Source organism: Protopterus annectens, chromosome 4.part0 (genome assembly GCF_019279795.1).
Source record: "Protopterus annectens isolate FY-2018-M chromosome 4.part0, PAN1.0, whole genome shotgun sequence".
In the NCBI taxonomy this organism is placed as follows: domain Eukaryota; kingdom Metazoa; phylum Chordata; order Ceratodontiformes; family Protopteridae; genus Protopterus; species Protopterus annectens.
The window spans coordinates 1793727691-1793799779 of NC_056733.1; positions in this window are offsets into that span (position 1 = coordinate 1793727691).

Sequence of the window (72089 nt, forward strand, 5' to 3'; positions counted from 1 at the left end):
ATCAATAGAATGATCTGGAGGGACAGGTATATCTCGCAGAGGATATTGCTGCTCTGGAACAGACTCCCCATCCACATAAAACAAAGTTCATTCCTGCCCATATTCAAGCCCAGTTTTGATCTATTGATGGGAAACAGAAAACTAACCCTAGGACTGACCCCTGTACTACTAGGGGCTTGATGCAGCTCCTAAATGCTTTACCCCCATGCATAGGTCCCCTTGGATTATCTATGGTATGATCCCAGTTATTCTCATTAGGGGTAATATTAAATTATTGACCATGGGATGGGTAAAGCAAATCTATAACCAAATCGGATAAATTATTTCAAGCACAAACAGGGAAAGTGGCTTGGCTTAAAATAGCCTGCAAGGGCATCTAGCCTAGTATTTACCTATGAGGCTATGAACCTATACGGTTGCTTTTCTGTTTATATATTTGCTAGTAAGTAAAGCAGAGAAAATACTTGCTTTTATTTTGTTAAACCTTACAAGATCTAAAACACCGAACAGATGATTTCAGAGCTATATTTGGAATACAGGCTCAGAAAGCCATGTGGTATTTGTATCTTTGCATAAATTAAATAACAGTCACAGATGCTATATTTGACACATCAGCTTGCATCTCTGCCTTTTACTGTAACATCATAAATGTAACAGTGACAGAAAAACAGAAAAGCAGCATGCATACACAAACACACAACCCCCCCCCACACACACACAAAACAACTTAACCCCATAGACACACAGACATACACACTCATATTCACACTTGAATACATCAACACTATTTGATCTTGGCAGTAATAGTTCAGTTACATTTATAAAATGTGAATAAACAAAAATCATGTATAGTGTGGAATAAAGAAAGAATATTATTTTCCTCACATTCAGCAATAATTTTTGGTATCTTTCATCTCTCAGACATAAGTTGCTTCCTTACCAACTACACAGGTGGTTGGTAACAAGTTAACAGTACTTGACCATCAATGTGATTAACCAGCTATGGTAAGACTATTTATAAATTCAATATAGTAAAATATTTAAAAAGTCAATTATTTTCATACTTTAACTAAAGCTTTTCTTGTGTTTGATACAAATTATGCAACTGGCTGTGTGTACCAGATTTTTCACAGAGGCAGGTAATGGTATCTACATGAGACTGCAGTTTTCCAACTATACAGAATATAATTCAGCATGGAGGCAGTCTTTGTGGTAGGGATACAGGAGGGTGAAAAGGGAAGTAGAGATGTTTAGTGCTCGAGTCACATCCCCTACATTCTTCTAGTCCTTCTCCATAATGAAGGTGGGAAAATACTTTGGTGCTGATATACTGACCTGTTTAAATTCCTGTCAGCTATCTAAAAGTTAATAGGGTGTAGTGTGCTTCCTCTGTTTTGCAGGGTTTTTTTCTCTCTTGTTCAGGAGATGACTTAACCGAAGCTGGCTAAGTCAAAGTTTAACATGATAAATCATGTTTTTTAAGGCTGGATTCAAATGTTTATAGCATATGCTACCAGACAAAAATGTTTATAGCATATGCTACCAGACAAAAAGCACAGATGTTTCATTAGAACAAATCCTAAACTATAAATTTAGCATAAGGTCAAAATACAAAATGAATTTTGTTAGGTTTCATTAAGTGGGTAGGCACTATAAACTAGCAATGTCTCTGCACATAGCAAATGCAATTTTTACAAGTCGAAAATCAATTTTGCAAAAAAAAAAAATCAATATATGAAGCACAGCGTAATATAAGTATGACAGAATTATACATTCTGAGGTGAGGAACACTTATCTTAATAGAAGATTATAAATAACAACTGTACAATAATGAATTGTAGAAATGCACAAATGAGGACCAATAAGAAATGCAATAAATTCCATTATGGAGAAAAAAAGACATCTGCACTTATATTATGGAGCAACACAGCTCTAATATAAAGATGATGGAATTTTATAAAAGGGAATGTGACTAAGGAAAGGATGATACAACACAGCTGATAAACTGAACTAAAATGTTGCAAACTGCTTAAAAAACAGTTCTTTGTGTGTGTGTGTGTGTGTGTGTGTGTGTGTGTGTGTGTGTGTGTGTGTGTGTGTGTGTGTGTGTGTGTGTGTATGTATATATATATATATATATATATATATATATATATATATATATATATATATTTATATTTATGTATATATACATATCATACCTCCCAACCTCTTACAGCAAGAAATCTAGTGGACAAAGCCACAAATAATGGGGGACAAAGGCAGAAAAAATAGAGACACTTTTTAAATGTTGCCCTTACAAACTACAAACTTAGAAGGATGATAGAATAACAAGTTTCGCATCAGAATGAATTTTCTGAAGGATATGAACTCGGCATTATTTTCAGATTTGATGAGAAACAGACCAAACATCTAAGTCAAAAATTTGGCCATTCTGAGAAAATCTGCAGTTGAAAGTGATTATATATATATATATATATATATATATATATATATATATATATATATATGCTAATGCAAGCACATTTATAGAAGAAGAATCCTGAAAAAAATCTAAAAATACAAAATAAATAAACTACTAAGAAATGCCATGATTTCACACACAGTTTTGAAAGAACTAAGATGTTGACAGCACTAACTACACTTACTCATTTGTGGGATCTAGATCCTTGACTTCCCTCCAAGTATTTGCCATTTAAATCCACAAGATACACAGATACCACAAAACACATTTGATACTTTTTTTTTAGTCCAGAGCAACTGCTCTCGTCTTCTGCTTTGCAATGGCAATTTTTGAATTGTCACTATCAAAAGCTATGCGTGTGCTGCTATATTGTGTGGGACTTGACATCCTCACAGTTTTTTACACTTAGCCTTTTTTGATTGTTCAACAAAAACTTCACTATGATCAGATGTGATTGTTGTCCTGGGTCTGCAATTTTTGAAGTTAAGGTCCAGTAAACCTGTTCTACATGAAGTTGCCCAAAATCTCTATAGACTGACACGGAAAGCCAGTTTAATAGTTTTCTTTAGAAGCTTGTCAAACATGACTTTGTGTTGTTAGTAGTCAGTGAGCCATGCAGAGTGGATGAAATTAGTAATTCAGTGCACGGGAGCATCCAGGAAATGACAAGTTAGTTTGATATCACAACCAGAAGACAGCACAGAAAATATTCTATATTTCCAGAACTTGGCGGTTTTGAGTTCAGGAATGTGGACAAACAGGAGCTCAAGCACTAAGTGAATTAGTTGGAAATCAGATGAAGAGACTGATTCCACTAACAAGACAGAGGCTACTACCCCCATCGAGTCCAAAGTACAACCATAGCAACAGATGCTAGCTAGCAGCCTGAGCATGTGTAGTTATAGTACCAATATACAAATGAGAAGCGCATTCAACACCCACAAAGCATGCCATAATGTTTAACTTTACTTTTCAAAAGTGATGGATGATTTTATGAAAATAACTTGATAATCAGCCTAACACTAACATAAAAAAACAGATACTGTTTGCCTCAGTTAAGAATTTATCCTGCATATCAAATTCTGTCAGTTCTATAAATTTGTAAACAGTTCCAACAAAGAGACAACCAGTAGATATAATACCTTTAGATCTAAGTGAAGTTTAATATAATGCATCCATACCCCGCTTAAGTTATTAAAAGGCTTCCTACATAACTTAAAAATGGCAGAATGTAGTTATGAGTTTACTTTCTGAAATATATTTATGTGACCATCAATATCAGGGAGGGCTCTGTCTAGTACTTTACCTTTTCTGTATCAATGAATTCACTTGATATGCCACCACCAACAAGAGCTTCACTATTCTTTACAGGTTACTTTGGCCAACATATAGTAACTGCACTTACTGTAAGTGGCCACATTACAGCAGAACATTCTGCAAAGCTACACTTTTGCTTACAATTTATCAAATCATGCTTCATAGGTTGGTGCTAGGCTATCGGACCTAGGGCCTATACAAGCCTAGCCAAACAATTCCCCGGATATTTCTTCCCACATTTTTTCTTTTGGGCCCTATCCTTCCTACTATTCGTTGGGCATAACCACCATTATCACACCTATTAGAAAATATGCTAGCGCTTAAGTTTCTGCATATCCGTGGAAGAGAAAATCACTTTTGTCTGTTGTAAAATGGCTGTTTTATCTGTTTTTGCAGTTTCATACAACTGTGTTTGGCAGCTTACTAAACTACCTGACATTGTGCAGACTTAGAAAGTCGTGAGTCTTTTTTCTTTTTTTACTATAATTTCTATTTTTGGCTAAGCTATCTGACAACCTAACAGTATCTACAATCATATCCAATTCCCCCTCCATAATCCATTTGTTATGTGCCTACTGCTGGCCGCATTAGTTTGTGATGCATCCATACACTCCAGTGTGAAATAAACGTCACTGCTCTAGGTCAAGATGTTCTAGTGACAGGATCAGGACTTTCTATTTTTTTTTTTTTTGTTTTTTTTTTTTTTTTTTTGCAGTTGGGGATCATAATTCCTCATGTCTCATGTTTTCTGACTTATTCTCATAGCTATACAATTTAAAGGCTTCAGCTGGACATGTATCACACAGTGCAATAAGACCCAGCCAGATGAGGTCTACCCATATAGCCATTTCTAAGGTGAAAGGCCTAGAGGCCCAGTTTAGAAAACGTTATTATATGATTACAAAGGGTAGTCACAGCTAAATTTAAGGTAAAATGATAAACATTATTCAAAAACAGTTATTCCTAAACATAAGTAGCACATGACTCACTACAAACCATTTATCCACAATAACCACCAGTGGATGTGTGTGATCTGGAAATCATGCTACACCATAAGACAAGCAACCCTGTAGCATACTATAACACAATAGTTCTACATCTAGTAAAGTGAAACACACTGTACTGTGCTGTTTTAGAAGCCCTGTGTAGCTCATAATGTGGGTTCCCTTTATAATAAGCCTACCCAACCATCCAACAAGCTACCTGGTGAATGTGTCTCCAGACTGTCCTCATCTGCATGTTACTCTGCAATGGGGAAGTCAGAATATCACTGAGTGATGGCAAGATTCACAAACTAAAAATTCACTGATTATTCATTATTCTGTTCTGTGCCCTCTTTTGGAATTTTTCCCTTTCAACTAGGGATCCACCAAACTTCAACACTAATGTTCTAAATCTCATCATCAACATTGTAGCTTCATCCTCCACTACACTGTTGAACTTTGATTGGAAAGTCCCACTTCATTAACAAATGGAAGGAGCAATGCTGCCAAATCCATTCCCCCGTTCAGGACGTCAGCACCCTGGATGACTGTGAGTCCCAGTTCTCTAGCAGCTGTGGTAGACATCTTATTATGTGTCAGCTCAAAGTTAATAATTGGGGCAGGAAATATCAAAAAGCTGAATGCTTTATTAATAGTAAAAAAACTAGTAGCTCTACAGTCCTGTATAGACTGAAGTGTCACTTTCACTGGTAACTAACTTTTAATTAGGTTTATGGATTAGTGCTATCTAGGAATATAGTCAATGGTTCAATACAATGATTTCAAACTCACAGCCCTACTGAGGGGCATCATAGCATCTGTCAGCTACTCACAAGGACCTGAATTTAAAAACAACAAATTTGTCAAGCTTCCTTTTGTATGCAGAGAGTGAAACAGGGCCTCAGTTTTGGGTGCAACGGTAGCATTGTCGCCTCATAGCACGAGGTTCTCTGGTTCAGTTCTCAGCTGGAGTGCCTTCTGTGTGGAATCTGCATGTCTTCCCTACATTCATGTGGGTTTTCTCCAGGTACTCCAGTTTCCTCCCACGTTAAAAAGACATGCATCTGGAGCATTTCTTTCCAGGCCTCCACTGAAAATTGGCTTCGTTCTAAGTCGGACTTTCCAGGTAAACAAATGTTAAATAAATAAATTATCTCATTTGGCAATCTACATAAGCTGTATAAATATACTGTTAATGTGTACAGTAGCACAGCTGTGAATACATTTTTAGACACCCTTTTATTAACATGTATGAAGAAACTATTCATATTTTTGTACGTGAAATGCTAATGTCATAATGATGCAATGTAAATTTACCTTATACCACATTTGTATTTAACCAAAGTGTGCATGAGATATTATTTTCTTTTACACAGTAGTAGATATCAGGCAAAACAGATCTAAAATCCAGTATTGATTTATTCACAGAAGTAAAACAGGATAAGCGCTTTCATGTGAACAACTCACGCTTCATCAGATCTTACAAAAGAACAAACAGCACAGTTTAAATACCAATGTATCGCATCAATTAGTTAAAATAACTGGCAACAATTAATCAATTTAAATAGAGCCAATTAAAACAAATTAAAAACAACAGAAGCTAAAAAAGACTTTAAAGTGCAAGGCATAGGAAACTGTCAACCAAAAACTGGTTTTCTTATTAACTTAATAACAAGTTCACTTCTTCACTTGGTCATTTAAGGGACCGTGCCTCCAGTGCAGGTTTTATGCTAACACAGTTATTGAGCCCAGGATGAATATGGGCACGTAATCTCAGAATCCATTTCAACTCAGTGGACTCCAGATGATTATTTCAGTTATCCCCTCTCTTATTCTTATGTACAAGCTGTAAGACCATGAAGCTAAAACTATGTAAACTAAAAACAGCAACATGCTTTGCTAAGGCATTCTGTAAGTGCATGATCTTAATATCATAGAGATGATTATATATCCTATCCTTCAACCTCCTAGAGGTCTTGCCAACATAGAAGCAATCACAGCACTTGCAGCGGGCAAGGTACACTAAATTGCTACTGTCGCAGGTGGCATTAAACCTGGGAGGAAAACTTGAAATCCAGGACAGGGTGACTGAAAACCTGTGTCATGGATATCACACTACACATGTTGCAGTGTCCACAAGGAAAGGTACCAAGTCTTGAATCCCTCACATTCATAACATCACCAACATATCTGGTTTTGTCATTACACAAAAGTCGTTTCAAATTTAAGCTGTTTCTATAGACAAAACATGGTCCCTCCCTAACTATACTGGCTGTAATAGGATCCACAGTACGTACATGCCAATTGCGTCTTGACAATGTCCGTCATAACCGCATTGTCATTGGCATAGGTTGTTGTAAAACAAAGCCTATTTCCCCTGTAATGTTTACCTATACCACACCCTGATAATCTCAAATTATCAAAAACTTCATTCTTAGCTCTATCTAATATGGACTTACTATATCCCCTATCATTAAACAAATGACCTAGAAGATCCACTTGAATTTTCAAGTCATTGGGGTCCTTACATATTCTCTTAACCCTATGATATTGCCCTTTGACTATATTGGAAAAAACAAACCTGGGATGCATGCTACCAAACTCCAAAAGACTATTCTTCCAACAAGGCTTGCGATAGAGACTAGTTGTTATTGTGCCAGAATCATTCTTGCTCAAAGTGACATTTAAAAAGTCCACACTAGTCACAGAAGATGTCATTGTGAATTTTAGAAAATTAGTTGTAGATTCTAAGTAATGGATAAACTCACATAGATCAGAATATTCCCCATCCCAAAACAAGAGAATATCATCAACAAACCGCCTATATAGGCAAACATGCGAGTAATAGGTACTGTCAAACAAAAACCTCTTCTCCCAACAATAAACAACTAAATAAGCATAAGAATTTGCACATGGGGTGCCATGGTGACACCCCATTGCTGCAAATAAAGTTGACCATCAAACATAAAAACATTGTTAGAAAGAACCATATCCAACAAGGTACATAACAGTATTACATCATTGTTTCCCATTACGTCTGTACCATTTAGCATCTCTCTAATAGCTTCTAGGCTGTACTCATTAGGTATGGATGTAAATAAGTTTTTTACATTGAGTGTTGCCAATATACATCCAGGGGGCAAAGCTTCTCTAATGTGTATGTCTATATCATCTAACAACTGAATGGTATTCTTCAGAATAGTAGAGATTCCTTTCACTATAGGTCCCAATTTTTTCTCTATGTAAACTGACATAGTTTCAGTCACCCATCCACCACCTGCAACAATAGGCCTTATAGGGGGTGAACTCAGAGATTTATGCACTTTCAGTAGGCCCTTAATGTGTGGAATAAAAGGATGTTCAACACACAAATAATCATATAATTCAAAATCAATTTGCCCGCACATTAATAGATCATATAAATTATCCTGAACCTGTCTAACTTAATTTGTGAACTGTACTACATCTAAAACAACATAGGTTTCTATGTCTTGTAACAACTCATACATAGCACCAACATAATCAGTATAATTCATGAGCACAATCCCCCCACCCTTGTCAGCCAGTCTAATAATCAGATCAGCATTATTCTGTAGAGACAAGAAAGCCTACCTTTGGCCAGCATTCAAATTAAAATAGGAGCATCTACATGCATTCTTATTATAAAATCGCTCATATATATCCCTCTCACAGGTTTTTATAAAACAATCAACATGTGCTGGTAATATGGGATTATATAAACTCTTGCATCTCAATGAGCAACCCTGTCCAGTAAATTCAGTGGTGTCTTTCAAATGTATTAGCTTCAGCGCAACACTATGCCCAAACATCCTGAAATCTGTAAGCAAAACAGTCACATCCACGCCTGTCGAAGGGACAAAAGACAACCCTTTGTCCAACAAAGAAGACTCAACAGAGGTTAGAATGTGATTAGCTAGGTTAAATGCTAAACTGTTCATCTCCTGGTTTGCCGATGCATGTTGCTGCCTTCCCCTGAATACTTCCTCTTGTGTCGGCCCCGACTGCTCGACCTCATTTGGGATGTTGTACATGCCTTCACTGGCAATGGCAAAAAATTATCCATGTTCAGCAATGATAACACTTTGGGTCTAGCACCAGGGTCAGAAGCAAAATTATGCAAAGCCTGCTGATTGGGTGGAGGCATTTTTTCCCTGTGTCAGGCTAGGTGAAAGTTCCAAACGCTCATACAAGACATTGCTATTATCAACTGTTACTGGCTCAGTCAAAACAGAAGTAAGAGCCAACACTGGCTAAGACGCCAATAAATTATGCAAATCACCATTCCCAACCGAGTCAGGAACCAAGCTTACATTGTGAGTAGTAGTATCCATCTCAACATTAATGGTGATGTTATTCCTTGGCCAAACAAAGACATTACCAAGGCTAAAATCTTAAAAAATCACATTGTAATTTACGTTGCTTAGTTTGTTGTAACCTACTGCTGTACAATGAAACACACATGTAGGTATTTGCTAACATGTCCATACATACATCACTCTTGTACCGGCAAGACAGATCTTTATGTAAAGCCTCTACCTTTTTATTTAATTCTTCCTCAATGGGGCCAATGTACTCAATCAACAACTTCATGTATTTATACCCCAATTCAATGTTCAGTTGTTGCCACCTTTTTAACAAGTCGGGATGGGCGTCCCCATATGTCAGCATACACAACACCCTCATCCCACATGGAACAACATGAAAGTGAATACTGACTTCCAAATGCCGACGCTGCCAAGCCAGCCTCTGTAATTTGTATAAATCATTTTCAAGCTCTTTTATCAGAGCACTAAACTTACCTTACATAATACAGATGAAGGCTTTGTGAAGACAATGACTATATTAGAAAAAGACTTCTTAAACAGAGGTTATAGTAAGAAAGACATAAATGAAAGCTCTAAATATACCATTGAAAATAGGGATGGGAGATGTAAACCGCTCTTCTCAAATACTATAGAAGATGTTAAAAGCAAGGAAGGTCATGATTTTAAAGTTAGATTCCCTATAACTTATTCAAGTGACATCAGAAGGTTCTGTAATATTTTTGAGAAGAATTGGAATGTTTTATTGTCGGATCCTGACTTGAGAGAATTGTTAGAAGATAGACCCAGCTTTTCTTTTAGAAATAAGAGGTCCTTAAAAAGGCAACTATGTTACAAATCCAGAAACAATGAAAGAATGATCCTATCTGATAGACAGGGGACTTTTCCTTGCAGAAATTGTACAGCATGTGACTATTTATATAATAAATCTACATATAAACATCCTACACTAGGATTTATAATTGATATAGATTTTTATGCTGACTGCAGAACACAAAATTTGGTTTATTTCAGCTTCTGCACTGTCTGTCATGCCTTTTATATAGGCAAAACCAATAGGTGTCTAAAGGAACGTATCCTTGAACACCTTAGAGATATAAGAAATAAAAAAGACACAAGTGCTTTAGCAAAACATGTGGAAGAAGAAGATAGGAAACATATTTTTAATTTCATGGTTTTAGAAATAATAAATAAAAGTAAGAGGGAGGTGATATAAGGAATAAGGTAGAGGAAGCCGAACAAAGATGGATTTTACTACTTCAGGCAGATAGGTCTCCTGGATTGAACAATGCTGTTTCCTTGAAACCTTTTTAAAATCCAGACCACTAAAACATTAAGTAATATGGATTATTACATAAAATGTGTCTGTTATATGTATATTTTATTTCATCTTATGCAGAATATAAGGCAAATTAATGTACTGATGTATGCAATTTTAATTAGTCAATGTCATAGTTCTATATGTGTTTTCATTGGTTGAACCATATTTTAAATACCAATGTTTTAACTGTTTTTATGAGTCTGAAGAAGCGATCAGCTGACTTACTCTTGTTTAATAAAGTGGTGTGAAACTGCAAGTGAACCGTTTCCTACCTTGACTACTACATCTCAGTTACAACTTTTGGTTTTATAAAGGGCACTACTGTGAAGCTGCAAGTGATTTATTTCCTGACGTGGATTATTCCATTTTATCTTCAGCTGTGGTCTAACCATTGGTCTTTTTTTTTTTCGCTTGAGGTGTATACCAGGCGTTTATCCAGCTTTTGTTTTCTTTCACGTGTTTCATGTATTTATACCCCAATTCAATGTTCAGTTGTTGCCACCTTTTTAACAAGTCAGGATGGGCGTCCCCATATGTCAGCATACACAACACCCTCATCCCACATGGAACAACATGAAAGTGAATACTGACTTCCAAATGCCGACGCTGCCAAGCCAACCTCTGTAATTTGTATAAATCATTTTCAAGCTCTTTTATCAGAGCACTAAACTCTTGAATATTATCAACAGTACCTGTGAGCAAAGATGCAGGCAGACGCTCGAAATCCAAATGCAGTAAGGGATTATTCTGTTGCAGAAAAATATTATTCCATTTCATCTGTATATCCATTCTCATAGGATTATAATCCAACTCCAGAGACGTTGTTTCGGCCATGTGGCTGCAGTACCACCAGATAAAGACAGCAAATATGAAAATAAACATGCAAATTGCTACCCAAAGGTCCACACCAAGAGAACCAAAAGTAATCAAGCAAAAACAGCAAGATAGGACTACCACGGCTCTAAAATCCAGTATTGATTTATTCACAGAAGTAAAACAGGATAAGCGCTTTCACGTGAACAACTCGCGCTTCATCAGATCTTACAAAAGAACAAACAGCACAGTTTAAATACCAATGTATCGCATCAATTAGTTAAAATAACTGGCAACAATTAATCAATTTAAATAGAGCCAATTAAAACAAATTAAAAACAACTGAAGCTAAAAAAGACTTTAAAGTGCAAGGCATAGGAAACTGTCAACCAAAAACCGGTTTCCTTATTAACTTAATAACAAGTTCACTTCTTCACTTGGTCATTTAAGGGGCCGTGCCTCCAGTGCAGGTTTTATGCTAACACAGTTATTGAGCCCAGGATGAATATGGGCACGTAATCTCAGAATCCATTTCAACTCAGTGGACTCCAGATGATTATTTCAGTTATCCCTCTCTTATTCTTATGTACAAGCTGTAAGACCATGAAGCTAAAACTATGTAAACTAAAAACAGCAACATGCTTTGCTAAGGCATTCTGTAAGTGCATGATCTTAATATCATAGAGATGATTATATATCCTATCCTTCAACCTCCTAGAGGTCTTGCCAACATAAAAGCAATCACAGCACTTGCAGCGGGCAAGGTACACTAAATTGCTACTGTCACAATTTAGTGTACCTACACAGTAGTAGATATCTGTTTAAGATTCTGGAACTTTTCTCCCTGAGACTCTACTCAAAAGGGGCACCAATGCTCAGTTGGACTATTCTGTTAAAGAAATGGAAATAAATAAATATTCCAGTCTTTTTGGCCCTCACATAATATAGTTCACTCTTTAGTTGCAACTTAGCAGGATCAACAGGCAATAATAAATGATTGTAGTATAAGGGTGCCACAATTAATTGTTTATGTATTTATATATGTATTTGTTGACATTTGATTACCAGGAAAATCTGACTGGGTAGGTGCCCATTTTCAGCAGAGACCTGGGGAGAAAAGCTCCAAAGTATTACAAAACATTGTAAAACCAATAATTTTACAATCTTCAAAAATAATACAAAAATATCTAAAGTTAATTATACCAAATCAGAGATAATGTGAAAACTTTGGTAAAGAATAGATGCAACTTATATGACAATGATTTAATATTTAGAGAAATGTTAGCCACTTTAAAGAGAAATTAAAGGTAAGTTAGCATAATACAAACAGGCACTGTAATGTGAAGAGAAAGAAAACAAAACAGGGTTATGGAGTATTTATAAAGAGAGTCAGATTGAAGCAAGGAAGGGATTGAAGAGTTATGTTTATTATTGTTCTAAAAGTTGTTATAGTATAGTTTTTGTCTTCATTTATTTGTTTTTAGTATGGTTGTGGAACATTCTGAAGTTTACAATATATTATGGTATTTTACATCTTTGCCATTCTTTCCAAACTTTTTCTGTATTCTGCATTAGCATTCTACTGTTTTTGGATAACCAAATTGCATTATTTGTTTTTACTATCTTCCTTCTAGGGGGTGCAAGGCTATTTAAGATATTTAAGAAAGTTGTACTGAATTAAATTACAGCATCATGTAAGGGGAGGATTTTTTAGGATGTTCCAGTTAATAGATGATAGGGTAGTAATTAATATTTCTAGATTAAACTTGGACAGGTTATGTGTTGTTTTATAAACATGCTTTGTTTGAGTGGATGTGTGAGATGTCTGGTTGTATAGATTGGGAGATGGACACTGAGAGAGTCCGACATTATACCTGTGGTGGTGAATTTGCTACTAGGATCCAGTCCTATAAGGAATTTGATGGCTTGCTGTAATGTGTTGGTGCTATTAACTAGTTGTGTGAAACTGTACAAGTTCATGTTAGATGTAAGGGAGTTTGAGGTTGTGTCCAACCAACTGATACTGACATCACCCTAGTAGTATTTTTTCTTGTAGAATTGTTATGGATATCCAAAGTAGGATATCTTCCAGTATAGTTGTATGCTCACCAGAAGGGATGTAAACAACAGTAATACATATTTATCAATATTTGTTTATTTTCAGGAAAGCAATAAGAAGCTCTTCTGAACTGAATTTTGGTATTGGTTTGTTGTAGAAGGAAATGTGGTATTTGGGAAATATTAGAGCAATACCATCACCTTTCCTCTTTATACAGTTATTGTGGATGATATTATAGCTGGAGTGTGCAATTTTTGGAACTGTTTATGCTGGGTTTAAGCCAAGTTTCAGTTCTAGTGTGTTGGGTAATCCAGGCATATAGTTCAGTAGTTTTATTTCATATGCTTCTAATAGTTATGGTGACAAAAGTTAGAATACCAGAATTGGAAAGTAAACCATTGTGGGGTTAGAGTAGCGTGTGGATGGGAATTGTTTTGATGTTGGTTATGATAGGTGGGGCTAGGATTAGGGAGAATGTCTCCTCCTAAGATGATTTTAGTGCACTGGGATCAATTATTACAGACAGTAATCAGTTTACAGCTGATACAGGGTAATTAACAAAGAACCACAAAGCAGAGCAGTTTTCTCTAATTTATTGAATGCAAAAAACAGGAAACTAGGGAAACTAAGTAACTGGCATATACAGTGGGCAGGATTCATGATGGCTTGCACGGAGTCTAAGAGTCGTGTAAGACTCCATGCAGCCATCGCGATCCAGGAACAGCCTGAATGTGCGTGTAAGAGAGCACCTAAAACGGCTCTTACACGGACAGGGCGTGGATATGCTAATTACCTCACTTGCAGCCGAAAGGCATGCAAATGAGGTAATTTTGTGATCCAGAAAGCAGAAACCTGCCCATGTAAGAGCCGTGTTACCTGCAGAAATGTACTCAGTTGATAACTGAGTACCGTTCTGCAAATAACCCAATGGAGCCTTGTCAGCTCCAACTAAAGGTTGCAAATGTCCTAGGCAGCATGCCAATGGCCAAATATGTGGCCACTGGCAACGTACCCCGATGCAAACATAAAATATTTTTTTTTTTTCGGCGATCGCCGATGTTTAAATGTAGCGCAGTTCCGCGCAAATGGGCTGCCCTATAAAAAAACAGAAAAATAAAAAAATTAAACCCACAAATGTGGGTTTATGCAAAGCATGAATTTACAATGGAAGGGAATAGCAGGCTAAAACAACATGGCCACCGAGTAGGGTTTGCTAAATGGGGAAGCTGAGTGTAAGACATGTAACTAAGCATTAGTAGGCAATCCTATGTAAATGACTGGTAGGATAGTGAATCGTACTGTTACATTGGAAATGAGCACATTCCGTGCAGTGTAGGAGTAGGATAAGGGAGAGTAACAGAGTAGGCGACAGGTGACATCACAAGGGGGAATGTATGAAAGGAATGCAGCTCAGTGGAGCACAGTGGCATTTGAAAGCTGTCAGTCAGACATCATGGAAAGAGGAGTGTCAACAAGTAGGCATGGGAAAGCCAAGAAATGGAAGGTGTACACTATGGATAACACCAAAGTTTCTTGCTGGGCATGCATGCGTGCATGTGCACGCTGGTAGGCACGAGTAAGCTAGAGTGCATGCGTGTAAGTGTGAGTGCACGCGTTCAAGGCAGAATGCGCATGTAGGAGCCTGTTTAAACACCTGTCAGCTTGTTTGCGCTGATGTGCATGCGTTTTAACTCAAATAAGCAGATTCTAGTCCATCTAAGCATGTGTGCGAGTGTGTTAGCCACTGTGAGCGTGTTTTTGCTGGTATGTGCGTCGCTCCCCCCTGAGGAAACAGAAGGGAAAAAGGATATCACAGGCATCAGCATCCAGGGTACTGCACCAGTTCCTGGATGCTATGTCAGCACATGTCGGTGAGCATGTATATTTCCCCACTTCCCGTGAGGTATTGGCCAGCAATTTGCGTCTCTTCCAGCAAATAGCGGAATACCCTGAGGTAGTGGCTGCAATAGAATTCACGCATATACGCATCAAAGCACCAGCTGGTGAGCAGGGTAGGACCTACATTAACCGCAAGGGCTTCCCCTCCATCAACTGCCAGGTTGTGTATAATAATGAATGTGTGTGCTGGCTGCCCTGGAAGCTACCATGATTCCCATATCTGGCATATGACTCAGCTGTACCAGACATTTGCCAATGGGGACATCCCACATGGTCACTTAGTGGGGGATGCTGGCTATGCACTGGAGCCGTGGCTGATGACACCCATCAGAAATGCACACACACCTGAACAAGAACACCATAATGAGGCACACACACAAACACGAAATGTAATTGAGCGTGTGTTTGGGCTGTTCAAGTCACGGTTCCAGTGCCTGGACACATCTGGTGGAGCCTTGCAGTACTCACCAACTACATGTACCCAAATTGTTATGGTACGTGCTATGCTACATAATATGATTCTGTGAAAACAGCTGCAGCAGGACCAGCATAGGGTTGGGCCAAACAGCCACCCACCATTGCCAAGCCAATCACAGGCAGAGCGTGACTCGGAGGAGGAACAACCTGAGCCTGCCCCAGTAGGCAGAAGGAGGCATGCCCAGTATGCCTTGGCCTTGGCAAAGTGGCAACGCATAGCACATACACTGGCTCAGTAGGAACCCTGGAAATGATACCTCTCTCTGACTCACACATATAGTAAAAGGGATGCCTAAGTTGACACAACCTGCTATCAAACATGTACAGGGAGTGTAGTATGTGCATCCAACATAGACAGCCCTGCAGCACCACCTGAGGCATGATTGCCATGTGTTAAGCAATGTAACACCATGTAGTATATGCAAATTTGATGACCTGACTAACATCCTACCCACACCAAGCATGATGCCACAATATGAAGACGAGATGATGAATTACAATAATTGGCTTAAGTATTGCTGTTAGTCAAAGGGGATCCAATGCGTGCCAGCCTGTGATGACATGCTGAGCAAGACACGATGCTCCACCTGCTAGGGATGGCATGCACCTATCAGTCCTGGCCTTTTGGATACTGGCAAAGGCTGTTGTCACCCCCACCGTGCCTTGAATAGGTAAGGCTCAAAACACAAACCCACCTCCATAGGTATCACAAGGGATAAGAACCTAGATGTAATGATACCCAATGACAGAAGTCTAAACTGCAAGATGCATGCAGTCTAAACTCCCCTCAGCATGGAGAATGTTGATATCTGTCCTGTAACAGAAAACTGGGTCAAGGCTCACAAGAGCACCCTAACACTACCAGGTTACACCTCATACCGTGCTTTACAGCCCCAAAACATGGAACAAACTACAAAAGGAGGGTAACTAGCAATAATTGTCAAGGATAACCACACCCCCATGTTGGTACCACAACAAGAAGCAGCATGGACTATCCATGGTCAAGTAACAGTGGCTAAAACTGCCTCCCAGTTTGTAGCCTGCTACAGACTACCCTCCTAATGTCAGGAACTGCACTTGGCCTACGTTGGAACACATGGAAATATCACGCTCTCCAAACAACATTATATTGGGTGACTGAAAATACTCAAACATAGACTGGGAGCATTATTCCAGCTCCAACACCCTAGGCCAAAGGTTCCTAGAATCCATAAACCAAAATGCTCAAGAACAACATACCACTCCCACAAGAGGGTTAAGCATACTGGATGTGATAATCAGCAACATGGGTACTCTATGGCCAGATGAGAAGTGTATCCCTCACTGGTAAGATCAGACCATAGAGTAATCACACTGGATATTCACATCCTGACCACAGTCCCTGGCCAGAAAACCACAGTGAAAAACATGTGTAAAGGAAATGTTGCACTCCTCCAAACTGATGTGGAATCCATTAAAGGCCCTGTGCCTGTGGAAAATATGGGCCACACCTCAGAACCCTTTATAAATGCATTCTATGAACACTGTCAGGAATGCATGGATTATGCAATCCCAAATAAAACCAAGGCCAATACCATACACGCAGGCATCTGGCATGGTGGACCCCAGCCATTACCAAACCATGCAAGAGAATGAGGAAGCTACTACATGATAGAGCAAACCCATAAAGGGAATTAATCTCTGATCAGTATTATGGCAATAAAATATGGCCACTCATAAAATCCACTAAGGCCAGCTACAACAAGTTGAATCTGTGAATCTTGGGCAATGTTACACCTGCCCCATGTACACAGACAACCCCCCCCCCAAGAAATACAAATATATGTGAGAGATGCAACCATTTATCCAAACTAGAGGCTGAGCTCTCTCAACTCAGTACCGTCAAAACCAGTCAGGAGGAGAAGGTAACCACACACACCACAAACCCAGTCTCACATAGACCTATCACAACTGCAAACCAAAGACATGAACACACAAAAACATTCCCGGAGGCTCTAATTAAAAATCCACCAAATCAACAGAGGCCTCCAAAGCAGACACCCAAGCAACCACTACCTCCAAACATAGCACATGCAACACATAGTACACAAAGTCGGTGTGCCAAACAGTCACAGCCCGTAAGAACAAACAACATGCCTGATACACTTGTAATAGGTGACTCCATAGTCAGACACACTGATGTCCCGCTCACCAGACTGAACAAGGAAAAGGGTGCAGTAAGCTGCCTGTAGGCTGCTACAATCCGCCACATAACACAAGCATGCAGGTCACTCCAAAGCAAGTACAAATATGACTCAGTCATTGTCCATGCTGGTGTGAATGACCTGAGACGTACCTCCCTGGACTACATGAAAAGAGACATAGAGGAGCTCTCCAATTATGTAGGCCAGGCCGGTATGACTCTGACCCTAAGCAGCATCCTACCCTCACCAAGAATGATGCCACAGTGCAAACACAGAATGATCAGCTTTAACAATTGGCTCAATTACTGGTGTCATTCCAAGAGGATCCAATGTCTGTCTGCTTGGGGTGTCATGCTTGACAAGCCACGCTGCTTTGCCAGGGATGGCTTGCACCTGTCACCCCTGGGCATCTGGATATTGGCTAAGGCTCTTGCCACCTCCATAGTGCCTTTTGTAGGCAAGGCTGAAAAGACAAACCCACCTCCCTAGAAAACATAAGTGGAAAAAACATAAGGGTAATGCTGCTCAATGCCAGAAGTCTAAACCTCAAGATGCATGCTCTCGAGGCCCTCCCCATTATGGAGAACATCAATGTCTGTGCAGTGACGGAAACCTGCATCAAGGCTCCTGAGAGCACCCCAGCACTACCAGGTTATACCTCATATCATGCTCTTCGGCCCCAAAACCTGGACCAAACCACAAAAGGAGGGGGAGTATCCATATTCAGCAAAGATACCCACACGTCCAGGTTACTGACAATGCACAAAGCACCAGAGACCATCCATGTGCAACTAACCGTAGGCAAAATGGCTGTACAGTTTGTAGCATGCTACAGACCACCCTCTGAAACCCAGGAACCCCACTCAGCCTTCCTGAAGACACTGTAGAGTATGAATGTCTCTCCAAATACCAAACAAGGTACTCACAAATTACCACATAGGTGGTAATCCATTACGTATGGAAGAAGTAATCAGGGACCTAGGGACACAAGTGGACAGTAACCTCTCATGTGACACTCACATTGCCAACGTGGCTAGGAAGACCTTCTATATTGGCCACCTTATCATGAAAGGATTCACATCTACATCACGAGAGGTCATTGTGCCCCTATACTCTTCTCTTATCAGGCCCATAATTGAGTACAATGCTCCATTTGGGATGTACCTTACCCGACACCTGCAGCAGTTAGAAAGACCTCAAAAGTATCCCACCAAGAGGATAAAGGGTCTCAAACATTTGTCATATGCTGCCTGGCTGACGACACCCCAGCTGTATTCTGTCACATACTGCATACTCAGAGGTGATGTATGCCCGATGTACAAGGCCATGTCCAATACAGAATTAATGGACATGCTCCAACTCAGAAAATCCAAATCCATCAGAGCCGCGAGAGCGAGCGATGTCAACCTCAACACATAAATAAATAGGATGTGCTGGAGGGACAGATTCATAACCCAGAGCCTCCCTACACTCTGGAACAGAATCCCACTCCATGTTAGGCAGAGCCCCTCATTGACTCTCTTCAACAGGAATCTTGCCAAGTGGATGGGAGATCGTAGATTTACACTGGGGGTCTTCAATATGTCCCGTCTAGACAGAGGCACAGTAAAGTAAACCCTAAATGGGCATAATATTCACATAGCAAGGGGTGGCGAAAGCCACACACACTCTGGCTAGGCCTATAAATGCCCTAGGGCAGATAGCCTAGTATGAACCTATGAACCTATGAAGATACAAATTCTACAGGACACTAAGGATAATCACAAGGCTTTCCTAACTGATGGTAGGAACCTTGTTGGGAATTCACAGATATGCTCTGAATTACCAAATATTACAAACAATACACCAAACCCACACACATTGCCAACATCCAACCTGACAGGTTCAGTGCAAACTCCCCCCCCCCCCCCAAAATGCCAAATATCTATCCCACCAGAGTGCTGGCCCCCTGACATTGCAGATGCTGAGGTAACAGCCAGCATCTTCAAAGCAAAACACACAGCATCAATGGTACGAGATGGTGTCCTGGGCTGTGTGCAACATGAACTCCATGAAGAATGGAACACCAAATAACACTACTGCTCAGTTTCAGCCTTACCACAGGATATGTACCCAAAGAGCAGTGTACAGCAACAGTGGTCCCTCTCCACAAAGGTGGTGCCTGAATGGATACTGCAAACTATCACCCCAGAATCCTGACAAGCTTGGTCTGCAAAGCTATGGAAAGGATCATCATGGACCTCATAAATAAAGATATTGGGGACCTACAGACACTGGACCCTACCCAGCGTGGCTTTCTTAAGGGTAGATCCTGCCGTTAAACATGTTTGACTCATTTGAAACAGTCATCAAGGCCATTGATGAGGGGAATGTGGTCCACACAGCCTATATGGACCTTGCAAAAGCCTTCCATACAATACCCCACGTGCTCATTATAGATAAGCTCACCAGCTTAAATATAAACCCCTATGTCAGTAGATGGGTTGCAAACCAGCCCAAGGACAGAACTGACATGGTCAGAAATGCTGCAGCCATGTCAGACCACAAACCAGCTACAACTGGCATCCCACAAGGCTCGGTCCTGGGACCTCCCTTGTTTGGTATATATTTCCCATAGGTACAGGCCAACATGGAAGGACTGTGTCTGAACAAGTTTGCAGAGGACTACAAACTGGGCACCATATCTGACCCTCCAGCTGACACAAGCATCCTACAAAAGGGCCACATAGAAACAGACAACTGGTGCCAGAGCCATGTCATCAAGCTAATTGCAGAAAAGTGTATAGTCATCCCTGTGGATAAACAGTAAGTGCCCACCAATTACCACATAGGTGTTAACCCATTAAGTACTTTAGAAGTAATAAGAGACTTGGGGACACAATTTGATAGATATCTTGCATTTGACAACCATGTGGCTGTAGTGGTTACAGAAACATACCATATACCCACCTAATCATGAAGGTAGTCAGATCTAGATCAGGGGAGGTCATCGTGCCTCTTCAGTCATCCTTCATCAGCCTCATAATTGAGTACAATGGCCCCTGTGGGATGTACCTCAGCAGACACCTCCATCAACTGGAAAGACCCCAAAAGTACATCACCAGGAGGATCAAAGAGCTTGAACAGATGCCATGTGTTGCCTGATTAAACAAACTGCAGCTCCACACAGTGCCATACTGCCTGCCCAGAGGCAATCTGTGCCTGATGTATAAAGCCATGTCCAAGCTGGAATCAATAAACATGCTGCACCTTGTACAATCTGAATGCCAGTGAGCTATGCACATGAGAGACCTGAACCCCAGCACTGACATACATAGGACATGCTGTAGTGATTGATCCATAACCCAGAAGCTCCCTCCACTCTTGAGTAAACTCCCAGTACAGGTTAGCCAGAGAGTCCCTCATTGACTCTCCTCAAGAGGAATCTTGATGAGTGGATGGGAGATGGTAGGTTTACCCTGGGTGTCACTGTTATGTCACGGGTAGACAGAGGCACAGTATACTAACCTTGAAATATATCATGGCAAAATCCAGTTACAATGTGTGTTGAAGGACAAACACACTCTCTGACTAGCAGTAGAAATGGCCTAGGGCACATCGCTAGTGTTTGTCGATGTCCACCCAAGTTGCGGAATACACTACCAATGTTGGACACGCCTGGTTTAAGTAGTCCATATCTGAACAAAATGCAACATGGTCATATGTGCACAACTGGCCCTTAACCAGTCTGGTGTGCTCACTATGAATATTTAAAGCAGTGATAGGACTGAAATCCAGGATACTGTCCACCACAGTGAAAGTACTGAACCAGTACACTATACGATATTACAGTGTTTGGTCAGTATGAAAGGATGTTGACAATTGTATGCAAACTATCCCATGGAAACCCTGCAGGCACAGTATAATCCCTGTTGGGTTCAGACACAAAGCAGTTGGGCAGTAAGTACATAACATGACTCCCAACACACAACTATAAATGTGAAATATTGTTGAAGTTCACACACAACCACAAATGTGGTGGACTGTAGATTTCAACATATGGAAAGCTCACACTGGGCATGCTCGCACACTTTGATAAATGAGACATATGTCAGGCAACAAGCCATGGAAAGCCTGAACTGGGCATGCTCACACACTTAGGCCATGTCTCAGTTTAGCAGTTGGCCACACATATCTGGTATTTCTATGTGTTAATCCAGGAACCACAATACAGCAATCTGCCCAGTGCACACAGTTAAATGACTACAGAGACATAAGTTAAATAGTGGATCCCTCTCATATTCAAACATCTTCCACAGATACACAAGTTGTTCATAGAAACAGGCGAAGCTATGACAATAAAGACCTGCAAACAGTTTATCAGCAACAAATATTGTGCATCTGAAAATGAAACATATGGGTGTAGAGGTCAATACTAGGCTGTTTGCCCTAGGGAATACAAGCTTAGCCAGAGTGTGCTTGGTGTCTGCCTCCCCAGTACAGTAGGCTACTGTGCCTCTGAAAAGTAGGTCACAAAAGGCACCGTTTAAGGCTAGTGTGCTATGCCTCCGTCAAGCAGGGACACAGTGGAGATCCCAGGGGTTGAATTTGCAATGTCACATCCATGTGGCTGGTGTTTGCTGGAAGAGGGTTGGTGAGGACTTATAACAGTAATTGGGCATCAATTACAGACTGAGGGGAGCCTTATCTGCAGTGTCTGGACAATTTCATTGTCAACACTTTGACGTGATGAGTTTCAGGGATTGAAGTGTCTTGCCAATACTGTTCAGAGACATCCTCCCTCTGTGGGATATTGCTCTGTAATGTATTAGCTCCCTCCTTCTGTTGTACAGCTTATATATGGCTGGTGTACACCAGACAGGTCTCCTGTTGTGGAGGAGTCATGGGTTTATTTGGGATAGCATGATCAATGCAAACCTCCCAGATGCTCATAGAATGCAATTGTCAAGGATTATGCAGAGTGGCCTTTATAATCCCCCGGCATGGGTCCTTTGAAGTCTTCCACCCCAGTCTTCACAAGTGCAAAGTCTGCTTTTGATAAATAACTTTGTTTGCAGTGACTTCCTTGCCTGGGGGTGGGGATGGGATATGGATGTCCAGGGAAAGTTGGGTATGGTCAGATATTAACAATGGTGGTCTACCTCTGGTGTGGAACATAGAGTCCCCATGTTGCAGATGGTCAGGTCCAATATGTATTCCCCCTTGTAGCTGTGGTGAGTGGTCCTGCCATAGCACATGGATTCACAAATTGTAGTGGCTGTAGGGTGATGTTGTTGAGGCCTGAGTAGTTCCCCCACACAATATACCTGTACCTGACGTTAACCACTGTAATGGTGTATGTAAACACCTTTATATCCTACACTGTTCCCTGGGAAGCAAAGTGTGTGTCCTGGATATGGGAGGGGTGGTCTGAACTGGTTGTGTTGTGTGTTACAGGTCCTGTGGTCACGAAGCATGATATAAAACATAACCTGGCAGTGCTGATGTGCATATCTGACCCTGAAGTAGGCGGCTGTTAATGCATATATATGCTATCCCCCTAACTGACAGATAGCAATAGATGTACATGCTTCTATATAAATAATGATGTCAGCACCCTATAAATACTGCAGGAGAAAAACAGATACCCAGTAATTTGAATAGCGCGCTCTGCTAATGCGTCTCTGTCAAGTGCCATAACACAGTTAGGTAGGGGTTTAAATCCTGCAAATGCTAAGTGTGTGTGTGTGTTTGGGTGAGGGGAGTTAGTGTGTGTGAAAGAAATGTCCCTTTTGACAACTAGAAGAACACACTACATGATGCACATTCCTCTTTCTAAACATTGATGATGTCAGCACCTTATAAGTATAGCAGGAGAAGGAAACCTCCCAGTAACGCGAATAGCATGCTCGCTAATGCGTCTCTCTCAAGTGTCATAACATAGTTGGATAGGGGTTTGAATCCTGCAAATGCTCAGTGTTTGGGTGAGGGGGGTTAGTGTGTGTGCAATTCTGTGTGAAAGAAATGTTCCTTTTGACAACTAGAAGAACACACTACATGATGCACATTCCTCTTTCTAAACACTGATGATGTCAGCACCCTATAAGTATAGCAGGAGAAGGGGAAACCTTCCAGTAATGCGAATAGTGCACTCTGCTAATGTGTTTCTTTCAAGTGTCATAACATAGTTAGGTAGGGTTTGAATCCTGCAAATGCTCAGTGTGTGTTTGGATGAGGGGGTTTAGTGTGTGTGCAATTCTGTGTGAAAGAAATGGCCCTTTTGGCAACTAGAAGAACACACTGCATGATGCACATTCCTCTTTCTAAACACTGATGATGTCAGCACCCTATAAGTATAGCAGGAGAAGGGAAACTTCCCAGTAATGTGAATAGCGTGCTTTGCTAATGCTTCCCTCTCAAGTGTCATAACATAGTTAAGTAAGGGCTTGAATCCTACAAAAGTACTGTTTTTTACTTGTCTCCGTTCATTTGCTTTGCATAGTTAAGTAAGGGCTTGAATCCTACAAATGCCATGTGTGTTCTTGTCACACAGTTTGTCCATGTGTGTGGGTTGTTGCTCTTAATATTGTATTATATAGATTATATCAGTAATGTCAATGCACACATGAGGTATGTGTGTGCCACATAGACATATGTACCTGTGACCTTAAATAGTTCCCATGTCCGAAGCCTGCCTCATGTGAATACATGGAATTTGCATTACACAACTTTATGACTGTGGTTTTCTGTGCAGGGGCTGCATTTGGTATGTGAATATACAGTGAGAGTAGTCTATGGTGTCATCTTACCAGCGAGGGATACACTTCTGGTCTGGAGCATATAGTCCACATGTTGGTGATGATCAGGTGCAGCATGCTTTCCCCTCTTGTGGGAGTGGTAACAAGTTGTTCCATAGCAATTGAGTGTATGGATTCTAGGAACCTTACACCTAGGGTGTTGGAGCTACAGTAATGCTCCCAGTCTATGTGTGGGTAAATGAAGCTGCCCAATATATTGTTGTTTGGAGACACCTGCAGATATTCATGTATTCTTAAGTAGGCCAAGTGGGTTACCTGGGTTTAGGAGGGTGGTCCGTAGCAGGCTATGAACTGGAAGTCAGTTTAACCAACTGTTAGTTGCATGTGGATAGTCTATGATGTGTCACACTGTGGCAACAACCTGGGGGTGTGGGTATAGGTTCATAGGTTCATACTAGGCTATCTGCCCTAGGGCATTTATAAGCCAAGCCAGAGTGTGTTTGGCTTTCGCCACCCATTTTAGATTAATGTTGCTATGCCCTTTTCTGAGGTTAATATACTGTGCCTCTGTCTAACATTGACACAGAAGTGATACCCGGGGTACACCTACAATCCCCCATCCACTCATCATGATTCCTCTTGAAGAGAGTCAATGAGAGACTCTACCTAACCTGGACTGGGATTTTATTCCAGAGTGAATGGAGCCTCTGGGTTATGAATCTGTCCCTCCAGCATGTCCTATTGATGTCAGTGGTGAGGTTCATGTTCCTCGAGCGCAAAGGTCGATGGGAGTTTGATTTTCTGAGGTGCAGCATGTCCATTACTTCCAGGTTGGACATGGCATTATACGTCTGGCACAGATCGCCTCTGAGCAGGCGGTATGCCACTGAGTATGGAGTTATGTTAACCGGGCAGCATATGGCATCAGTTTGAGCCCTTTGAGCCTCTTGGTGAGGTACTTTTGTGGTCTTTCCAGTTGCTGCAGGTGTCTGGTAAGGTAAATCCCAAAAGGGGCATTGTACTCAATTATGGTCCTGATGAGGGATGAGTAAAGAGGCACAATGACCTCCCCTGATCTAGATGTGAATCCTGTCATGATTAGGTGGGCTATATAAAATGTTTTTCTAACCACTTTGGCCATGTGGTCATCAAATGAGAGATTGCTATCAACTTCGGCCCCCATGTCCCTAATTACTTCTTCTGTACGTAATGGATTACCACCTATGTGGTAATTTGTGGCCACTTTGTTTTTGCCAAAGGGGATGACTATACACTTTGTGGCATTTATCTTGAGGCCATGGCTCTGGCACCAGTTGTCTGTTTCTATGAGGCCCTTTTGGAGGATGGTTGTGTCGGCTGGAGAGTCAATTATAGTTCCCAGTTTGCTGTCATCCGTGAACTTGGATAGCCACAGTCCTTCCATGTCGGCCTGTACCTCTGAGACATATATACCGAACAGGAGAGGTCCCAGGACTGAGCCTTGTGGGACACCACTTGTAACTGGTTTGGAGTCTGACATGGCTCCAGCAATTCTAACCATGTGGGTTCTATCCTTGAGCCAGTTTGCAACCTATCTAGTGACATAGGGGTGTATATTTAAGCTGGTGGGCTTATCTATAATGCCCGAGTGGGGTATTGTATCGCAGGCTTTTGCGAGGTCCAGGTAGGCTGTGTGGACCACCTTCCCCTTGTCAATGGCCTTGGTGATTGTTTCAAAGAAATCAACCAGCTGTAAGAGGCAGGATCTGTGCTTAAAGTCACACTGGGTAGGATCCAGTGTCTGTAGGTCCCCAATATCTTTATGTATGAGGTCCATGATGATCCTTTCCATAGCTTTGCAGACCAAGCTAGTCAGGCTTATCGGGCGATAGTTTCCAGGATCTGTTGAGGCACCACCTTTGTGGAGAGGGACCACTGTTGCTGTATGCCACTCTTTGGGTACATAACCTGTGGTAAGGCTGAGATTGAACAGTAGTTTTATGTTTGGGTTTAGCTCATCTTGGAGTTCATGTAGGATGCAGCCCGGGACACCGTCTGGTCCCATTGATGCTGTGTTATTTGCTTTGGAGAGGGCGGCTCTTACCCGAGCATCTGAGATGTCAGGGGGGCAGCACTCTGCTGGGACAGATATTTGCCCTTCTGGTGGTGGAGGTGGAGAAGTTTGTGCTGAACAAGTCAGCTAGGATGTTGGCAATGTCTGTGGGTTCGGTGTAGTCTTTTGTCATTTTGGACTAATTCTGAGCATATCTGGGAATTCCCACCCAGGTTCTTAACATAACTGAAAAAAGCTTTGTGATTATCCTTAGTGTCCTGTGCATTTCATCTCTCAAAGCTGTCCTTAGACAATTTTATGAGTGTCTGTAGTATTTTGCTAACACTGAACAGAGATGCCTCCCCTTTTTGGGGTTTTTCTCTATCATGTAGTAGCTTCCTCCTTATATTATATAGTTTGGTTATGGCTGTGGTCCACCAGACAGGAAGTCTGCCTTTGTAGGATTGGGTCTTGTTTTTATTTGGGATTGCATGATCCATGCATTCCTGAAGGTGTTCATAGAATGCGTTTATAAACGATTCTGTGGTCTGGGCCGTATTTTCCACAGGCCCGGGGGCTTTGAAGGATTCCACCTCAGTTTTGAGGGGTGTGGAATTTGCTGTAGAGAAGTTTTACACTGTGGTTTTGTGGGCAGGGGGTGGGGTTGGGATGTGAATATCCAGTGAGATTAGTTTATGGTCTGATCTTACCAGTGAGGGGTACACTTTTGGTCTGGAGCATAGAGTCCTCATGTTGGTGATGAACAGGTCCTGTATGTTTCCTCCTCTTGTGGGAGTGGTAACAAGTTGTTCCATAGCATTTGAGTGTATAAATGCTAGGAACCTTTGAGCTAGGGTGTTGGAGCTAGAGTAATGCTCCCAGTCTATGTTTGGGTAGTTGCAGTCCACCAATATAGTGGTGTTTGGAGAGACCTTCATATTTCCAGTGTTCTCAGGAAGGCCAAGTGAGGTTCCTGGGTTTGGGAGGGTGGTGTGTGCCAGGCTATGAACTGGAAGGCAGTTTTACCCACTGTTAGTTGCACATGGATAGTCTCTGATGCTTCGTGCTGTGCCACCAACCTGGGGGTGTGTGTATCTTTGACGAATATTGATACTCCCCCTCATGTTCTGTTTCAGTGCAAGTTTTGGGGCCGACAAGCATGGTATGAGGTATAACCTGGCAGTGCTGGGGTGCTTTTGGGAGCCTTGAACCAGGATTCTGTTACTGCACAGATATTGATGTTCTCCATGCTAAGGGCAGTTTCCAGTGCATGCATCTTGAGGTTTACACTGCTGGCGTTGAGTAGCATTACTATTAGTTTCCTATCCCTTGTGATACCTATGGAGGTGGTTTTGTCTTTTGAGCCTTGCCTAAAAAAGGCACTATGGGGATAGCAAGAGCCTTTGCCAATATCCAAAAGCCCAGGGGTGACAGGTGCAAGCCATCCCTAGCAAAGCATCGTGGCTTGTCGAGCATGTCATCCCAGGATGACAGGCATTGGATCCCCTTTGAATGACACCGAAACTTAAACCAATTGTTGAAATTGATCATCTTGTCTTCATATTGTGGCATCATTCTTGGTGAGGGTAAGATGCTACTCAAGGTCAGGGTCATACCAACCTGGGCCACATGCTCAGAGAGCTCCTCTATGTCTCTTATCATGTAGTCCAGGGAGGTACGTCTCAGGTCATTCATACTGGCATGGACACTGACTGAGTCATATTTGTACATGCCTTGGAGTGACCTGTGTGCTTGTGTTATGTGGCGGATCATAGCGCCGGCAGGCATCTCACCGTGACCTTCTCCTTGTTCAGCCTGGTGAACGGGACATCAGTGTACCTGATGATAGAGGCACCTATTACAAGTGTATCAGGTGTGTTGTTTAGTCTTAAGGGCTGTGACTGTTCGGCACACTGGCTTTGTGAGCTATGTGTTGCACGTGTTCTGTTCTGGGGTAGCGGTTGCTTGTGTGTCTGCTTTGGAGGTGTCTGCTGCTTAGGCAGAATTTTATTTAGAGACTCTGAGTATGTTTTCTTGTGTTTATGTGTTTGGATTGCTGTCGTGGTAGGTCTATGTGAGACTGGAATTGTAGTGACTGTGGTTTCCTTCTCCTCCTGACAGGTTTCACCAGTACTGAGTTGAGAGAGCTTAGCCTGCAGTTTGGCTATATGGTTGCATCTCTCACATGTGTTGGAATTTGTTGGGAGGCGGAGAGGGTTGTCTGTGTACATGAGGCAGTTGTAACATTGCATCTAGATTCCCAGATTCACCAGCTGGACCGGAGAAGAGATTGACAACTGACCTTTGGGCATGCTAGAATAGTATTGGGAATTCCTTTATAATTAACAACAAAAAGGGTCAATGGGGAACAAGGTACTCAAGGTGAGTTTGTGAGGGTGTAGTGCTTTTAATTTGTTAGTGCTGGCATATATAAATGCTTCAGTGAGCAAGTGCCAGGTAACAACGTGATAATAGTACTACACTTCTCTGTAGTCACCCTGTGCATCAGCACCATGTTAACCTGTTCCTGCATCGATGTTACAGATTGCAGGAGGTGGCACAGTTTCATCCTATGCACAGGTTGTATACTTGGTATGCCTGAGTCTGCCACTGATACAACCAATCGACATGTATGTGTGTATGTGTTAGTGAGGGACAACAGTACAAGATGGGGCAATGTTGATGCAGTGTGTGCGTGTATGTGTTAGCCCTAGGTGTTAGCATTATGCATGTGTGTATGCATGCACACAGTTCCACCTCATGGCTGCCATATACGGGTGTTTGTGGACAGCCACAGACTGTACCTTCCAGGTCATACAGATCACTGTCTCTGGCCACGGACACGGTACCTGTGCCTGGCAGGGGTGCTACGGACAGTATCAGGTACTAAGCCAGACTGGGTACTGTCATCAGAAGCAGTTGGTTGATGACTGGAGACATGTCCCTGATGGGACTGTCCAGAGCCATGTGCACGTGGTCTCCTAGGGTGGTCTGATGACAGCACAGACCCAGCATTGCTGGGGCTGGTACTGGCACTATGGGAGTGGCCACGGGTTTGTTGTCGTCCGCGACGACTGCCAGCTGCTGCTGTTGCTGGCATACGTCCACATCGACGTGTCACCCATCCTGCATTGCCCTGGCTCATGGACATGTAGTTGTGGAACAAATCTAATGTGTCCCCCCAATGTCTGTCTGTGACCTCGGTGAAATTACGGATGGCAGCCACAACGTCACGCATAGTGTCATTCATAGCAGTGCAATGTGCTCTCAGCTCCCTCAGACCCTGTCTGGTGTACCATTCCATACGTGCCTGTGCCTGCATTCCAGCCCGGAACATAGCTGAGGTTGAAAGACCTCTGTGGGCATGTCTGACAGGGGCAGTACGACCACGGATGCTCCCACGAGAACCCCTGGACATCTGCCTGTGTGGTACCATGTCAGAACTCTGGCCATGGCTGCTGTGAGGGGATGCATGTGCCACTGATACCACATTACCCTGGTCAATGCCCACTGTATGCTGTCCATCACCTAGGGACATTGGTGACAATGGATGTATTGACAGGATGACTGTGCGCATTGATTGGGTTGACAGCTGTGTACTGTCGATTGGCTGACCAACAATGGACCCTGGCACACCTCCCTGTGCCATTACACAGGTATCATCATTATCACTATCCTCAGCAGCGGATTCAGGTTCCCTGCTGCACACCACCAGAGCAACACCAGAACCTGTGAGAGGAAGACAGGAAACACAGTTTACAATGTGTACACAATGTTACCACAGATGCACACTGGCACATGCACACATGGGCACATGCACACATGCACACATGCACACATGGGCACATGCACACATGCACACATGCACACATGTGCACATGCACACATGGGCACATGCAGACATGCACACATGGGCACATGCACACATGCACACATGGGCACATGCACACATGCGCACATGCGCACATGCACACATGGGCACATGCACACACGGGCACATGCACACATGGGCACATGCACACATGCACACATGGGTACATGCACACATGGGCACATGCACACAGGCACACATGCACACAGGCACACATGCACACATGGGCACATGCACACATGCACACATGGGCACATGGGCACATGGGCACATGCACACATGCACACTCCTCAGTACATGAGATACAAACACACAGACATAAACACACCTGCAATCAAACACATAGCAATACCGTTTGAGGGTATTATTACTATTATTATCATTAGTATTAAAGGTATTATTACACACTCACCAGCATGGATTGGCTGCCTTGCTGTTACACCAGAGGGACCTGCACAAATAAGACATTTATTGTCAGTGGGCACAACTGTGCCATTGATACTGTGAGTAGGATACAGTTCAGTAGTACAACAGTTGGCTTTCACATGTCTACTGCTGATATTGAGAATATCACTCTTGCACAATAATTACCAGGATAACAGCTACAAACACAGTACACACCTCACACATGCATAAACTACCAGTGTAGAGAACAGTCAACTATAGATATGGCATGTTACCTGCACGCTCCAAGTCCTCATGCTGGGTGGCTCCAGCCTCCATCATTACACATGTGTGCGGATGTTGTTGTTGTTGGACTGGAGCCACAACACTTAGGAGGAGCCCCTTCAGTCTGGTGGGGGGGGGGTGTATAGCCGACAGACATTTCTAATTAAATCACTGAAGTGATGGCGTACCTGCTCATATGTCCGGTTATGCATGCCTATGTCATTTACCCGACGGACAAGGTCTTGCCACAGTGCAGCCCTCTCCTGCTGGTTTTGGCTGGTGCGGGAAAAGAGTGTGGCAAAATCCCGCACCAGGCTCTGGTCTATCTCCTCTTCCTCTGCAGCATAGTACATGGGGTTTCGCTGGTGCACCATCACCCTGGAATGAAAAGAAAAATATGTGAGCAAGTGATATGGCACACATAATACTCTACTGTAGTGATATCACTGAACTGCCATATATAGCATCTGTCTGTCTATTGGGGGATACACATGTAAATGACCACATAGTGCTCAGCCAACAACTGTGTGACAGTGCCTGGCACACTCCATACAACAAACAAGTATATCCAGCAGTCGGCACACTGTTTGAGTTCCAATGCACAGCCTCACACTGGGGGTTTGTATCAAGGTAATGTATGGGGAACATTGTCAACCCATGCAATGCACGCAATGCACAGTACAAATTTCACTGGTAATGCACCATAGTCTTTGTTGCCATAACCATACCTACACCGCAGTCACAAACAGGGAACCACAACACAACATATGGCAATGCAGTATGTTTGTATCCCAATACCTGACACATCTTTCTCTGGCCTCACACCAAGGACACACACTACCATGACAGACACAAAGTCATGCTGAGCAATCACACCATTACAGACCTTGCACACAGTCAGTGGCACACTCATTCCACCTCACATAGTTGGTATTGCAATGAGTACATGTGTGTGTGTGTGTGTGCATTGTGTCATAGGCAGGTAGTATGCTATTGGCCCTGGGCCTACAGCAGCATACTGTTATGCTACCCTGCCCCTTGGGACACATGTAATGTGATTGTACTTGCTCCTGTCAAACAGTTACACAGGGTGACTCATATGGCATATTACCTATCTGCATAACATTCAACAGGGGTATGTCTGACATCTACTAATGGGGAGCCTTGCTTCTTAATGCTGGGTGGTTTACTCCAGGGTATGGCTTATTTGTGGGTAGGAACCTGTACCTCCACCATGTGCTCTTTACTGCGGTGCCAAGGATGACAGACATAGGTCATTTAGGCTGCGGATATTGTGAGGTGTTACCATGGTTGTTGGACAACTGTAATGGGTGTGACTTAACTATGTATATCCAGCAGTGGTAACCTCTGTGTAGGTAGTATGAGAGGCTCTCTATCTGTGGTTTTGTCAGTCACTCTGCATAGGTAATGTGTTTGAGGGCATTATCACTGTTTGTTAGGTATGACTGTTTCCCTCTCCCTTTCTGTAGTTGTCATGGGAGGTACATACTGTGTAGGACATTGTGAGGTGTAGAGGGGTACAGTGACCTACATTTCCCTAGCTGACACACCATTTCTGCTGACATGTACCATGTACAGGTATTACAAGACTAGTGAGCCACTGTGAATATCAAAGGGGAGGCTATTGTACACTTGTTTCCCATGTTCCCTCCTGACACATCCAGTATTAGGCAGGCAACCACATATGTGGTGGTTAGTGGTGTAAGTGTTTTGGAATGGGGTATGGTACTCCAGTATCCACACTGGTGTTCAGTCCATGCCTTTGTCACCAGGCACCTGTTGCAATACATCTGCACACACGTGCCTCTCTCAATATATATATATATATATATATATATATATATATATATATATAGAGAGAGAGAGAGATATTCATATACATACATATCTGTAGACATTCATATCTGTCTGTATATGTGTATGTATCAATATATATCTATATATGTATGTGTCTATTACATATATATGTATATACATATTCTATCTATCTATATATGTCTATCTATTTCTACATCCCGCTCTATCTATGTATACATATATGCATATTATATATAGATACATATATAAATATACATACATATACATATAATATATATATACCTTTTTATTTGCACATACGAATACACACACTAACATACTGCTAAACATCCATTACTGTACAACCTACATTGTACATTGCACTACAACCTACATTGATATGTGCACATAGCAACCTTCACATACATATGTATGTCCAGCCTTCACTAACAGTTGCAGTATGTCCCCTGCCCTATGCACATCTTCATATATATATATATATAGATACAGACTGCTAACACATATGGAGGGTTCACAGTATGTGGACTATTACATTATTAGTTTACATTACCTTTGTTTGTCACTGCTGTTTGTGATGGCTTGCTGCTTGGTGGCCTGCTGCTGGTTAGCTTGCTGTTTTGTATTGTTTTATTTTCGGTGGCTGTCTCTGTGTCTCTTTTTCTGTTTTTCTGGGTTTCTCTCTCTCTCTCTCTCTCTCTCTCTCTCTCTCTGTCTCTCCCTCTGGATGTTGCAATGAAAGTATTGCATGTGTGGACTGGGAGTACAGGCTGCTTTTGTAGGTATATGCACATGTGCATGTGATGGCCTCTGCACCAATTGTTAGCCAGCATTTACTAATTGCATGCAGCCTGCTGTGTGGTAATTGCAGTTCTTACTGTGATTTCAGGACAGTGCTATAAAATGTTAGGTTAGGTAGGTATAGCCCTTTCAGATTTTCAAGGTGGGGACCATGCTGGTATGCTGTGGACACTGTTCTGTGAGTGTAAAGGTTGGTATGTCTCTCATATTTCAGGCTGTGTTGTAGGCACTGAAATGCATGTTGTACTGACACCTGACTATTGCTTCCTCCAGTTTATTCTTCTCAGTGTGTATGTTAACTGACACCTAATAATACTAATACTGTTTAAATGGGAGTATGTGCTTTCCTGTGGGACTTGTGGAGTAACTGGTATACAGCAATGGCTCTTGCAATTTGTTGCTATGGCTTCACTCTTTGGACTTTACATTCACTCCTTGAATGCCTGCTAGGTGTCTTTACTGCAATGTGTTGCTATGGCTTTCCTATTTTCCATTTAAATTCACTCCTTGTAATGCTTGCTATATTTCTTTCAGCAGCAATTCCTTATATGTTTGTTGTGGTTTGGTGGTACTGCATGCAGTCTGGTCTGGCCAAGGTGTGGGGCTTGACACCTACAAGGGTATTTTATTTTGCTGCTGAGCAGTAGTGGGGCCTTGTACTTTGTACTAACAGTTATGGATAGCAGGCACATTCAGCGCTTGTAAACTGCTATACTGTCCTTATTTTATTAGTTGGATATCTCCTTTGATATTTGTGGGTTGTACACCTACATGTGGGTGTGCTTGTGGAAGCTATTCTACAGCTATTCATAGAGTGTGTGACAGCAGACAGAATGATATGCCTGTAAGTTTCTGACACTTGCAGGCCTCAGATACTCTCAGGTGTATCTTTTATCAGCTTCAAGGAATGGTACATATCAGTGGGATACACCCGTGATATATTTCAGATATTCTGCAGTTGTGACTGTGGGGTATTTTGAGCATATGTATTACTACACCATTTCTAACATGCAAGTAGTGCATACTTTCAGTAATTGACAGTTACCATTACGTGGGATAAAACACCTTTCTGCCTACTGTTAGTACATTTCACAGGGAGTCAGTGGGACACAGTTAACATTTGTTTTCAAATCCGGGACATCCCTGTAAATCGGTCACAGTTGTGAGGTCTGGCCTCTTACCTGTTCAAATATGGCAGTGTTTATCCTGCTCTGATAGTGTGTGTGGTTTGCAAGGTGCTACTGTCACATTATTACCTACTAGCTACCGACTAGCATGGCTGTTTCTCTTCTCACACTAATGTTATACAAATCCACAAGAATTGCCAGTAAAGATACAAGAAAAGCTTTGTGTAATAGCCTTTCTATATTCCCTTCACATTCAGTCCTACTATTTCATGATATATTGCTTTCAGCACAAAGCTCTTGTATATCAGTCATGGCTTAGTGGTAAGTCGTGCAGACTAGTGTTTCCAAGGTCCTGAGTCTGAGACTGACAGAGGAATTTTATTTTGCTGCTGAGCAGACTACAGGCCTTGTCATTCAGAGTGACTAAGGCACTTTTAAGCAGTTGTAAGCGGGTTAGCGCTGCTTTGCGTGTAGCTCACACATGTGCAGTGCTGCTTAGCTTCGCGCACACACGCTTAGTTAAGAGCACACAAGCGCACACCCGTTTACAACTGCTTAAAAGTGCTTACTCTCACGCACACCTGCGCTAATTTCTTTGAAAGAAAGGAAAATGGAGAGATAGGAAAGTGGTGAAAAAGGGGGCACAAAGAGGGTAGGACAGTAGGAAAATAAGCTCAGGATTTGCAGGAAGGATGTAGGAAAGCCCCATAGCTGCCCATTTCTTTATCAGCAACAGCTGTGTATATGTCTGTAATTTGGCGTGAAATTTGAAACCTTCCACCCCTGAGAGAGGGTTGAGGACAACAAAATAAGTTGTACAGCCAATTGTAATTACCAGTTCACATGTCCAGCAGACATGTCTGCAAAATGGGCAGCTATGTATGGGGCGTAAATTTTTTGCGGGAACAGAGTGCCCTTTTTTTATTTTTTTTTTTCAGGTGAGACTGGAATGTGAGGTACAGGAAGTAGGTATATTTGGGGAGGTAGGTAGGGGAGGTTAACAGACAAGACAAACAAGACGCATACAGGGGTGGAGTATGACACGTGGGGGGAACACAATTGACGGGGACGGATGTTTGGATATCACGAGCCCATGAGCCCACAGATGGCAACAGTGGAACTGAGATCCCCACCCATGGGCAGTTGCCACTGTGCCTTCACAGCCCAGGACAGGGCTGTGCTGGGGGCTGTGTACGATGGGCAGCAGGCACACCCATGAGTTGCACCACACGAGCCTCAAGCTGGCGTAGGGGTTCAAGCACAGAATGCCTGATCTCGCTACGCCCCACAGACCGGACACTTTGGAGGGTGAGTGGATGGTCTACTCCGGCCACGCTTGCAGAGGGGGGATGAGCCCCATCCCCTGCAGTGCTTCCACCCAAAGGTGGCAGAGGGCCACCGGAGGAGGTTCCGGCCTGGGCACTAGTGCCAGGTGCACTCGCCAGCTGAGGTGGGAGAGGTGGGTCCGCTGGAACAAACCTTCCCTGTTGTCCTATGTTTAGCAATATTTTATGACATTTTGGGTTAGTAACAAACAATACCATTTAAAATTAATTGTAACAGCATGCATCAGTATTCCCATTAACCAAACACCCATGAATTCCAAACATTGAACAGCAAGCATAACACATGCATAATTTGAACAACAGTTCACAATCCAACAGCATGCAGGGTTGATTGATGGCAACAGGCCATCAGGTTTGGATATGTGAACAGGGCACATGCAGCAACGTACATGCAAATATGTTTGAACCAACAGGACAAATGTCCATAGGAATTAATTGTGAATACACATACCCAGTTTGTTGTGGAATGGCATTATTTGTGAATATAGGGTAGGGTGAAGAAATATTTCATTAACATCTTCAACTACCTATACATATGCTGTACATCTCTAGTAGCTGCAGATATATACCCTACAGGTCTTAGTACAGTTTCCTATATGTAACCTTAGGAATGTTGGTGATGGGACTGTTACTGCTACATTAATATACATTGCATTTTTATTCATACACGTTCATATCTGGCTGTGTTCAGGTACAGCATCCTGCTACATTTCATTTATATGACTCGAGACAACTGTGGATGTTCATTATTTCATACAATCATACTATCTCCATATTGCAAGGGTACAGCAACATATCCAAATTGTGGGACAGACACATTCCAGCTTCAGTACTTTATTTCAAACATTTCACTGTTTGGTTGTGGCTGTCTCATTCATTTCATTATGTACTGACTGCAGTATACTTTATTCAGAAGTTATAACAGCTTTCTTGGTCGACTCATACCTCTTTCTCACACTCTCACTTGTTTTGTTTTTACAATTCAAGATGGTACTTTATTCTAGGCGTTATTAACATGTCATACTTGGTTACAACAATCCTTTCCAACAGACTCACTTGTTTCATATGGCAGATTTTTAAAGGGGATGTATTTGACACATCTCTATTGTCTTTAGCTTGTTTACCACTAATTTTCAGGCTGCAGCAGGTTATCTGATATTACAGTACAGGTGGGAAATCTCTATTTCAGACTTGTTTAATTTTTATTTCTGGATTACAGGCTGCATCACTTATCTAATCATACAGTACTAGCAGAATCTTTCTTCTAGTGTTATTTGAACTTTATTAATATGTAACTATACTGAACTCTTTTAAAAGCTGTCTCACTTATATTGTATAACAATTACAGAAATATAATTACTAACCTGCCTGGTGGTGCAACCGCTCCAGCCTATCACCACAGGCTCGCCGATTTGCAGAACACACACCTGCAGCTGTAATATAAATGAAGTAATATTGGAACATACATCTCCATAATATCAGCTAGGGTAATTCCTTACATACATAATTACATGGATACTTACTCAGTAGTGGGGCGTTGGGCATTTGCCAGGCCTCCTGGATCCAACGGTTCAGTTGTTCCTGCTTTCATCTCTTCAGGTCTGCATGGTGGTGACGGACCTGTTCACCAGTCCTTGGTATGCCTGTGGCACTGGTGAGATCATGTGCCAACCGGTTCCACGCCTCTGCCTTGTATGCGCCCCACAGAACCTGGCACTGCATGAGTTGAGCCTCATGATCGTGGACTAGGAGCCAAACCATGTATTTGGACTCCTCAACATCCCACCTCCGTGCTCGGAAGCGACTACCCTCTCCTACACCTATCATCCTGACTGCAAATAGGTTCCACAATCAGTTATGCTGTGTATTCCTGCCTATGGGGCTTATTTATGCCGTTTTTCCCGCACTTATCTGTGATTGGCCATTTTGGAATTGTATCAGCTTAAAAAAACCTGCTTTGTCATGCTTCTATTTCCATTCATTCCTATATATATGCTAATACTGCATTTTTCAGTACAGCTGTCATGGCTTAGTGGTTCAGTACTTTGACTATGATGCACAGTATCCTGGGTTCGAGCCTGGGCATTGCTTTTTTTTTAATTTTACTACTGTCTAGACAGACTAGGAGGTGGTCTGTTTAAAGGCGGCTTTGATACAGGTTGCTCAACATTGTCCGCCGGTAAGACGGTTGGCACGCTGCGCAGCTCTGCGCAAATGGGTTACGCTGGTTAACACGTTATTTGGCTATGAGCATGCATATTACGCTGTGAGAAATGTTGCGCAACTACAGGCACACAGTTTCAGCATGTTAAAGTGCTGCTCAACTCCGGGCACTCATATTACACCTGTTAAACCACTGGTCACCTACGGGCAAACATACTCAGCTTGTTAGAGCGCTGCTCAGCTATGGGCACTTATAAAATATTTTTTTTTATTGTGTCAGATTTCTTCATAAAAACATGGCCCATTTCATTACATTTTACTTAAATTATAGTTTTATATATATATATATATATATATATATATATATATATATATATATATGTATGTATATATATATATAGATATATGTCAGGGGATTGTTTCGTGCTTATTTCACTAAAAATAAAAAAATGATATTGTTGGGGCTCGAACCGTGACTACCTCCTCTTTGGCCGATGTCTCTACCGCTACACTATTGCTACTTAGCTTATTTTGCATATTTAGATCTTATATGCTTTTTCAATGACTGCTAATTGTGGCTGAGCAAAGGGCACACTCAAGCAAACGAGTGCAATTACGGGCAAACATTTTTGAAATTATAAAAAAATAAATAAACTGTTCATTTTTACATTTTATATTTCAGTTGGGTTTCTAGTCTGTGGGGGCATGTGTGCTGTTGTGTTTATTGACATTTCCGCGGACTCACTCATGGGAGTTTCCTTTTGGGACTGTAATTCTTCTGGAGGCATGTCCCTTTGCAGGACTCACCATGCGGACACTTCCCCAACATTGCTACACGGACCGTGTTAGCCTAGGGTGTGATTCAGCATACCCTCATGAATATGCATGGCATGCTGACATCACCCCGTTTAACTGCAGCCTCCGTGTAAGACTTGCTAACTCTTACACGGAGGCTTCATGAATACTGCCCAGTGTAATCTATTCATCATGGAAAAGGACAGTGGCATGCTTACTAAGTGGTCCTTAGACTACAAATGCTACTACTTTGGGAAAGACTGTCACCCCCACTTTTCAAAACAGAGCAGGCATGTATTTGACTAGTTATGGTTAATACACTGCAAGGCTTTTCGTGTTAAACTTGCTAATGTTGCACAATAACAATTTTCTCAATGAAAATGTTTGAGAGTTGGTCCTTATGGTACAGCTCCTACAATATTGTAATCAGGGTTGAATGAAGTGACCTATGACCACAGTCTTTAAAATAAAAGAAAAGAGAAAACTAAACTGTAATATTAGATGGAGGCAATAAAGTTAATACTTAGTCCTAAAGATGTTGAAGTAGCATGGTGAGTGGAGGATGTTAGGAGTAGAAAGACAGTAAGAAAGTTTATGAATGGAAGGGCAAAGTAGGTTTAGCACGAGGAGTACTGATAGAGAACCATAATAATAGTGTTTAGACCTGTACAGTGAAAATTATCAGTACATAGCAATATGGTGATAAACATAATATAACACCATTGCTATCACAGTTATGGTTCAAAATTAAGAAAAAGTCAAGCTTGTTAAGCATTTCCAACAGTGGAGAGGTGCTTAATTAGCTTTTGTTAAACTTTGCAAAAGATTTAGGTTTTAATCTCATACCAGAGCATATAAGCAGTTAGTACTGGCTAACACGGAACAGCAGATGAAACTAAAACAATTTCAAAAGCTATTAGATATTTCACTATGCCACACTTTTAAACATAAAGTGTAGCAGGGCAGAATGTCTAACAGCTTTTTAAAGCCATTAATTTCTCTGAGAGATACATTACTTCTGCCTGCTTTTAGCAGGGCAGAGCTAAGGTTTTAAGCCTTTTAAAGATGTAAAACACTTTGCATTCCTACACTTATTTTTTGTAATGGCTAATGCATGAACACAGGGAGATAAAGCTCCACGCAGTACAATGAATTATGATTGGGTCTTACTATGTGCTCTCAACAAGGATGTAAAGATTCACCTCTTGAGCTCCATTTTGTTCCACCTTACTCCATTCTCAAGGTGAATTCTTGACCTCTATGTCCTGAACCTAAAAGTTTTTTTATGAACAGAGGCCCAGTCATTATCCTCTGGTTAAGAATGTCAATGCCACATGTCAGTGGTGTTAGTTTTAAAGTGGCTGACTTAAATTCATTGTGCACTGCTTTATATTTCTGAATCAGTTCACCCCTTTCTGACATATACTACTACTACTGTCTTTTGGCTTTTCCCGGTTAGGGGTCGCCACAGTGGAACTCCGGTCCACTAATGATTGGCAGTAGATTTTTACATACTGGCTTGCCGGGCCTAACACACAACATTCAACGAAGGAACGCCCATTCACGCATGTCGACACACAGAAGACACTCTGAGAATCGAACGTGCAACGTCTAACTGTGAGGCGACAACACTACCGCAGCACCACCACCGCAGTACCTTTCTGACATATAATAAGCAAATTATATAGCTAATACTTCCAAGCATTTTGAATATGGCAAAAACCTGCTTTACTAATACATGTCCTGAACTCTTTCAAATTTCCATATTTCTGAAACAGAGAACACAACAAAACTAAACCCATGCTCAGTTCATTGCTAAAGAAAGGTTTTTCAAAGCTAGTCTCAGGGTCGGAATAATATCCACAAAGGATAGTACAAATATTTACTGTGTATACATTTCATTATTTCTATTAGAATAGTAAGCTTAGCAACAATTGAGGTTTTATTTGAGTCATTTAGACCTGCGCTAATTACAAAATAGTTGGAATTTATTGTATTATCATTTACTATTATGTGTTTTAAATGACAGCCTGGTAGATGTGAGGCTGTTACTCGGCTTCAGTTAATCACTAAATGTTTAGAGTGAAATCAGATTATCAAAGTCTTTGATGAAGGTAATCTAGGATTGAAGGGTAAAATAATATAAAAAATACATCTGGTGGCAATACAGTTTGAAACTGTTTCAGTCACTGGCTCAGTTAGCTACACCCCACATTCTGCCTTCTTTTTTCCCCTAGAAACATTTCCTGTTGGGGAATCTTGCTTAAAGTGTAAGGATATGTTACCTTTTAAATGAGAATTTGTCATTTCTGTATCCTGAAAAATCTTACAATTACTAGCAGAAGCTAAAGATAAACATTTTCATTACAGCTTGTTCTTGTGTTATCATTCTGAATGACAACAACTGGCAGGTTAACAGATGCTATTACTGTTAACATTAGTCATGGCTAAAACCACTGATGACCCTGATTTAGAAGTGCTAGAAAATGAATAACAGAGATTTATGATCAAGTGCTAGAAACTGAATAACAGAAAATTATGATCAGTTCTCTGACCATAACCAATGTATGTATTTAAGACATGGATATCAAGAAAATCACCACAACAGCAAAGCTCAAAATGTGAATCTTGATGTCTGTGTCAACAACATATAATGACGGTTACAATCAGTGACCACATCTTAAATGTTTTTCCATAACAGGCCTGGAATGTGAGTGAACCTCATTGAATACTCAGTTATCCACAAGCAAGGTGTTAATCTACAGATGTTGCTCAGTCAAAAACAAGCCCACTGCTTCACTGTAGCATAATAAACTACAATGAAGCACAGATGAAAAAAAAAAAAAAAAGCAAACGCATTAATCTTGTCTATACTTGTTTAGTGAGTGTGGACAAACAATCAAATCAAATCAAAGGGAACTAACAAAAGTAACTGCAGCAACAGTTGAAAAAAAACTGTCATCTCCATTCTTGGCAAGCATAGGGAAAAAAATAATCTAACAAAAGCAAATGCAGCAGTCATTTCCCTTCTATTTGTTAAATGCTTAATGAGCACAGGGGAAATAAAAAAAACATGACAATAACTACAGTATCATTACGGCAGCTACAACTGAATCTGTTATTCCCCTTCTCCCCATGGATAGTTAGCATGGAAAAATAAATAAAATTAACAAATAAAAACAGCAGCAGTTCAGAGGACCTGTGTGGACGTGTTTGTGTTTATGGTTCTATGAGTGTGTGATAGAGACCGTGAAAGATGCAGAGAATGTGTGGGAGAGTGGGTGCAATAATTTGCACTGTAGGTGAATGATTATTGCTTATGCATTAATTTATTTTATCACAATATGATATCTGAAGTGTACATAGTCAAAGGGGTGACTGTAATCACTGGGCACATTTGTGTATGGGTGTATATGGGTGTGTGTGGCTGTGTGTGTGTTTATCTGTATAAGAGTGAGTCTGTGAGCTTGTGTCACTCTGTATATATGTGAGTTTGCGTATGTGCTTGTGTGTGTGTGTGTGTGTGTGTGTGTGTGTGTGTGTGTGTGTGTGTGTGTGTGTGTGTGTGTGGGCGTATGAACAAATGCATGTGTTCATGTATCTCATGCATAGGCCTGAACAGTATTAAGTACTTCCATAACTTATATTTTAGGTATTAAATACTTCCTTCAAATAACAACAATATGTCCTACAACAACTTTGAAATATTAGACAGACAAATTATTTTACAACAAAAACTGTTTTCAAATGTATATACTAACAGTAAAACAAATATAATACATTTTAACAGATAGACTGTTCTCTAAACAGAATAATGCCCTCCAGGGTTGGTGTAACAGAGAAGCAACAGCCCTTCTACAGGTGTCCCATCAGGTCTCACAACACACCTGGCTGGCCCATTATTTACTTGCATTGCACACTCTATCAGATATCACTGTTTGCGTAGTGCATGAAATATCTGCCACATATTACCAAAAAATGTGCAGTAGCACAAACTGTTTTACCAGCTTTCAATGTCTTTGAAAACTGGTAAACCACTTTGCGCTGTCAAACAGACAGCAGTGAAGTACCTCTCTTTAAAATTAATAGCTGTAAAAGTTGTTAGGTACTTCTTTTTGTCACACTTTTTTACCTTCTCCCCTTACTGATGCCAGTTAGCACTTTCCAGTGTGAGTTCCTAGCATGACAACTGATCTTAGCAGTGGTTGGGTGTACTTAACAAGCTTTTGTTAAGCAGCCCTGAAGCACTGTTAAAATTGGGTCTCTAACTATGGACAGGTTTACCTTTTTTCCAGATTTTGAAGTATAATCCTGGCCCTTCCATGCACTATATGAAGGTTGTAGTATATTTAAATAGAACCAGTGAGTATCATTGACCAGTCAATTACTGAAGAGGTATGCGGACATAAATCAGATTTACACCAACGGTGTAGCCAAGCATACTCTTTGTAGTCTGTTATAGAGTACATTTTTTCTTTACATTAGTCAGAAACATTGTAACATTTTTTCAGGCTATATGATGTCTACAGTTGTCTAAAGTAATGCCTCTAAAAACAGGTACATAATTTGCTTACATATAGGATTGCTAATCTTATAAAACAGGCTGTTTAATAGTTTTAGAGGGAACCACTGAAAATCATGTGCACATTTATTAATTGCTAGGGGGAAACATTTTGCAAGATGTCCATTTTTTAAAATGTCAGGTGGGCTGGGGAGCAGCAAAAAGAGCTGGTGAGTACAAAATGGAATTTTGTGGCTACACCTCTGATTTGCACTATTCATTTCACACCATTGGAGCAGGTGCACACATTTGTTAAAAGTATTGTTTTCATGTTTATGACCAAAAATTCAGATGTACAAATACTAAGTCTGAAATCTCCATTTCATGGAATATTCCCCTTTCTCCGAAGTATGCTGACCTCGGAATTGGTATATATAACTTTAGGAGTGCACTGGCTTGCTCCCCAAATCAGCTTGGTACAAAGGGAGCTTGCCCACCTACAATAAGCAATTTTAAAGGAATACCATGAAGATCAACATTTTATTTCTTTATTTCCAGACTTTTTCATAATGTGGGGGTTTGCTTCTTTCAGAATTATTGTAGTAAGCCATATTATGGGGTATATCTGGTTTGAAAAAAAAAAAAACTATTTCAAAGGTCATGTCATCAAAATTTGTCCAAGGATTCCATACCAGAGTATTCCATATTAAACTTGCAAGAAGAAAGAGTATTAAAAACCAAACTATAATAAAATGAAAAAAGAATAGTATATGGATATTGCTGAATTAAATTTATAGCTGAAGAAATACAAAAAAATAGGTGAATGTGGATAGCCTAATGAAAAGCAGGTTGATTTTAAGTAGATTGAGTTGGCAAGTGAAGCTTTACTGACTCTACAAAAAGATCGATATGATAATATCTTCAAGCAAGTAAAAAATGAGTAGTCACGGTAAGAGCTCTGGCAAAAAAACAAACTGGATATGGTGGATCTCAAAAATACATGGCAACAGATATATTACAGTACAAACCAGATTAAGGTCATCAGTGTTAAAGAACACAATAATGAGAATGAAAATGTAGCCCTCACTAGTAACCATGAGTTACAACTCAATTATTTATGTTTTACTACCCAAAATAATAAATGTCTCAGTTTACAAATATATTAGTCAGTAAATGGATGGGATGTTTATCCATTTCAGTTTCTAAGCTGTTAAACTGTACTGCATAATTCAGTCATAAACTTACATTTACCGGTCAGTACATATGGCAATGAGCAGGTCGTCAGCATGCACACCTCACCACCTACTCCACCCAAACACATATCACACATACCTACACATGTGGAGGTCCTCACTAGAAACATACCTAAACACCAGAGACCTCCCAAATACAAACACAAGCACACTACACATAATACTTCCTCTGCAGAACACAGTACTCATAATAGCTCATGCACCAGTGTCTCACCTGTCAAGCCCTTAAGGCAAGACATAAAACTAAACATATTAGTCATAGGTGACTCCATCGTGAGACACACTGATGTCCTTCTCAACAGACTGGATAAGAAAAACGCTATGGTCATCTGTCTGTCAGGTGCTAGGATCCACCATATCATGCATACACTCAAGTATTTCAACAACAGGTGCATGCATACATACATGCATACATACATACATACATACAAATATTTCAAGCACAGGCATTAATGCCTTCTAGCTTGCCAATATAACTCCGTCATACTCCATGATGGTGTGAACAACTTGAGATGTACCTCTCAAGACTATATGAAGAGAGACATGACTGACCTCTTAGATTATGTGTCTCAGGCACATATGTCCCTAGACTTAAGCAGCATTTTACTTCACCCAGGATAATGCCTCACTACAAACAGAAAATGATTTACTTCAATAATTGGTTTAGTTTCTGGTGTCATTCTAAGGGGATCCGGTATCTGTCAGTCTGGGATGACATGATTGACAGACCTCAATGCTTTGCCAGAGATGGTCTTCATCTGTCACCCCTGGGATTTTGCCTACTGGCTAAGGCTCTTGCCATCTCCATAGTGCCTTTTTAGGCAGTATCTCAAGGACAAAATTCCCAATGTAAAAACTCCATCTAAGAAACAACCTCAAGGTAATGCTGCTAAACACTAGGAGTCTTAACATGAAACTGCACTCACTGGAAGCAGTCCTCATCTTGGAAGACATAGACATTTGCACAGTCATGGAGACCTGGTTCAAGGCTGTGAAGAGCACCCCAACCATATGGGGCTGCACCTCCTTCCACACATTCAGACCACAAGCTGAAGGCATGAAAACTAAAGGAGGCAGTATATCAATATTCATTAAAGATAAATACACCTCCAGATTGGCTAAACAGCATGATTCCCCGGAGATACCTCAGGTGAAATTAACTGTTGTTAGGACACCTATTCAAGTCACTGCCAGCTACAGGACCCCCTCCATGAATCAGGACACCCACTCTGCCTATTTGGATCTACTTGAGTCTATCAAGATACATCCGAACACCATGGTTTTTGGTGACTTTAACTACTCATCCATTGACTGGGTAAATTAATCATGCTCAAATGCACTTGCCCAAAGGTTCTTTGTCTTCATTAACTTCCAATGCCCTGGACCAACTGGTTTACATCCCCACAAGGGGCACCAATATCCTGGATCTGGTGCTTGCCAAAATGGGGGACCACTGTAGCACACCAACTGTGAGGTTTTCCCTGGTGAGATCTGACCACAAATCAGTCTCATTCGAAGTAACTATCACAGTGACACCCCCCCCCCCAGTAGCAACAAAAATAAAAAATTTCTCCAAAGCAGATTATAACCTCTTACAGGATGGTATAAATAGTTTCACTGCACCCCTCCCCTGGATGGAATTAACAACTATGCTGAGTTCTACACCAATGTTTTATACAAACGCATGTATAACTGCATTGACTCGGCTGTACCTGATAAGACCAAACAAACTTCTCAAGGAAGAGCAAACTTGCCTGGTGGACAACTGCCATTAACAGGCTTTACAATAAGAGGAAGAAATTGCTGTCTAAGAGTAAGAGGGAGTAAGCCCTAAAGTGTAAACATTCCCTCCTCAGCTTAAACAAGCAAATAAGACTTCTTGTGAAGTCCTCCAAAGCAAACTATGAATCCAAATTAGCTTTCTCAACTAAGGGCAACCATAAGGCATTCTTTAGTTACAACCATAACCTAAAAGGAAAGGCCCAGATTTGTGCCAAACTGGGAGTTAATGATACTACATATACTGAGCCTGTGGAAATAGTTAACCTGATGGCCAACAAGTTCTTTGAAAAATTTACACCCCTGTCCCCACCACATGTGCCCCAAGACATCCTTACCACCAGCCCCCTACCTTGTATCTCTAAAGAGCAGGTTGTAAACTTCCTCTCCAATGCCAAAAACACAGCATTTATGGGACCTTATAACATCCCTGATTGCATCCTACATGGGCTCTAACAAGAACTGGCAAAACCACTGGGTACTCTTTTCAATCATAGTCTAAGCACTGGCTTTGTCACAGCTGAATGAAAAATCACCATGGTTATTCCCTTGCACAAAGATGGTGCTTCCACTTACCATGGGAACTATAGAGCTATTAGCCTGACTAGCCTTATCTGCAAGACCATGGAGTGAATCATCATGGACTATATCAACAAAGATATATGTAATCTCCAAACGCTTGTTCCTACTCAGTTTGTATTTGTCAAATCAAAGGGAGATCATGCCTGTTAAACCTGGTCAACTTCTTTGAGACAGTAACCAAGGCCCTGGATGAAGGGATATCTGTGCATGTAGCCTACCTAAACATGGTGAAGGCTTTTAACACTATCCCCTACTCAGGCATAATTGACAAAACTCACCCAGCTAGGTATCAATCCTTATATTGTTAAATGTGTCACTTACTGGCTCATTGATAGAACAGATATAGTCAAAATAGAGGAATCCACATCCAACAGCAGATCTGTAACCAGTGGTGTTCCACAGGGATCAGTCCTAGGACTTCTGCTGTTTGGAATCTATTTCTCTGAAGTGCAAACAAAAACTAAAGGTCTGTGGCTGACAAAGTTTGCTGATGACTGCTAACTGGGAGCAGTCATAGAATCTCCAAATGATGTCAACATCCTGCAACAGAGTCATACACAAACAAATGATTAATGGCCTTAAACTCAATGCAAAAAAATGTATTATCATCTATTTCAGTAAGAGTGATGTTCCTGCTAACTGCCACATCAACAGCAGCACTCTAGGTAGGCACTCAGTGGTGACAGACCTGGGCACACTGGTTGCCAACAATCTTAACTTTGATCACCATATCTCCACAGTGGTAAGAAGGGCATTCTATATTTCTCATCTCATACGTAAGGGCACGGCCTCCAGAAAAAAAGAAGTTATAACCTCCCTGTACTCTTCCCTCATCATGCTAGTAACTGAGTACAATGCCCCTTTTGGTATGTATCTTTCCAAGCACCTTTCCAAGCACCTGCAGCAATTGGTGAAACCACAAAGGTTCCTCACAAGGAAAATTCAAGGTCTTCAGCATATGTCCTATGTGGATCATCTGAAATCACTGTCACTTTATCCTGTTTCATGCAGACTACTCAGAAACAATCTCTGCCTTGCATATAAGGCAGTCTTGGACCCTGTTTTATTGGAAATGCTGCATACCTGCAAGTCAAATGGTACACTGGTTACTCATTCTAAAGACCTTAACTTGGTATGTGACATTAATAGGACCTGCTGGCGGGACAGATTTGTCTCACAGAAGTTACCACACTTTTGGAACAGACTCCCATTTCATGTCAAACAGAGCACCTCACTGGCCCTCTTCAAATGCAGTCTGGACGATTGTATAGTTAACGCTAAATTCACCCCGGGGGTTCCACCTGTGTCCCTCTTGGACACAGGCATTTGATGCTGATCATGGAACTAAGGGTAGAACTTGGCTAGGCTTGTAAGGGCCCTAGGGCTATTAGTCTAGTAACTTCCTGTGATTCTATGATCCTATGTGAGTCTGTGTAAAACAGAGCACAAAGAATCCCAAAATAAAAAGTCACTCCAATTGCCACTACAATAATAGCTAAAAAAATAGAAAAAATACACCTACCACCAAGGAGTTTGTGTAACATTAGCCGGAACAAGGTTTATGTTTGTTAAAGTAGCATCCTATTATTTTAATAAAGCCCTTGAAAGACACAGTCCATGGTTCTTATAATAAGGGGGTTCTAAGGTAACAATAACTTACAGACTGCTACATTGCTGGAAATATTTCTGTATAAAATAAACATAGAGTTTGTAGAATCAGACATAAATACTATACCCAAAATGTTAATTTAAAATGCTAAACGGTTCTCGTACTAATCTTATGGTCACAGAACTACACCTGGTAAGTTAAACATGAACTTGTTCCACCAAAACATATTTTATTACCAAGAAAAGTAAAAGTGAAATCGATTATTTCATTGCCTGTGTCTTCAGCTGAGTCCCCAGAAATTCATGCTTGTTTTATGACAAAACAAAAACATATCTTTGCATTTTTGTTTTCACTGAGTGCTTACATTTGAGGCTTGATTAAGCTCAGAAGCCTGAGGGCAGGACAGCAGAGCTCCCACTAGAATATCAGGGAAAGAAAAAAGTAAATAAAAACTAAGGAAGGAAAATAACCAAAATAAAAACAGTAGATGGTTCAATTTCTCCATTGACACTAGGGGTGGAACACAATTTAAAATAATTTAACCCAAGGGAAACAAATACTGCTTACTGTAGTTTCCTTGCACTAAGTTTAACCATGCACTCCTTCCTTGCATGAAGAAAGTTACAGCGATAGTGAAATTTAAGCATTTCACTTGTTCATCTGTCCATTATAACTGTGTTTAGGTCAAAGAACATTTATAACACAGACTCCAAATCTGTAGAGAAAGTCCTACTCCCTACTCATGTCCAAACTATTTTAAAATAATTGTAATGATTGTGATCGACATATGTCTAAAGGAAGACTGTTCCACTTGTGAAACAATAACTTTGAAAGGTATCTAGATCTAAAAGTAGTCCAACACTTTCTTACCTTAAATGTATTACAAACTTCTCTTGTAGCCTTACACGAGTCAGACAATTCTAAATTCAGAATCAAATGGAACTCCTCACTCCTAAAAGATTTATACGCCAGACATAATTTACCACGCAAATACCTGCAACTAATAGAAAACAATCGTAGATCTAGGTCAGACGCAGAATTTATTTTAATAAAGCTGTATTTATTTATTTTTATTTTATTTCTGATTTGTTAATTTGTATAGTCCAGTTGGGCAAATTCCGTTTTCAGTGGAAGGACTGGGAGAAAATCTCCAATAAATAAATATTTAACTATACTAGATTAACATATTGCAAGACCATTCAAATTTATGTATATGCAAGTATGGGAAAATCCATTGGAAAATCCATTTTAATAGTATTGATGTTACTTAACAGAATTTACATTTTATATTATATATATATATATATATATATATATATATATATATATATATATATACAAATATATATCTATATATATATATATATATATATATATATATATATCTAAGAATAAAATATTACCATTAAATGTACAGATCATTAATGAAGTCATGGTCCATAGCATGAATGGAAAGGCGGAGAAGGTGATTACGAGTTATAAATTATGTAACAGACGTAAGGTAAATAAGGTGTATGGATAGTTGAAGACTGTGGAAAATATGCAGAGAAAATATGCAAGTTATAGTTTTAGAAAGCTAAAGCCCAAAAAATAAAAGGTGGTGGGTATGTGTGAAACAGAGGGACTGGATTAAATAGAGAACTTGTGACAAATAATATGATAATCTGAAACAAAATGATAGAGACTGAGTAAAGCAGGTAAGGTAAATAATATGACTATAAGGCTGAAGATGTAAAGTCAGCCTGGTATAGGTAGTCAAGTAGAAAATAAAGAAAGAGAAGTAGAAAACATACAGTTATAAACAAGAAGTAAATAAGCCGGTATTAGAAAAACAATACAACCTGGAAGTGGAAGTTAACATTATAAATGAAGCAGAGAGACAAGCACAGGTAGTTAAGTGGAAACAAAATGTTAAATTACACAAAGTGTAGTTAGGTGGAAAACAAAATTCTAAATTACATAAAAATTAAGTGCTGTTAGATAAATGGGGGAGGTTGAATAAATAATGTAGTCAAGTGCACAGGGATGGACAATAACAAATGAATGCAAAAATTGGAACTAAAAACTGATCAGTAATGAAGACAAAAGGAAAAGTGGATATTCAAGGGGTACCACAACTTCAAAGGTGCACTGCAAGGATATTTTTTCCAGAGACCTTGAATTTGTACACCCTTAAACACATTCATGAATTAATATTTTGGTTGTTTTTACCCTTTTGGTCTCAGTGTATTTCAAACTTATACTCTGAGCTATAGCTGTGTGTCATGAATGGGTAATTTAATGTCACAGAGTCATTGTACAGAAAATATGAACCAGAAGCCCAATAGACATAATATATAGCAGATGTAGAAATGATGGAGTAAGGGGAACCACAGACAAAGGGTAGTTTTTAAATAATAAATAGCCTTTAGGCTTAAAAGAGAAAGTTCACTTCATTAAAGCAGCCTTTGACCAAATGTTCTTACTGAAAAATCCATATTCTTAACATCTAAAATGTACAGTTGCGTAAATAAACTTACCATAATAGTAGATATTTCCTTACATCCTTACCTACATGGATTATATCCTGCCAGGGATATGACAGTCAGCCACCTTCCAAACTTCAGTGCACCCTCCATATGCCCAAACTGTCAGTCAACTCAAGCTGAGCTGACTAAAAAGGTTTGGGCACCACGGCCTTCAGAGCTTTCCTGCCAATAGAGAGAGGGAGGGAGGCTGAGCCCTGAAAGGACAATGCTAGGAACAACAAAAATAAGTATTCACACTCTAGTATAAACAACAGACTATGAAACAAAAGTGATGGAGCGATGTAGTGCTGGCTGCTGCAGCAGTGGTCATTTGAACATCTACTGTTATGGTAAGTTTTCTTACACAACTGTATTATAGTCATTATACTGACCACTGCTGCAGTAGTCTTAGTTATATGGGTAGATTACCCTGGCTTACTACATTTGGAAAGTGTAAGGGGAAGGGTCCAGTAGCCCCTGGAGAATGTTGCTAGAAAATCCTGATCTAGAAACCACTCGTATGTTGCCCAATGTAAGGTGAAACTCCAATGGCAAAAGAAACACAACAGACTCCTCCAGCAGACCACAGCTGAAATGAATGGACTAGAAACAGCACAGCTGAATAAATAAGAATAGTTTAATTTCTAAGCACATTCACCTTCAGTAAAGGCATCATCACAGATAAAAAACAGAACACAGGAAACAAATCTATTTGAATATACTTCTCAAAAGGTATTTAACCATTAAAATCCCTTATCTAGAACAAGTGTAGCAGCATTTAAAGTAACAGTGCATATATTTATGAAGCACAAATACAAATACAGTAGACTCCCTCTTATTCTGCCTTTCTTTAACAGGCTATCAAATTTCTGCCATAGCCCTAGCAAAAGACAACAGAGAAGAAAAACACTTCAGCCTCATCTGGGCTAAATAATGACAGACATTTCAGTTTTAGACTTCTTATTCATTAGAAAAATGCATGCTTACACAAATCATGGTATTCTAGTTGATTTATAACCTATAAATGCTATTTTGTATGCATTTTCTGATTAACCAGTGAGTTATTTATCCAGCCTAAGGTCCAGTCCCTGTGAGACCAAATAAGGGAGAGTCTACTGTACATATAAAACAGACATAGAAGACATAATATTTGACAGTATATAGATGTGCCATATAATATATCCAAGATCTTACTTGTATAAAGGAAGAAATCCATTACAACTCTCCTCCACCCTTATTTGGTTTCATAACAAAAATCTCATTGTTGCCCTTAATCTGGACCAACAATTCTCCTTCTTCAGATGTTAAATTGTCCTTTACTTTACTACTGTTTTTCAAGAAACGTCTGAATTTACACTCACAAACTCTCTTGAAAACAGAAATCGTAGGGCAACAAGGTGGTACAAATGTACTATATCTTTTCAAAACCAAAAAAATTACTGATGGGGGGGGGATAAAAAAACTGTAAGGTTAAGCTGTCTGACAGACAGTTTAAAATACTACACTTGTACTATATCCTGCTTAAAGACAGGCACAAACTTAAAACATTTTTTTAAAAAGCAAAACATGTCTACTATCCAGTTCAAGGTAACTATAATTATAATCTTTGAAGCCATCATTCATAACAATTTTGCAACAACCATTGTCGTTTTCTAAATGATCAGGAAAAAAGTCCCATTTAATTTTTCTTATTATTGTTCCTCCCTTTTCTGGTCCATTTCAGTTGCTTGGGAGAATTCAATTGCTGATCCCTAAAAGGGGGACTCTGGAGTACAAATCCATTGGAGGGCTTTCTTTCATTATGGTCAGGCTCTACAGTGTCAAAGTTGTCAAATACCTCAGTTTCATTTGTAATGAAAGGGCTAAGGACCAGATTAAACACATGTTCTTGTTGCCTTTCATTATAAGATGTAAGCATATTGTTTTGATGGTACTGCTCAGGTTTGGGATAAAAACAATTTTTGTCGTACTCTTGTTTTTCCCTAAGTATTTTTTCTGTTTCCTTATTTCATTCTTTTTTACAACATTGTCAGCCTTATAAAAAATCTTAAAATATTCTTGTTTGTACACTGAAAAAGAAATATTATTGTGTAATTGCAGTACTTCATTCTCCAAAAACTGGGTTTTATGCTCATTGTCTGTAATACGCAATTTAACTAACTGTGTGTTTCTTTTGCCATTGGAGAACTCCTGTTCTAGACCTGGAGAAGGAATCAAGCTTGTAATACCTTGTAAAAGTATGCATAGAAGACCAAGATGCTGCTTCTAGAATGCTTCTAGAATCTAATCCTTTCCAAAAAGCCATACATGAAGCCAAGGCCCTGGCAGAGTTAATGTTTACCCTGCCTGGAATAGCTTTGTTGTGGTGACTATAACAAAAGGTAATAGCCTGAGACAATCATTTGTAAACAGTCTGTTCTGACATAGGTTGCCCCTTCGTCTTACCTTCACAAGAAATGAACAACTGATCCAAAGATCTAAAAGATTTAGTTATGTCAAGATAGTACTTGAGTTGTCTCTGGACATCCATGCTATAGAGTATCCTTTCTTCCTCATTTTTAGGTTCAGAGAAGAAAACATTGAGATGGATAGTTTTGCTTAAAGTAAATCTGGACACAAATTTAGGCATAAAAGGATTAGTTCAAAACCACAACGAGCACTCAAGGAAAACTTCTTATATCACAGAAAAGAAGACTCCACAGCAACCCTTGAAGAATTTAATCCACTTGAAAGATAAAATTCACAGAAACAAAATACAAAAACTGATGTTCAAATCTCGTTCTCTCTAGCGCCTCGGCAAATTAGCCTTTACAGAGTAAAAGATATCCTTCTACTAACTTTCAACTCTTCTTATATCTTACAAACCCCTCCCAATATACTTGCAATCAATTATTCAATTAAATCAAACAATTAATTAAAAACTAAAAAACATAAAAAAGCATAACTTTTCCTTAAAAATACAATCATTAAAGTAAACTTTTCCATGAACAATCATAGTTTAACCCATTTGGTTTAAGTGTATTAAATTTTAGTATAAAATACAATTCTTTTTTCCTTAAAAATTTTCTATATATAAGCAAAAGCAGGGCACGGCAATGGGGGCGGCTAAAGGATGGGTTACCAGATATATTGGAAGCCTCTTATGCAAAACCCTTTCAAAACTATTGTGACATAAGAATGCATTGAAATTACAGTACATATGAGCAGACATGCTGAAATGGCTGATAAATGAACATTAATGGATGAGTAAGAAAAGCTATAGGATAGTAACCAAGGGCGCCCACAGGCAGGTGCAAGGGGGTGCACTTGCACCCCCCTGGAATCTGCTGACTAGTCTTTTAATTTAAAAAAGTTATTTGGGTGTTCTTCTTTAAGAACACCCTTCAAGTCCAGGTGCAGATGCTGACATCATCATGCGGTGCACAGGAACTAAAATGGACAGTTTCAGATGGGTTTACTTACCTGCAGACTTCACTGAAGATAACAGGTGTGTGTGTGTGTGTGTGTGTGTGTGTGTGTGTGTGTGTGTGTGATGCCCCAGGTGCTACATGGTGGTGGGTAGAGAATAAGGCTTGAACCCTGTACCTTGGGCCCAGGTGGCAAGAGCCTGAATTCCCTACCCACCACCATCTGTAAAAATGTTGCAGATTTTTCCCTCATACTTGTTCTGTTCCTCATAAAATCTGTGGTTTCTGTATTTTTGTGTCCTTGCAAAGCCAGTAGTGCATTGATGCAGCGGTAGCATTGTTGCCTGACAACTACATGTTCTCTGGTTTGATTCTTGGCTGGGGTGCCTTACCTTCTGTGTGGAGTCTGTATGCTCTCCCTGTTTTTGTTTCCTCCCATCTTACAAAGACGTGTCTGTCTGGAGTGTTTCTCCCTGGGCCTCTGCTAAAAATTAGCTTTTGTTCCAAGTCAGACTTTCCTGGTTAACAAATGTTAAAAATGACACGCATTTGAATATCAGACTTCATATTCTTCAGAAAGTGCATGGTAACACAAAAGCTTTTATTCTAGCAATTTTCTAAGTGTATAAGATGAATATTTGAAATTTGTCCCTATTTTTGGGACTGTATTCCCCCATTATTGGCTTCATCCAGGTTTTGTGCTAAGGTTGAGAGCTGTGGTAAGAACTGAATATGTTTGGGGGCTATATTCCCCCATTACTGGCTTTGACCGGGTGTTTTTTGCAAAGAGGTTGAGAGCTATGGTGAGAAATGAATTCACTGAATCTTTGGGGGCTGTATTCACCCATTATTGGTTTTGTTCAGGTGTTTTGTGCTAAGAGTTTGACACCTGTGCTATGGTGAGAACTGAATTCACTAAATGGTAGCCATTTAAGTTTCCATCTTCCTCTTTCACAAAACAGCTGATTTGGCATAGTGGTATGTTGCTCTGACTGTTTTGCATAGGGTCCCCTGGGTTCAAGACATGGCAGTGAAATGTATGGTGGTAACGCAGCATTTTATTCTAGCAACTTTTCAACATTATACAAGCAATATTTAAAATGTGTCCCTGGTTTTTGGCCTTTTGCCCCCCCCCCAATAAATTTTGGCTTTTTCCAGATTTCTTGTGCTGCAAAGTTCAGATACAGCTGAGTGTTGAGTAGATTTTACAAGGAGCTGAGAGCTGCAGGGGAACAAAATTTTAGTGCTGCTTATGCTTAGTCTGCTTGCACTGTTAATAGCACAACAGGTAGTGTACTTGCTATTGATGCTGAAGGCTGTGGATTTTACTCCCACAGTAGGTAGATGCATTGCTGATACTGTACTGTGTTGTAAAGGGGGTTGGATGCTGCAGTCCTTTTCGGCAAAGATACCTAGTAACTATGAACCTGTTATCAGTTTGCTATCCATTCCCTATTGCGGTATTACTAGCTTATCATTTTTTAATGCATGCAACATAGGCAATTTATTCTTCAAGGGCAACAGGCACTTTACTGTAGATGAAACAATGACATATAAAGTTGTTTGCTAGCAGCAACCTCTTTATTAGTTACATATTTATTTAATGTGGATTTTATTACTTCAGAGATTGTGCATATTTACTGATACTGGTGGACTATAGAAGGTTGAGTAGACTTTTTATGATGGAAATGTTCTGAATTGGGCAGTTTTGTCATTGGTGTATGCATTTTGTTTCATTGTCTACTGGAAAAATGTTCAAAACAATAAATTTAAAATGCCCTCTAACAACTGTAGTGTATTGTACAAGGAATATAATGTAATACAGTCAGAAAGGTGTATCAAAGAGCATGTGTATGTTTCATGTTCAAGGGGCCTATGATTTTGAAAACAGCCCAGAGTTAATCTGCCACTGGCAAAATGTATTTTCTTTGAATGTGGGTTTCAATGCTGTTTCAATGCATGTGAGTTTCAAGGGCAGAGAAGTTTTAATGCTAAATCTATTTTCATTGTGAGACTGCATTGCTTTGTTTAACATATATCTATTAGGGTTTGTGCTGTAAAATGCAAAATAAAACTTTCAAATGAAATCTAAATCATCACAGAAGTAAAGCAGTATGCACATTACAGTGTTTATGGTAAATGGGGCAAAATAACCAAGGAATGAGACATTGGAATGGCTGCAGGGGGGAGGCTCCATTCGACCATGATTTTGTGAGGGGGAGAAGGGTAGGAAACACAGACAGCCCCGGTTGAACTATACCTCTCAGTTGTCCATATTTTTGCAGAATTAATAGATATTTGCTTCTTATTTTTGTTTTTTTTTTCTCGTAAAATTTGTGGTTTTCTAGCAAATCATTTAGAAATGAAGTCACTAAATGACAGACATTGAGTTTCAGACGTCATAACCTTCAGAAAAATGCATGCTAATGCAAGACCTGTTATTCTATCAACTGTCTTAAGTTTATACAAGAGCAATTTTCAGTAGTGTTTGTATGTTCCCCAAATATATTTGGCCTTGTCCAGATTTCCTGCATTAAGAGGTTGAGAAGTATGTGCAAATCACTTTGTAGAATTCGGAATATCCAAACCTCTCCACTGTCCCCAATTTTGGCTCAAAATGTTGCTCTCCCCTAATAATCCCTCCTCAAAATGGCAATTTTGGAAGAAAACGTGGAGGGTTTACAATTATATATAACTGTAATGATCAGAGTTATTACTTTTATTTCAGAAATGCATGTAGATACTCTTATTTTGTTAGCTGCTCAAGTTAACAGTGTTAATATTAAAAAGGTGTCCCTTTTTTGACAGGTTCCCAGCTGTATTGTGTGGCAACTTTATATTTTTGCATCACATTTTTGGTCTGTTTTTCATAAAATTGTGGTTTTCTGGCAAATTAGTGGCAAGTCATTAAAGATTGAAGTTAGAAAATAATGGCAGACATTTGAGTTTCAGATTTTATACCCTTCAGAAAATTCGTACTAATGCAAGACCTACTACTGTTCTATTATCTAAGTTAATAAGAGCAATATTTAAAAATTGTCTTTATCTTTGGGCCTGTGTCCCACTTCTAGTTCTATGTATGGCTTTGTCCAGATTTCTTGCTCTGAAGTTGAAAGGTATGAGTGTCAGAGCCATCACTGTCAGCCAGAGACATTTCAAATTGTGACATACTTGTTGCACCCCACTCCCCATTGTAGTGGCATTGGATGTGTCCAAGGAAGGCAAGGAGCAGTTATGTAGTGTAAGTGTGCAGAGTATTCCCCCATCCAAGGTAGACCACAAGTACGACCGTGGCATTTCATCTGTCCTTGATTTTGCAGAATGTTCTGGTTTTCTGTCATATTTTTATACTGTTGATTTATGCTTCTTATTATTTAGGAAATGCATGCTGTCACAGTGCCCTGTTGCTCTGTTTTAAGTAGCAATGACCATCAGGTAAGCTTGTCGGAGATTGTAAGATGCAAGTAAGCTTTAATAAGCATACTGTTAAAGAATTACCAGCATTGAAAGCCTTTTCATTGTTGCCATGCCGAGAATATTTACATAACTAGATAATGTATAAGCCTTGGGTATTCAAAATGCATATGACAGTATTTGTAATAAAAGGACAGGATTACAATATTTTCAGAAGCTCATTACATTTGTCGGAGACTTGCAGTCATCTTTTGTTGGAGACTTGCAGTCATCTTTGCAGGCTTACCCGTAAACTAAACAGAATGCCAATCTATCATGTGTGGTCCATAACTTGTGCAGGAATCCTTTAAGCAATTTATCTTGAGCTTGTTTCTTGCTTGCTGTTCATTTTTTACTTTGATCATGTCTTCCCCATGAACCAGGTCTTTTTTGGATAAGAAACAAATATTGTCTGTATAAGAAGGAGGTAGCATACCCCTCAGCTGCCCAGGTTTTTGCAGAATGTCCAGATTTTTTGTCCCATATTCTTCCTAAAAAGGATTGAAGTTGCTAAATAATGACAGACATTTGAGTTTTAGATGTCATATCCTATAGAAAAATGCATACAAACATCATCATCATCTTCTTTCGGTTGCCACAGCGGATCATCTGTTTCCATTTCTTCCTGTCCTCTGCATCTTGCTTTGTCACACCAACCACCTGCATGTCCTCTCTCATCACATCCATAAACCTTACCTTAGGCCTTCCTCTTTTCCTGTTACCTGGTAGCTTCATCCTTGGCATCTTTTTCCCAATATACTCAGCATCCATCCTCAGCACATGTCCAAACCAATGTAATCTTGCCTCTCTGGCTTTGTCTCCAAACCTTCCAACCTGGGCTGACCATCTAATATACTTATTCCTAATCCTGTCCACCCTCATCACAACCAGTGCAAATCTTAACATCTTTAACTCTGCGACATCCAGCTCAAACTCCTGCTTTTTTGTCAGTGCCACTGTTTCCAACCCATATAACATAGCTGATCTCACTACTCTCTTGTAGACCTTCCCTTTCACTCTTACTGGTACTCGTCTGTCACAAATCACTCCTGACACTCTTCTCCACCCACTCCATCCTGCCTGTACTCTCTTCTTCACCTCACTTCCACACTCACCATTACTCTGAACTATTGATCCGAAGTATTTAAACTCATCCACCTTTGTCACCTCTACTCCTTGCATCCTCACCATTTCTCTATGCTCCCTCTCATTCAAACACAGTTCTTAGTCCTGCTGACCTTCATTCCTCTTCTCTCTAGAGCATATCTCCATCTCTCCAGGGTCTCCTTCACCTGTTCCCTACTCTCACTACAGATCACAATGTTATCTGCAAACATCATAGTCCACAGGTACTCCTGTCTGATCTCATCTGTCAACCTGTCCATCACCATTGCAAATAAGAAAGGGCTCAGAGCTGATCCTTGATGTAACCCCACCTCCACCATAAATGCATCTGTCACTCTCACCGCTGTCACACTACCCTCGTACATATCCTGTACCACTCTTACATACTTCTCTGACACTCCTGACTTCTTCATACAATACCACAACTCCTATCTAGGCACCCTGTCATATGCTTTCTCTAAGTCTACAAAGACACAATGCAACTCCTTCTGACCTTCTCTGTACTTCTTCATCAACACTCTCAGAGCAAACATAGCATCTGTAGTGCTTTGTCCTGGCATGAAACCATACTGCTGATCACTAATCATCATGTCCCTTCTTAACTTAGCTTCCACTACTCTTTTCCATAACTTCATGTTTTGACTGATCAATTTAATCAATCTGTAGTTACTACAGATCTGCAGATCACCCTTATTCTTAAAAATTGGTACCAAAACACTTTCTCCATTCCTCAGGCATACTCTCATTTTCCAAGATTTCGTTAAACAATCTAGTTAAAAACTCCACTGCCATTTCACCTAAACACCTCCATGCTTTCACAGGTATGTCATCTGGGCCAACAGCCTTTCCATTCTTCATCCTCTACATAGCTATCCTTACTTCCTTCTTGCTAATCCATTGTACTTCATGATTCACTATCCCCACATCATCCAAACTTCTCTCCCTCTCATTCTCTTCATTCATCAACCACTCAAAGTACTCTCTCCATCTCCTCAACACACTCTCCTCACTTGTGAGTATGTTTCTCTCATTATTCTTTATCACCCTTATCTGCTGCACATCTTTCTTAGCTCAGTCCCTCTGTCTAGCCAATCGGTAAAGGTCTTTTTCTCCCTCCTTAGTGTCCAACCTTTCATACAACTCTTCATACGCCTTATCCTTAGCCTTCGCCACCTCCCTCTTTGCCATGCACCTCATCTCCTTATACTCCTGTCTACTTTCTTCATCTGTCTGACAATCCCACTTCTTCTTTGCAAACCTCTTTCTCTGTATACTCTCCTGTACTTCCTCATTCCACCACCATGTCTCCTTATCGTCCTTCCTCTGTCCAGATGTCATACCAAACATCTTTCTAGCCATCTCCCTTACTAGCTCTGCTGTAGTTACCCAGCTATTTGGTAACTCTTCACTGCCACCCAGTGCCTGTCTTAACTCATCCCTGAACTCCACCTCACAATTACCCTTTTTCAATTTCCACCATTTGATCCTTGGTGTTGCTCTCACACTCCTCCTCCTCTTCTTGATCACCAACGTCATCCTACAAACCACCATCCTATGCTGCCTAACTACACTTTCCCTGGTCACCACTTTACAGTCTCCAATCTCCTTCAAACTGGCCCTCCTACATAAGATATAATCCACCTGTGTGCATCTTCCTCCACTCTTGTATGTCACCCTATGCTCCTCCCTCTTGTTAAAATACGTATTCACCACAGCTATGTCCATCCTTTTCGCAAAATCCACTACCATCTGACCTTCTGCATTCCTTTGTTTAACACCATACCTACCCATCACTTTGTCACCCACTCCTCTGTTCCCTTCACAAACATGCCCAATGAAATCTGCTCCAGTCACCACTCTCTCACCCTTGGGTACAGTCATCACCACTTCATCCAACTCACTACAAATGTTTTCTTTCTCATCCATCACACATTCATCATTACACCATTAATTTCCAGCTTCATAAACATCACTCTATCCGACACTCTTTTCAACTCCAAAACACTCTTAGCATACTGTTCCTTCAGGATAACTCCTACGCCATTTCTCCTCCCATCCACACCATGATAAAACAATTTGAACCCACCTCCGATACACCTAGCCTTACTCCCCTTCCATCTGGTCTCTTGCACACACAATATACCAACCTTCCTTCTGTCCATCATATAAAATGCATACTAACATAAATCCTGTTATTCTAGCAATGTTCTAAGTTCATGAGAGCAATATTTATAATCTGTCCCTATTAATGTTGGGCTTTGTCCAGATTTCTTGCAGAGGTTGAGGTGTGTGAGAGAAAGTGAAATGCCCTATTTAGAGTTAGCAGGTGGAATTTATTTTCAAGTGTATTTTCAAGGAATTGTGAGCTTCAAGGGAAGAGAAGTTTACTGCTGCTCATGCTAAGTCTGCTTAAAATGTGCAACTGTTTTGTTTAGCAAATGGTATCATTATTGTGGTATAGAATTTTAAAGCAGTGTTAATAGTACAGCAGGTAGCATACTTGCATCTTGATGCAGAGGGCTATAGGTTCTACTCCCACAGCATGTAAATTTGTATTTTAAGGGGGTGGAGTGCTGCAGTCCTGGCTATGTCCTCCTTTGGATGAGATGCCTAATAACTATGAACTTGTTTTTCAGCTTACCACCCATTCTGTATTGAAAAATACCAGCTTACCATTTTTAATGTAACATAGGCAATGTATTCTTCAAGGGCAGCAGGCACTGAATTTGTTGATGAAATGCTGAACTATAAAGTTGTTTTCTAGCAACAACCTCTTCATTAGTTTCAGATCTCTATAATGTGGAATTATTCAGATGACTTTTACTTCTGCAGAGATTGTGCATACTGACTGACATTGATGGATTGTAATGACAAAAGTTTAAGTGGCCTTTTATGGTTGAAATGTTTTGAATTGGGCAGTTTGTCATTATTGGCTCATATGTTTCGTTTCATTGCTTGCTGGAAAAACATTCAAAACTATAAATTTAAAACAGTGTAACAAGTGGTGCTGTATTATAGAAGGGATATAATTAAATTATTTTATATTATAATTAATACAATCTGTATATAATAATCGTGCATAATCATATGTATAGATATGTACACTTCTTATGCATGGCTACTCTTACTTATCACAGTAAAAGGAAGGATACTGTAATGGCTATGTTAAGAAAAAAGGTCTAAAGCTTTTAGTTAAGCATATAATGAAGTTGTTCACATCAGTGATAACGCAGACCCAGTTTCATATAACTTAAGGGTCAACCACACAAAATCAGAAAACACCCAGAATTTCCCTTGCCCACTCAGTAAAACTAATCTTGAAAAAATAATTAATGAGCATATATTAGGGCTATTGGAATTATCTATAAAAAAGATGAAATGATGATTTGCAACTATGTCAATGTTGGGATTATGAAGAAATGCTTGATTAAGCATTAATTAAAAGATATACATAATTTAGCGAATGCACACAGTTTAAGTTAAATACAGCTATAACGTGTCATGCATTCAGAGCACAGAATGCCAGCTTTTATTTAAACAGCAACTTGTGTTACTGAGAGCTAATCTTGGAAGCCAAAGAACACTAGTGTTATAAATTAATCTGTTTAAATCTGTATAATCTGAACAGGCTCATGAGACTCAGTTTAGTGTTCTACATGAAAAATACTGAGCTAATGAACACTATTCCCCAGAAGTTGTTTCTAAGTCACTTACAAATAAACAAATAAAACAAGGGGAAGTATTTTGAGGTAAAACAAATATCTTGTCTTTATGGTAGGTAAAAAGTAAAACTCTGTTAGTACCCAAGTAAATAAAATGATTATTAGCAATGAATGAGAAATTATTCCAGTATAGAGAACTGAACAGCCAAGTCTTCTTGATCAGAATTCAAAAGGGCTGCCAGCCGAAAGTTCCCTTGAGTTAGTTGCAATGTACATGGGGTATGTAAAAAAACTTATCATGGATTCCTAATTAAATCTAGATACCTGTAATCATTGTAGAAGTAAAGCATAAGACAGTATGCACACTGAGAATGTTGAACAGTGTTTATGGCAACTGGAGAGAAATAGCCAAGTAATGGGACCCTGTAATGGCTGTGTGGGGGTGGGGCTCCATGGGTGGAGGGGGTGGGGCTCCATGAGTGGAGGGGTGGGGCTCCATGGGCGGGGCTCTGGGTTTGCACCCCCCTGCAAAAATCCTGCAGGCTCCCTTGATAGTAACCCACACTAATATTGTAAAACCAGAGAACAATTAGCCCTGGGTGGGTACTGGGTATGTTATTGTCACCAACTAGAAAACTTTTTCCATTAGATAATATGTGATTTTCTAGTAGCAGGCTTTCTTGCCTCCATTAGTACCTGCTGCACGTCCTCAGTAATCAGGTGCCTAAAAGGAATTAAGATCCCATCATCCAGGCTGTAAGCTGGAGTTGATTGGGGTCAAACACCCTCATCTTGTGTGAGTAGATCTATTCTGTAAGAACACTTGAAGTAATTTCCCTGGCCATCTCCAACAAAAGACAGAAACACTGTTATCTAGGCCAGAAGAGAGTCACCACAATTATCAATTACTACTGAATTTTCAGACATACCCTGGATATCAGTGGAAAGGGTAGAAAAGCATACCTGAGCATTCCTGTCCAAGGAAAAGAAAACACATCTGTCTTCCAGGCCATCCTGCATGGAGTCCTGGAGCAGAATCTTGCCAGCTGACTGTTCAGAGAGAGAGGCAAATAGGTCTACTTGAGAAGCTTCCCACAGATGGAACAAATCTTGGAAGACCCCATATGTTGTTTCCATTTGTGAGGGTCTGCCCTTGTCCTGCTCAGCTTGTCTCCACAAAGTTTTGCTCTGACAGAATGTAGGATGTCCACAGAGTGAGATTGTGCTGTGATGCTATATCCCAAGCTAACGTGACTAGTCCGCAAAGGGGGTGCAACCTGTTCTCCCTTGTTTGTTGGTATAACGCATGACTGTGGTATTGTCTGTACCCACTTAAAGAGGTCCCAGGGACCAAAGAGGATTCAGGGAGTTAGATGCCTTGATCAGGGCCAGCATTTCTTTTATATTTATGTGCTTCCTTTTGTTCTTGGTATCCCGCATCCCCAGCCCTTTTATTCCTCCCAAGTCCAAGGCACCTGTGGTGACTGCTTTGGAATAGGGAGGAAGAAGGGGAAACCTGGGTTAAGGTAAATTTGCTGGTTCCACAAAGTGATTTCAAATTATTTCTTTTCTGACAAAACCAAGCTCTGGGATTTGAAAATACAAAGGATGTCAGTGCTGGTACCAAAGAGACTGCAGGTACCATTGTATCTTTCTCATATGGAGTCTTGCAAGGGGTGTCATAAGAAATATAGATTTATTGTTTATTTATTTATTTATTGCATTTGATTACTGGGATAGTCCACTGGGCCTGAAAAAAAAAACATTTTCAGTGGAGGCCCGGGGAGAAAAGCTCCACAGTTATTGCATACAGACAAAAAATTGAACAATGCAGGATTTATAAGACACATTAGCATATAACAGCTCTAGGACTGTATACAATGAATTGAGAACAATGGAATTACATATGGAATTCCATTGGTGACACCAGTGAGGAAAGCATACACTTAAGAAGTGACACTTTGAATAAAGGAATTCAGTAACAAGTAAAGTAGGTAGCGGAGAAAGGAGTTAGTGTAGAGGAGATGGATATTGAGACAGGGAGTTAGGTTTTAGGGTTGTTAGTGGGGGTGCAAGTACATATCCAATGAGAGGTGAGATGTAATTTAAGGGAGTTTTTAAAGGTATAGGGACTAGACATAGCTCTGAGTGAAGGGGGAAGATCATTCCATAATTTAGAGACAGTAAAGTAGCACAGCATTTGACTGGCAGAGAGCTTAGGTTTGTCGACATTTAATAGCATTTTGTTTTCAGACCTGAGGTGATGATTTGGATAATACATGATCAGTATACTAGTGAGGGATGGGCAGGCTTCTGAGAAGTAAATAAGTTTGTGGGCAATAGCAAGTTGTAGGTATGTTAGATGATGGGGGAGTTCGAGCCAGCCTAGTTCCTGCAGTGTGCTGCAGTGGTGGGTGGAGAATTTGGTGTTTGCAGAAAATTTGGCAATTTTATTGTAACGTGAGTTGAATTTAGTTTTCAGAGAGGACTGTATGTTGGTAAGGATGGGGGCACCATATAAGAGAGTTGGAAGCAGGAATGCTGAGGCAAGAGCTTTATTTGCAGGAGTAAGAAAGTAGTTATGCCTATAAATGGATCCTAGTTTTTGATGGGCTTTTTGATGTTGTTATGATATGAAGGTCAAAGATAAGGTTGCTGTTAATGATGATACCAAGCAGTTTAGTATTGGAAACAACTTCAATAATAGTATTTTTTGGGACTGAACAGAGAGTTCAGATCTATTTACTGGGCAGCATTTTGTTGGAGTAAAGATTAAGAGTTTAGTTTTATTGGGGTTAAGGGTAAGGTGGTTCTGTGACATCCAGGATTCAGTTAAGGTGAAAGCTTCTTGGATAAGTTGTAAGAGGGAAGCAGATTTAGAAGAGCAAATAACAGCAGAATCATCAGTGTATTGTATTAGAGTTGGAAAGAGTAGTATGGAAGTCGTTGATAAATATACTGAAAAGAAGGGGACCTAGTATGCCAAGAGATCTAAAATTTTGAGGTTTTTCTTCACAGTGACCAGAGTCTGAGTGCAAAACCTTACATATAGACCTAGATATTTTTTTTGTTTTTCCTGTGAAAGAAAAGCTCTTTGAACTGAGCTGTCTAGCTAACACCCCAGGAGCCAATTCTGTGTGAAGAAGTCAAGAAAAAATTTTAAATGTTCTCTTGGAATCCTAGTTTGTGTAAGAGATCTCTGACCCAATAGAGAGATTCCTGACACTTTGAAAAAGACTCTGCAAAGATAAACAAGTCATCTAAATCCAGAAAAAATGTGGATACGCCATAGCCTGCAATGAACTATAATGGGAGCTAGACACTCTGAGAACACTCTTGGTGCTGTGGAAAGTCCAAAGGGTAAGGCACAGAACTGAGAATATGATCCAGTCACAGAAACCCTTAAGAAATGACTGAAGTCTGGATGACCAGGAATGTGGTGAGAAGCTTCTTTTAAATCAAGTGTTGCCATGAAACTTAAATAAGGAAGAAGAGGCAACAGAATGTGAAGTGACAGCATTTTGAACCTGGGCACTGTCACAGACAAGTTTAGGAAAGAAAGATCCAGAACTGGTCTCCAAGTATCTTCTTTCTTTGGCACTAAAACCATCCTTGAATAAAAACCTTTCCCCTTGGGAGGATGACATTTATTTATTTATTTATTTATTTATTTATTTATTTATTTATTTATTTATTTTACATGTGTTTACTGGGAAAGTCCATCTGGACGCATGTCCTTTTTCAGCAGAGGCCCAGGGAGAAAAGCTCCACAAGTAACAATGAAAAAAAATCCCATAATACAAAATACATAGTCATAAGGGATTGGTAGTACAAAAGAGGAAACTGGTTCTCTCACTCCCTGAGACTACCTGTATTAAAGGACAGGGGGAAATACAAACGTCTGGTCTTGTGGTTGAGGAATTACTAACTGAAAAGGAGATATTAACTCCCACTGCCATCATTAACCTTAATGAATGATCTTCAGAATTTGTCTGAAATTATCTGCTGCCAAAGAGGAAAGTACAGACTCAGACCTACTGGAAAGGAAAAGAGACTGCTAGGGTGGGAGGACGGAATAAGGTGCCTTAAGTAGTCATTCTGTCTTGTTAGACTGGCGTTGTTTTTTTTGGGGGGGGTGCCTTGAATTTTTTTAGAACCCCCCCTTGTCATTTCTTCTTATACGTCTGTTTCCCAACATTTGGTGATAATTTTGTTTTTAGGTGAAATTGGATGAAAAGTTACAGAATCCCTTAGAAAACTTGGAAAAGGATGGCTGAAAAATCTTAGAGATTCCCTGTATTAACTTAACCCTTTTATCACATGTTGATAACCTCTGCAGTAGAAGAACCATAAACAAAATCTCTACCCAGATGAGAATTTAAAATCTCATTTTTCACATCATCTGGGAGGTTTTGAGAATGCAGCCAGGACAAACGTCCTTAAAACAGTACCAGTAGTGTAAACAATGAGTTGTGTCATATGAAGTAGAAGAAACTAAATTATTTAAAGCAGATTTTTCCTCACAAGAAAAAACTACAGATAAAACATTCCTCATACTTTCACAATTAGTCTGAATAAACTTTGACATATTAGCCTGACAATTCAAAATTTTGAAAATCAAATTTGCAGAAACATATACTTTTTCCCATACTTATCAATAATGTCCCATCCTAGTAGGGCTGGAATTAACCAAATGCTTAGAACAAATATCCCCTAACCAGGACAAAGTCTTATAACAGTATAGGTGACTTACTTGACTCAATCTATGTTGCTAAACACTGGTACTCCACCACATCAGTCCGAAAACAAGACCACCTATTTCAAGCAAAACCTAAAACAACTTCCTCATGGCTGTGCTTATGTTCCCATCCTGACTAAATTTACCTTCCTTTCTGTTTCTCTTCCACTACCGAGTTTTCTATCAGTCATCCTGACACTCTCACCTTTGTTATCTTTCGTCTTTCTTTTTTTTCTCTCACTTTCATCCCCACTACTACTACTCTGTCTAAGCTATATCCTTAATCCTCTCCTACTAATGACCCCTCCTTACCAACCTCATCTCCTTACCTGCCTAATGTTACCTGATCCTCTCCACTATAGGAACGTTTCCTCCCTAAATATTCTTGATTACTTCTGCTTATACCCTTACACCTCCTCTTCTATGTTCTGTTCCTGGTCTAGTGACATCCAGTCTCATTTATGTCACTACACATACTGAACTTATATGCATTGTCATTGCTCTTGTATCTCCAATTATTACTTATTAACATGTCTCTGACTTACCTACAATTATATAACTTCTAAAATATATGATGGATGTATTTACTGTTTATGTCTCAATATTACTCAATATTACCTGCAAAGCAATGCTTAAAATATTTTAATTTGTTTACTGTTCATTGTAAAAATATGCATTGTGTTGAAGCTTTTCTCCCCAGCCTCTGCTGAAAGAGATCTTCTGTCCAGATGGACTTTTCCTGGTAAACAAAAGACAATAAATAAATAGATGCTTAGCAGGAGTAGGATTAACTAACACGATGGATTAGGTTTGGGATACTGTCAGTAAAATTATTAAAAACAGACTGTAAAATCATCAGGTTTTTCTTAAATAACAGTCAATAATACAGGAGGTGCAGTTTCAAAACGTTTTACTAGTGTACACCAGGAGGCAAAAGACTATACAATACAAGTATAGAATTTTGACTAATTACATTCAGGAAGTATTCAATATTTTATAGTATTTACAATCAGCTTTGCCCACCTTACTGACGTGGTCAGTCACAGGGCACTTACATCACTATAGTCTACAATATTCTATTCATAAGAAAGTGCTGAGGTTATACTTTTTAAAAGTTTTCCCATGAGAATAATATAGCCTTGCAAGGCACCTGGTCAGTTATAATGTCTTTCTGTAAATGTTGCTCTTTCAAGGTTTCAGTCCTGCTCGAATACAATAGTCAGTTTGGTTCTTAATACGCTTCTTTGTTCCTTCTTGCAACATTAACTTCTAGCAGCTGTGCTGATAATATTCACAAGGCCAACTATCTCAGAGGAAGGAAGATACATGCTTTTTCCTGACCCAGCAGATAATCATTAGTGAAAAACATAAGCTTGCTGAGCTGGCTACTGCCAGGGTCAGAGTTCAATCACACTGCAGCTCCAAAGCTTCAAGCAATTACATGTAAGATCATTCTTACTGCCATATTGTAAAATAGAATAAAATGCATTACATACTATTTGCTTTTAAACTAGCACTTCATATATGTTTAAGTACATATTTTTCTAACATTCTCCCTCCTTTTAATACTTTTTATTCTATTCAGAAACATAAACAACATAATTTCGTTCCCTAGCCTTCTCCTCTCAGAGATTTTTAACTAGGCAAGTTATTTGTTTTACATTTCAGAAAGAATTTCATTTGGAACTAATAGATCCAATTCAATGTCTTGGTACATAGTCTCAGTTACAGTTATGTCAACAAATTCTCTAACTAATCTTTTCATACAGGGTATTCCGCAACAGACACATGCTCCTAGTATGAGCAAAACAACACAAATGGCGATCAAAATATTCATTAGGATTGAACCCCACCCACCAAACAGACTCTGGAAAAAGTTTGTCAGTGGGTTTGGGCCTGGTTCAGTCATGGCCGATACCTGCTGTATTACCTCTAGGTGATCGTTAATTTCGTGTTTATTATCTGGTATGTATGCACAGCATTCTTCTTTGATAAGCGCGCACGTACCACCTCTCGCCGCTAGGGTGAAGTCAAGAGCCATTCGGTTTTGTAGCACAACAGTTCTCATTGCATTCAGTTCATCAGTCACAAGTTCGAGAGCGGAAAAGGTTGCATTACTCATTACTTTGAGAAGTTTTGACAATTTCCTCAGCTCCCAGATTGATTTGACTGCTCCATAGGCTGGGAATATTCCAGCCCAGGATATAACACTGTCACTTAAGTCCATATGAGTCAACTTTTCTTTATCTTTCACGGATGAATGGTCTTTCCAGCCAGCCTCGATCTTACCCACTGGATTAGCAGGTTTTCCGACTGAATTCCCAGTACCTTGGGCTACATCTCTAACGTTTCGTATCTTACCCAGAGGTAATTCAGCAGTATGCCTTATAGCTGGAACCAGATAACCCAAAAAACAACTGCCGGACCAATTCTCAGGTAACCATTTATATGCCTTTTTCCCACAAACAAAATAACAATTTTCTACTTTAGTACTGATGCGGGTTAACTCTGAATGAAACATTTTTTTGTCTATAACAGATAATTGTTTATGAAATTCAGGATTTTTCTGCACATCTTTTATCGTTGTTTTCATTCAGCTCAAATATGAATCATAATTTATGCTACAACTAGTACTTTTATCTTTGGCCTTAATATAGCATTTGTAAGATACAGTTATGTTACAGTTACTCCAACCAACTTGGAGTGTATCATTTTTATAAAAACAAACAATTCCTTTCTGTGTAATGGGTAAATACAATGCAACTTTGTCTTGTGATCTCACAGAACCTGTGTCAAAAAGTAAATTTTCCCAAGTTTCATTGATCCCCAAAGGGACAGCAGACATCAAAAGTCCTCCATATGCTGTCGGTATAGCAGTACAAACCCAGCAGTTCGAAACGTTCATAGTCTCTACATATACACGCTTCATGGCCAAGTATGTGTTAAAATTTGGATGCCAGTCTATAGACAGTTCATCACATTTTGTCAATTTCATTTGTGTGGTTATATGCAAGAAAAACCACAACAAAAGGAAAGTCACCACAATCATAGTCAATAGGTGTATAATTAGCAAGATGGTTAAACAATTTCTTTGGGGTTGATTTGCATTCTTATACACTTTGTTCCTGGCCATCCTGCCTTTGTGGTGCATCAGCTACAAAATGTTTATCAAGCTGAAAGTTTTTTTACTGGTTTACAGTGTGTCAGGTGAACCCAGGACAACCTCTCAGCAACCTTTACTGCAATAGGCTTCGCCAACAGTACCTGGTATGGACCTTCCCACTTCGGACTTGTCCAATTTTTCTTCTTGATAACCTTCAACCAAACCCAGGACCCCGGGGTCAGCACTGCTTCTGGTTTCATTTGTTCTTTATCTGAAAAAGAGTTCAACTGCAAAATAGTCTTATTGGTTAACAATTTCTTCATGTGACTAGCTAATGAGCTGTCAGCATCCAGCTCTGCAGGCATGAGAGCTTTCCACTGTGGCACATAATATGCCCTCCCAAATATTACTTCAAAGGGGGTCAGGCCCTTTACATTTGGAACTGTTCTCATGCTCAGCAATGCTAAAGGCAAACAGCAAATCCAATTCTTCTGAGTCTCACTTATCAACTTTCTTAACTTATTTTTCAAAATCCCATTATATCTCTCCACCAGTCCTGCAGACTGGGGGTGGTAAGCACAATGATTTTTCAAGGAGATCCCAAAGAATTTCCCAAGTTGTTGGATTGTCTGGTTGACAAAGTGTGTCCCATTGTCACTATAGATTCTTTCCGGTATGCCAAATCTAGGAATTATTTCTTTTACCAGGGCCTTTGCCACTGTTGCTGCATCTGGATTTCTAGTTGGAAAAGCTTCCACCCATTTTGAAAACATATCTATAATCACTAAGCAGTATTTTTTCCCTTCAAATTTATTCAATTCTATGAAATCCATACAAATAGTATGGAACGGATATGGTGGTGTAGGAAAACTCCCTTGCTTGGGTTTGAATGCTCCTTGTGCATGATGTTTATTACAAATGTGACATGCTGCACAAAATTTTTGTGTGTAATTCGTAAATCCGTATGTTTGGAATATTCTATTTACTAACTGTACCATCCCCCCTGTTGAGACATGGCTCTGCCCATGGCTCAACAAAGCTGCATATCTAAATAAGTTAGACGGCAATATTGGCTTTTTTTCTTTGGAGATGTACAGTCCGTTTTCGAGGATCGCACCTCGTCTTTCCCATTTT